At 32.8% G+C, this 72,089-nt stretch overlaps 4 protein-coding genes across 13 annotated transcripts in view; 1 reads left to right on the forward strand and 3 right to left on the reverse strand.

Moving 5' to 3' along the window:
• Window positions 1-572: 572 nt before the first annotated feature.
• On the forward strand, window positions 573-17,062 carry LOC148623077 (polyamine-modulated factor 1-like). Of its 4 annotated transcripts, none has more exons than XM_088573590.1 (5): window positions 573-1,455; window positions 9,087-9,192; window positions 10,093-10,196; window positions 13,407-13,605; window positions 15,188-17,062. In XM_088573590.1, exons 2-5 carry the CDS (start codon window positions 9,151-9,153, stop codon window positions 15,260-15,262), a joined length of 420 nt encoding a protein of 139 aa, XP_088429716.1. In that variant the 5' UTR covers window positions 573-1,455; window positions 9,087-9,150; the 3' UTR covers window positions 15,263-17,062. The 4 variants fall into 4 exon arrangements, with proteins under 4 accessions (XP_088429716.1, XP_088429714.1, XP_088429715.1 ...); XM_088573588.1 differs by lacking the exon at window positions 573-1,455 and adding an exon at window positions 1,841-2,046; XM_088573589.1 differs by lacking the exon at window positions 573-1,455 and adding an exon at window positions 6,143-6,341.
• LOC148623078 (uncharacterized) lies at window positions 16,621-33,741 on the reverse strand. 3 transcript variants are annotated; one of them, XM_088573584.1, is made up of 9 exons: window positions 33,608-33,741; window positions 26,634-26,795; window positions 25,515-25,676; window positions 23,941-24,182; window positions 21,876-23,067; window positions 20,756-20,924; window positions 19,721-19,998; window positions 18,400-18,573; window positions 16,621-16,906 (listed from the first exon to the last, which is right to left on the reverse strand). In XM_088573584.1, exons 2-9 carry the CDS (start codon window positions 26,760-26,762, stop codon window positions 16,844-16,846), a joined length of 2,409 nt encoding a protein of 802 aa, XP_088429710.1. In that variant the 5' UTR covers window positions 26,763-26,795; window positions 33,608-33,741; the 3' UTR covers window positions 16,621-16,843. The 3 variants fall into 3 exon arrangements, with proteins under 3 accessions (XP_088429710.1, XP_088429709.1, XP_088429708.1); XM_088573583.1 differs by lacking the exon at window positions 33,608-33,741 and adding an exon at window positions 29,754-30,167; XM_088573582.1 differs by lacking the exon at window positions 33,608-33,741 and adding an exon at window positions 29,630-29,770.
• LOC148623079 (uncharacterized) lies at window positions 30,300-56,366 on the reverse strand. Of its 2 annotated transcripts, XM_088573586.1 has the most exons (11): window positions 56,221-56,366; window positions 49,198-49,523; window positions 47,983-48,138; window positions 47,150-47,265; window positions 45,441-45,520; window positions 44,301-44,349; window positions 43,813-44,049; window positions 42,484-42,708; window positions 38,796-38,951; window positions 36,904-37,086; window positions 30,300-34,068 (listed from the first exon to the last, which is right to left on the reverse strand). In XM_088573586.1, exons 2-11 carry the CDS (start codon window positions 49,496-49,498, stop codon window positions 33,940-33,942), a joined length of 1,632 nt encoding a protein of 543 aa, XP_088429712.1. In that variant the 5' UTR covers window positions 49,499-49,523; window positions 56,221-56,366; the 3' UTR covers window positions 30,300-33,939. The 2 variants fall into 2 exon arrangements, with proteins under 2 accessions (XP_088429712.1, XP_088429713.1); XM_088573587.1 differs by lacking the exons at window positions 49,198-49,523; window positions 56,221-56,366 and having other exon boundaries at window positions 47,891-48,138.
• An 11,176-nt stretch (window positions 56,367-67,542) lies between these two features.
• The window catches only part of LOC148623080 (uncharacterized), a 24,057-nt gene continuing 19,510 nt past the window's right edge, over window positions 67,543-72,089 (reverse strand). For 3 of the 4 annotated variants that reach the window (XM_088573595.1, XM_088573594.1, XM_088573593.1), the window contains one exon: window positions 67,543-68,809. In XM_088573595.1, coding sequence (XP_088429721.1) covers window positions 67,967-68,668 — 702 coding nt within the window. In that variant the 5' untranslated portion in view covers window positions 68,669-68,809 and the 3' untranslated portion in view covers window positions 67,543-67,966. Of the gene's footprint in view, window positions 68,810-71,744; window positions 71,825-72,089 lie in introns of those variants that run through there. The other variant, XM_088573592.1, reaches the window with a different exon arrangement.

A 72,089-nucleotide genomic window follows, 5' to 3' on the forward strand; every position in this document is an offset into this window, starting at 1 on the left:
AGCATACAGGCAAATTACTCACACATGTAAAAATTTTCATGTACTTTTGTAGAAAATTACACATATCATTTTATAGTACACATTCACAGCTCTGTTTTGACTAACATACACACAGATCATGCACTTTCAATGTATGTTCAGTTTGTTTTTGGAAATACATAGAAGGGTAATCATTTGACCCGAGAGAGGTAATGAAAATAAAAAAAACTGATAAATTGGAACTAGGATATGTAGATCGTAGCTTGCGTTCAATTCCATTTTTATTTGGTGGTCGCATACGGGGTAGGGGTAAAAAAGACAAATTCAAAATGACGGAACGGTAATATGTTACAACGGAGGATAACTTCACAAATCATCTTAACCCTTAAAGCCCTCAAATATGTGCAAAATATGGTAACTCAGCAGTTCAGAAGAAATATTTGCCCTATTACATCGAATTTTTAAATTAGACAGGCTTATTATAGACTTACGCTGAATGTATGCCATTACGGTCGTTTCTAAAGGCACATTCGGTGTATGCCGTTCACGTGGTCGGGGTGTACACCTTTCGAGAGAGAAACGATTGGACGTGACGTGACGTTATTAGGAAGTGAAGTCAGCAGTTAGGATGTGATAAAAGGGTATGTAAGGGGACGACTACTTAGATTCTTGTGGGGTGGGTGGCAGATTTTGAAAGTAGATCATCTGTCTCTATTCATTAATTTCGGGGATTTGATACATCACATCTACCCCAAAGAACTTGAGATAAAGGATACTACAGACACTGTAAAGTCAGCCTCATATCTTGATCTACACTTATAAATCGATGGTAAAGAAAAACTATTGACCTAACTTTACGACAAACGTGATGATTTTTCATTCAGAATTGTCAACTTTCCTTTCATCTGTGGCAACATCCCTTCAGCACCCGTAATGGAGTGTTCATATCACAACTCATACGTTATGCCAGAGCTTGCCGAAACTACGCAGACTTTTGAGCTTATGGTTTGGGGTACTATTACTTACTTCGGACGAGGACTGCTTGCATTCGTTGACGGAAATATGAATTCGGAGAGATATATCAAGACTTTAGATGACTTTTTATGGCCTGTTATCATTAAACACTTTCCGAATAATGACTTTCAGTTTATGGATGATAACTGTCCCGTGCACAGGTCCCGAGAAACCGAAGCTTGGAAGCAGCGAAATGGAATTCAACAGTTTTTCTGGCCACCACAGAGCCCGGACTTAAATCCGATTGAGAATGTTTGGCTGGTCTTGAAAAATCACATAAAAAGAAACATTTTTCACATTAAAGACACGGAGGACCTAAAACGCGAACTTCGGAAGGCCTGGAATAAGATCAGTGTAACATACCTGCAGAGCCTATACGGAACATTGCCGAAACGTTGCCGACAAGTGTTAATGTCTAAAGGATTTATTACAAAATATTGAAGTTTTATGTCATAAATAAAGGTATGATTTTTAATTTTTATTGTGACGTTTGTTGTTTACAATAACGCCATCTTGAAAAAAAGTTGACAAACTTTTGGCACCTGAGTGTAGGTATTCTGTGCCGAACCCGAAACTGTTTTACCGATAAAATTACAAATATCTGGAATATCTTTTCCAGGTATAACTATAACCTTGGTTCCCTTGATTACTCTTCCATCCGTAAATACAAAAAGAGAAACGTACTAAAAGCTTGGCTCACATTTAAGGCACGATATTGAAGATTATATTCACGAACATTTCTTAAAGACATCTAAGAAATTATCCTTAACATAAAAAGATATTTCATCTCGGGGAACTGCGCTCGGGTTCGGACTTATAATACTTAAAATGTCAAATTCCTTTGAAAACTGGTTTCCGAGCGTCCTATCTCTTGAAACAGGCTTGCTTTGATGGACCGAGGACCAGATTTTCAAGCGGGGTATCCAAATTGACAAAAAATACAAAAATCAAAATGAGTATTTATGAAGACAAACCTGATGGAAAACACATGGAAGTTCTAAAATATGCTCTATCAGTTGCAGTCAAGAAGATCGGGATTGGTTCTGATTCTATGTACGTTTTGCATAACATTTTTACACTACACTCTACATCATCACCATGTCACTACCTCTACAACGTGAGAGGTTGGAATTCCGTTCCTCCATACCCCAATCTCTTACTACTGAGCGCCATATTGCATAACGCTCGTTTCGACTTTCATTGAAATCGGCAGAATTATAGTAAACTATTTACCATTTAAAACGTTTTATACAGTATCTTAATGACCATAACACGTGAGATGGTGACTAAACCGAAGAAAAACAAATGACCTACCTGATGAGTAAATCCAGCAATCCTGGAAATCCTTTGTAAAAGCAGTTAAAATGAACTTCATATTTGGTTTTTAGCATTTTGAGTGTAATTCCGGTTGATAAAATTATGGATTTTTAAATTTGCGAAACAAACATATCAAATTAACCAATGAATTGCCTTTACCAACTTCAAGTTTGTTTTGTCAAAAATATATTGTATTCCCTAAAATTACTGACCTTATTCAAAATAGCAGGTTATTTTGACATCTGTCTTCATTACAAATGTTTTCTAGGTATTTAACAAATATTTCGGATTTTTATCGCTCGATTTCGGGTAGGTTAAACTTCTTTTGTGTAAATAAAAGACTTAAAATATTTCAAAATACATATATAGCTAATTCACATTTGCGGTGGCTTTCAACATGTCGGATGCTAGAGGTTAGGATGGCACCAAGTCAGAAAATGGCTTGCCAGACAACCTCTAGCATTGCTGGAGCACACTCTACATATGATCATAGGTGCTTGGTGAAATGTATTTTAGTAACATATATGCTTGCTTGGCAATGGGAACCTCGGGAATTTTCCCGAACTTTTTAAAAACACATCATATTTAATTCTTTTCAAAGTAAGAAAAACAAAAAAGACTCGAAAACTATCGGAAAAGATGAATTAATTTTTACTGAAACATAATCTTAACTTATATATTTTTGTTTGTTTAATTAAAGAAAGCAAAGAATTTTCTCTGTAAGGACAGTCACTTTTTGTTACTTCCAGGACATCAGGGGTCGAACTGGGCTTCACCAATATCGCAATTTGTGATTTTTTATTTTATCTGGTGACAAAAATACCCAGTAGGCGTTTTTGTTGGCGCCTAGGTTTTGTATATTAAAACTGACAGTAAGTTTATCAGCAAAGGATATTCTCTCTAATTAAACAATTGTGTTGACACCTGGTCAGAGTTAATTGACCATGACCAATTTACGACCGAAGGCAATTAAAGGTAATTAGACCAAGTGACAATATCCTCACGGGAGGTGTCAATCAAATATAAATATATTATTGAGCCAATCAAAACTCTTATCATATGGTCAAAGGTAAACACAATTAAGGCCATGTGGCTATATACAAGCTTCACAGCCCTGTTTGACCATGTAATACTTTCAGAGACAGACTTACCTAATAACAAAATAAATTCAATCCAATTAACAATGATTATCCCATCAGGAAGTGTCTAAACACTTCGAAATGAAAGAATTGATGACATTTGTTTACACTTTTGCCATGTGACTTTTTTGGTGGGAAAAATGGTCAACAAATAGAATGGGGATTTCCAAAATCTAATTAAGGAAATGCTATTCAGATATCAAGATAATTAAACAGGGACACAATTAAATGGTCCATGGTACAAAATGTAGTTTGCTAGAAATTTTATCACTTGAAAAAAGAATCAGTTTGTTAAAAATAAAAAAAAAAAATCAAATTATATTGTAAGATAAATTAAATCATAAAGGACAATAGTGAACATGTTTTAAAATCAGGGACTATATGAGAATAGTAATATATTATAAAGTCCTTTATAGAAGTAAAATACCTGTTTCTGGAGTAGTACTTTATTATTTTATGCATAAGAAAGTGAGACTAGAGCTAAAAACCTGCTTTATATATGCATTGAGTGAATCTTGGGTACATGTACATGTATGTCATGAATGGAGAGGTTATTTTGTTGAATTGACAAAGATAATTCATCACTAGACTTAATACTGTCATATTTAAAAAAAAAAAAAAAAAAAAGTAATTTGGCACCCTTTGGCTCTAATTTCTGAAAATTGGCAACAAAAAATGGCAGCTGGCAATTTTTCTGGAAACATAATTTTGGAAGCCAGAGCAGCCCCTGGGACATGACTTTTATTTCATTAGTATGATGGGGAACCCTGAAGGAAATCAAGATAGTACATGTAATAAATGTAGAGCTCACAGCACTTCACAGTGCTTGCTATTATTGTGGAATAATTGGCCACATTTTGACAATGAACACTTCATTCCAGAAGATGAAACTGATGGAAGACCAGATATTCCAGGATTAACATGAAAATAGAATATTGCTTATGTATGTGCACAAACATTCTGACTTGTGGAATTGCACATGCATGATTTTTATTATGCAAAAAAAGTACTGCAGTATCAGTATCATTATTTTTTTTGCAATGCAGGTACCTTTGGTTTTGTAGGAGATACTTTTCATCATTTTGTTTAATAAAAATGTATGAAATTTTTAAATTCAGGAGGTTCCTTTCAGTAGTTTAGAAGGGTAAAAGTACATGTACCCGGTACCACCTCTTAATGAAAGGCCTGAGTATGTGAATGGGCATACTGACAGAGATGCAATTATAATCAATGTTTATTCTATTTTTCTAACATCCAGGCACTCTAAGGTATAGAAGTTGTAGTGAGGTGATGCTTGATACATGTATGTGCCTTTGTTTAACATACTTGGAACCTCAAATGCTACTGGTATTTGAAATCTACTGCAGATAACTTCTCTATTTACATAAAAAATCTTCTTTTAAAAGATCTTTTGAACAGATGATCCTTGCCTTTAAATATTATTTTGAATATTTGAAAATATGTAAGATTAATAAATAAGGCTTTTTCCATATAATACATTTGAAAATGGACTTGGTATGTTTATTTTGTTCCAAATGGCTTTCTGTCAGTTTAAATTCATGAAATTAACCAATCAAATTAAAGTGTGATGTCATACCAAAATTGAGAATTCTTCTTACACTTTACGTAAATTGGTCAATGGATATAGTTTGTAAACCAGAAGCCATTCAGAAATGATCATTCATTGGGCTTGCCTATGAAGGACACAGAGCTACATGTAGATTGTAATTGTACTAAAATAACATTTGAATTTGCTGATAATTCACAGCAATATGTATGTTGTTATATTGGTGATGTCTGGACCAATAGGAATGTGCAAGACTTCCTACAGCACATAATGTCAAGGGTTTCATTAACGTTTCAGGCAGGAGGTTCTTAACAGAAAGTAGGAGGTACCAAATATATTCGGCGAGGGGTCTCAGGGTAGCTCGAGGCCCCCAGGGGGTCCAGGGCAATGCCCTGACAGGGGGGCCATGGGGGAGTCTCCTGGAAGCTCCTGGATTTTAGCTTTTTTGTAACTTAAATTTTTACTTGAAAATACGGGATTAAGTCTGCAATATTTGCTTCAGTTTTGTATAAAATATATGAATTTGAAATCAAGATATATGATAAATCATAACTGATTTAGTCTCAAAACCCTAAAATCCAGAAGCTCCCCATGATTCTCACCAGATCCATTTCTAAACTAATGCTGATAAACTTTGTTGACTGTTTAATACTATGCCATTTTATATGAAATTTTGATAAATGTCATATTTTATTCTTATGCTTTTATTTACTTGTTACAAAATTTGAACACGAACACATGCAAATAAAGGAATAGGAACAAAACTAAACATTTATTAAACGAAATTCCATAACATGATTGTGGTACCTAGCGCTGATTTTTTTTCACAATGCAATGTATTTTCTATTATTATTTATAGGAGAGTTGGCCAATCTCATTAGTGAAGACATATTCACTAATTTGCATATCATTAAGTATCAAATTGGTTGGCAAATAAACAATTAGCAATTTCATGATTAGAATCCCAATTTTCAAAACTTTATAGCTTTGTTATTTTATATCAAATTTTGGTTCTGTAAAATGTTTCATTTAGATAAAAGAATTCATATTTTGTATGTGAATTTATAAATCTTTGACTTGAAGAATAAATTTGAAATGGTATTTAAATGTAAACCTCTGTTCTCATTTTTTTTAAAATTTTATGCTCATATAGTCTAATAATTGAATATTTCTTCAAAATTCCATGGTTAAAAAGAGTTTTATTGGCAGTGTAGGGAACCAAAAGAATTTTTCAATTACTTTAAATAACGAAAAAGATATGATGATTTAAAGTTGATGCCCCATGCCACTCAATGGATTTCTTGCCTACCAAAACCAAATCACAGGTAAGTGATGACATCACAAGGAACTGTCCTATAGTAGTGTTGCATCTGGGGTCCAATTTAAAAAAAAAAAATTCTTGGGAGCAAAGACCGGACGTGTTCTTTTCAAACTTGGGGTTGCGAGAATATTTTTATCAAAACTCCTCCTCCCCCGCCAAATTGAATGGTCGTCCCATAAATCATATTCTGTAAAAGTTTGTTTCATGTTTTGACTTATTGTCAACACTAAAAACTTCTCAATACTCGTTTGCACAAGTCACAACAAATATCAGGAAGAAGGATGGGTATAGGGCAATTCCAAAAACAAACAGCATGCTTGGCACGTTTTCATAGAATCTTCACCTTTGTTTAGCTTTTTGTTCAGCACAAAATAATCGGTAATTGCTTTGCCTTTTTGTTTAGATATCGTTATGTCCGTTACCACACGTTTTCGTTAATGGACACTGTTTAAATCGTCGTATGTTAATTTACAGAGATCGCAATTTCAAGACTACACACAGAACGATCTTGGATATCTAAATACTAGAATTTTCCTTATGATTTTATTTTGGCTTTTATTTTGTTTTGCTGGTACCAAACGATACTGTAGCCGGGTAAATGTTGCGGATACATGCTCTTAAAAAAGGCACTGTGATGTACCCCTCCTGAAACATATAACATTCCCAATCCCATGCAAACAAGGCACACAAAAGAGGACACGATTTCCAAGAACTAGACACACGATACATGAAGTACACGATTCACGAATGCCACACAGAACACATTGCACAAAGCTTGGTACATGAATTATCGTGTCGGCAGGAAGTATTCATCCCAGTTGTTGGTATATTTCGGAATCTAACTTGCGTAATGAAACTAATAATAGATTATGGTATGTAGTGTACTTCTGATGGTTGTATTTTAATGATTGCTAACATCTTACATATAGTTGTACATTAATTCTGCTTTGATATATACAATGTCAATATACATGTATATTTGATATAACATCATGTTCATTTTCATTATACATCATATGTTGTGCAAACATTTTCATTGTCCTGGGAATATGAAAATGTTGAAATTTCATAAAATTGAAGTAATATTCCCAAATATTTAGTTAATAAAGTTTTTTACCATACCATGTGAAAAAAAGAATTTGGATCATTGTGAACATATTTTCCTTGTTCCTGGAGAATTAAAATATCAAAATTTCATAAAGTATTGATAGAAATACGTCAATTTTGAGGTAATTATGTTATTTTAAATAATGTGGTTCCATATTATTTGTCTTAAACAGAAAATATTGTATTGTTGATATGAAAAATGTCCATTTTTTGTTATACATGGTACATTGCAAAAAAATTTTCATTGGTCTGGGAGTATAAAAATATTGAAATTTCACAAAATTTGGGTTATTTATCTCAATTTAAATAATAGAATATTTTTAGCTTGAGGGAGACCATCTAATTGTTATGAATATGAAAAAAAAGGTATTTCTTATAAGGGAAAAGTCAACATTTGTTGTATATGGATTATTGGGAAAATACTTCATTGTGAAATAATTTAGCTATTTAAACTAATGCAATACCATTTAATTTTTCTAAAGAAGAAAATATTGGATTGTTGATTGAAAAATGTCCATTTTTATTATACATGGTACATTGTGAAAATATTGAAATTTCATAATATTGGGGTAATATATACTTAATTTTTATTCTCAAAAGACAAACAAACAGCTATAGTTCTGAAAACTTAAGAACTTAAGACTATTCCGGAAGGCCCTTCAAATTTTGCAGTATTTCATTATATGTACAAATAATGTTCAAATGTCAAAACCAATTGATTCCTGACAAAATATTGTCCTTTCAAGGTAAAAGGAATATTGATTTTGGCATAGAAAATGAAATTACAACAGTATTACATAAAATTGATCTACCATGGGAGCTGTTTTTATCATCCAATCAGAATACAGAACTAAGAACGTTGCACGATACATGAGAAACGAAGCACAAAGTGCACACACGTACATGATCCCAAATAAGCTTCACAAGAAGCATGCAATACATGCACACGTAGCATGCTAAAATGAGAATGTGAAACATTTCAGGAGGTGTATGTTCAGATCACTTCCTTATGGCATACATCATTTAAGAAAAAAACATCATCTTCAACAGAATGATTTTGAGCCATTAATATTTATTTTTTTTCATGATTAATTGGAGTTATCTTTTTTTGGATGAAAACATGTGGAAGTTAGTTCTTTTGAGACTATGGAGTGTGGATAAACATTTGAAATTAGTTGATCTGTGGTTCCTATGTGATGATTTATAATTAAGCATGTGTTCATGGATATTAAATACAACACAATATGGTGGGGTATCATTTAATGTCCCATTAGATGACATTTATGCCCCTTCATTATCTGAATCACTGCAAACTTAATAAATAGCAATTTTTTATTATGACCTCAAAGTCTGGATACTTTATTTAACATTTGAGTCTTTGTTTCTATGCTAATGAACTTTTGAAAGTCTAAAAAAAAAGTTACTCTAGTGTATATGACTGTGACAATGTCACATAAATGTATATATTTATATATACAAAATAAATGAAATCAGATTGATTGATATAAATAATGGAACTGAGGTATAGTTTGATGGCATTTGTGAAATGTTGATACTGTGATTTCATTTGAAACTAAAATTATTCATATTTTCACATGCACAAACAATTTTTTCTGTTCTTACATGTTTTTGTGCTATACAGGTATGACAGATTTAAGTATCATTTCCATTCCATATATAAAAAGAACCCAGATGATTTTAGGAGTATGTATTTAGAACTTGCCTGTCAAGTGGAGTCTAATTTTAATGTAAGTATGATTTACCAAGTTCTAGAGATTTAAATGAAAACAAAAAAGATACAATATCAATTTAGCTATTTCTTTTGAAGTATGTCCATTTTGACAGATGTATTTTTTTTTTTTACATCAGTGTAACAGTCTGTTTGTCTGTCTCTTCATTCATCTTTCCACTCATTGTACAAATATTAAAGTCAGGTTTTAGGAATTATAATAAGGTGTTGGAAGTACTTGGAACATGGTTGGTATGGGGTACCTTTTGGTTTTTCATTGTTTTCCTATTTTTTTTTCTGATCGGAGAGCTTGAACACTGAAACAGTTGGGGCAAGGCTTTACAACAGCTGTTTATTAATGCTTAAGAAAACAAAATACTATTATTTTCTACCTGTATTGTATGAAAGCCTACCTCATAACAGGATTTAGATTTACTACATGTATACATTATTGGTGAAAGTTTTCTGTTTCTGTTACATATTTATTTCATAGTATAAAGTTGTGACTTAAAGAAATATCTATTTACATGTACATGTTGTTAAAGAAATTTACAAATTGTATTTTTCAATTAAACAGAACTTTAAAACTTGTAGTCACTTTTTCTTTGCCAAGCACTCGGTAATTAGGGAAAAGTGTGACAATCATTTGATTGGAGTCAGAATAATGTGTTTGAATGGTGTGGCATGTCTATCTACCTTGGAACTGTTACTTCTGTCAGCTAGCACAATAACGACCTGAATCAGCATGTCAGACTAGTATGTAGCAGGGTCTGTTTGATTGGTCATGTCAGACTGGTACAAAGCAGGGTCTGTTTGATTGGTAAAGTGATATTGTCCTGAAATACATTAAGTATCTGCCAGAGAATGATAAACCATTGTCAATCAATCAATCAATCAGAACTTTCGATTTTTGTTTTAGGCAGAAGTCAAACAGATTTTTGATGATGAGAACATTCCTACTTTAATGAATGAGCTTGATAAACTGATAGAGAAGTGTGCTACAGATATAGGAATACAGGCATGGTAACTATTGTTAACTGTATTGCCATGGGGGAAACAACCAAAATTAGTACTTGTAGTAGTATTCACAAAAAATGCATTATGAAATTGTGTTCATGAGCACTTCGAAGATACAGGAATTGTATTTGATGACAAGTCTTGCATACTTGTAATTATACTTGCAACATCAGTTTTCTCTTTCAAATAGTGAATCATTAATGTAAGCAAAGCAAGAAGAAGTTGCATGCTATAAAATGTACATGGTGCTGTGAATATACCCACTCAAATATTTCTGTCAATTTTTTTGCATTTAAAGAACTACATGTAAACCATTTATTATATTGCACAAAATACAGATAGAAGAGAAGGTGAAGAACACAGTACACATCATTGTTCAAAGGCAATGTACAAATATATCTATTTGAGAAATCTGTTACATACAAGTGATGAACTGACTAATAGATGGACAAAATGATTACAATATAGGATATAACTAAAACCATGTGCTTTTGAAGTAATTTCATCTTGGGTGTTAATTATTAATCTTTACTGTATTCTGACAGTAAATATATGATCAGGGGCTCTTTTCCTATTTTTGGATTCTGACATTACTATTACGCAACTGCAAAAATTTGTGGGCATGTAATATATGGTGCAGTCGTTGTCATCGTTGTCTGGGGACACTTCGTATCCAGGGAAAAATAGGTGTTTTATAAAAACCCATGTAGAAAGTTTTTTTTTTTTCTATTTCAATTATTCTTTTTTAATTGTGTTTTTTATTTAATTCAGGTAAACAAGTGAATGAGCAGATTTAATGTCTTTTAGACCTTTTTCAAGTTATAGGTGGTCAAAGTTGGGCAACGCCCAAAAAATTCAACTTTTTAGCTCACCTGCCACAGGCCAAGTGAGCTTATGCCATCACTTGGTGTCTGTTGTTGTCATTGTTGTGGACAAATTTTTAAAAATCTTCTCCTCTGAAACTACTGGACTGACAGGTTTTTAACTTGGCATGATTGTTTCTTAGGGTGTTCTCCACAAAATGACTGTTGGGATTTTTTATCCATGAAAAAACATGGATGGCCACTGTTACTAAAAATAGAACATAGGGGTCAGATTGCAGTTTTTTGCAAATAACTCAAAAACCCTTGCCTTTAGCAAATTTCTGGCATGGCTAAAATTGTTCAGCATCATGAAATGGACCTATGCCACAATTTTCAAAACAATTGGTCAACTGATGTAGGAGTTACAGCCCCTGAAACAGTTTTTTATGCATTTTTTGCATGTGCAACTTTGAAAATCTTTTTCTCAAAATCCATCACACAGAATTCAATGAAAGTTGGGATATATATTCCTTAGGATATCCCGCACAAATTGACCGCACAAATTGACCGTTGGGATTGTTGATTCATGAAAAAACATGGACACCATTATTAAAAATAGAACATAGGGGTCAGATGGCAGTTTTTTGCAAATAACTCAAAAACCGTTGCCTTTACCAAATTTATGGCAAAATTTTCAAAACCATTCATTGACGTAATGTAGGAGTTACGACCCCTGAAACAGTTTTTTTGGTTTTTTTTTTTCACATGTACAACTTTGAAAATCTTCTCTAAAACCATTGAAGATCATTAAATGATAATAAGTATAATAGTTCTTTAGTGTATTGTGCTCAAAATGACTGTTGTGATTTTTAATCCGTGAATAGATATGGCTGCCTATACTAAAAATGGAATTTAGGGGTCATAAGACAGGTTTTTGAAAAAAATTCAAAAATTTTTGCCTTTAGCAAAATTCTGGTTCAGGTCATGAAAATGCTATGAAAAGCATTTCCTGTATTTGACAGTTTAGTTGATTTTAACTTAGCCTGCCTCATTCCTCAGGTTTTTCAAATAAGCAAATGGTTAATCAGGTGAGTGATTCCGGCTCTTTTGAGCCTCTAGTTTATTTTTGGTCCGATTTCCAAAACTCTTTTTTCATTGGATTCCTCTGCCTGAATTTTTCAAGTTAGTTTTCAGATATCTCTTACAGTTTTCTAGTTATAAGTGGTCAAAGGGGCCACACCTGAAAAAAATAGAATTTTTCATTTTTGGCCGATTTTACATTTTAATTTAAAAATTTGTGCAATAAAGTGTCCAAAACCATTTGATGCGTCCATGATAAATTGTAAGGTCTTATGCGTAAGTGTGTTAAAAACTAATATTTTGCCCTAACTGTATTATTTCACAGATCTACACTTTACGATGCAAGAAGTTTGCATTGCTAAGTAAAAGCAGCAAGTCGCTAGTATTTATTCCTGATCTAGCTATAGTTGACCAATACTGTTCTTTGCACTAATGAGGATTGTGCCAAACTTTAATTGTAAATAAATCCTTTTAATAACTAATTGTACCCCACCACCTTTGTTTGGGGGTATACAAATGTATAGGAATCACCCTATCTGTTGGTCTGTCCACATTCAAAAATCTTCTCTGACTCTAATAGACCAATTAGAACCAAACTTGACATGAATATTTCTTAATGTATTCTGCATAGAACTGATATGGGTCTGGCAGACGTTTTTCACATGTGCTGGATATCCCAAAAACTGTTAGGTTTAGCCATATTCTGACATAGGGTAAAAATTTTCAGCATGGTGAGATCTTTGTGTAGTTTTATTTTTATGTGAAGCTGTGAAGCCATGTTGGAGTTATTACCCTTTTACAATGTTTTTGCTATTTTTAATGTTGTTACTTTCAGAAATCTTCTTCTCTGACACTACTTGACCAATTAAAACCAAACATGGTATGAATGTTCCTTAGGGTATTTCGCATAGAACTGATGTAGGGATTAATGGTCCATCAAAAAACATGACTGCTGTTACTAAAAATAAGACATATGGGTCAGACAGAAGTTTTCTCAAAAACTGTTAACTTAAGTCATATTCTGGCGTGCGGTAAAAGTGTTCAGCATGATAAGATCTTGGTGTGGTTTAATTTTTGTGTGATGCAGTGAAACCATGTAGAAGTTATTTTTTTGCTGTTTTTCATGTTATTACTTTTATAAAAATTTTCTCCAGAAATTACTGTACAGAATTCAATGATAGTTGATATGATTGTCCCTTAGGACATTAGAAATTTTTAACCAAGAAAAAAACATGGCAGCTTTTACAAGAAAAGGAATTTGCTTATGAAGCCAGGTGAGCGATTCAGGCTCTTTAGTGCCTCTAGTTTGTTTTACTCATCCTTTTTTTCACAGGAGACCTTCTGGGGATGCTTCAAAAGACAGTGTAGCTCACATTGTGCCAATCAAACTTCGACATAAACAGAGGTTGGAGAAATTAGTTACTGAACTTGAATCAATGAACAAGATTTATCAAGATGCTTACAGGAAAAAACAGAGAAAATTAATAAAAACAAAGCAAAATGTAGACAAAATGTGTGATAAATGGACTGAAGTAAGTGTGCTTGTAGTGACCTTTCTATTAACAAGATCTACATAGTTCCTTTTCATATCCAAGGTGAATATGGGTATCATGGAGAAATAATCAGTTATCATCTTTAGAGATTGTAAGATTTATCTGTGCATTACAGTCTCAGTCTGGAATACATAGCCTGATAGAAAGATTTGTTGAAAGGGAATAAGTGTGATTTTCCACTAATAGGCCTTACAGACACAAATTAAAATTGTATATTAACCATGTAAAATTATTCTGTAAAATTGTGGATCCTGCCTAATTTTCATATGCATTAGCTACTTTTGCCTGTTTGTCGAGTAACTTCTACATGTTTAAAGATGAGCAAAATTATGTGTGCTTAAAAGTTGAATTAGAAGAAACTTGTTTCCATTGACTTAAGCTTTTTGGAGCTAAAGTTTTTTTATATTTAAACTTGTTCCAATACTGTTCTGGGGTTTTACCCCCACTGAACAGATAAGTGGTATATTGGAATCCGCTTGTCTGTCCATCCAAATTTTTGTCACAATAATCTCAGCTCCCACTGGGTGAATTGATTTCAAATTAGTTACATGGTTTCATATAGATTGGCAAACTCAAAGTTAAAAGCCATTTTTAGTTACTACAGAATATCAACTTCCTGTTAGTTGGGACTTTCTTATTTTTCACTTTATTGAATATAGATAAAATTCTTGGTTTCTACTGAAAGAGTTGATTTCAAATTTTGCATATGGCTTTTGTATAGATGTGGCAAACATTATACATGTACAATGAAAGTGATTTTGGGAATTTACATGTTCCTAGCACAACCATGTGTGCAACCTTATGTTCACCACAAAAATAAAATAAAATAGAAAGTAACTTCCCTTTTCATGGTTACAGTTTTAAAAAAAGTCTACAATATTTGCAGTCAGCATTAAATAGATTGATTGTATACTTACAACTTGTAGTAAGAATGCATTAAAATTGGCATCAATGTATGCTACATTGAACTATTTTTTGCTCATATTAATCAACTATGATAGTTCATGGGCTATAAACACACTATATGGTGTTGGGAGCAGGGGTATCCTTTATTGGGCTTTGTTCACAGATTTTCTAGTTTTAGTTACATTTGGTATCTTTAAATGATCTAATTTGTAAAGTTAAGACAAAATTTTCAAATATATACAAATTTCAAATCTCAGAAAATACTTTTACCACACAACTTCAGCTGACTGCTTTACATCGTTGGTCTTTAGAAGGAATATGTTATAACAATATTTTGGTATCCAATGTAATGAAAATACATGTATCCTATTTTTAATGACACTGACCAACTGAAAGTTTACCACCTGCCAAAACTTCAGTTGTCAAGTTTAAGAGTTAACCTTTTTTTATGCTAAAAATATCTAAGGACTATAATGCAAATGTCTATTCTTGTTTTATCAAAGACTTTCTTCAACTCTTATTATTTATCTTTCTTTCATATTTGTCACTTTCTAATCAAATGTAAAATACTTAGCTGATGTTTAAATATAAAACATGTGCTCATTTCTGATTTCATGGTCACTTTTATCTCATGAGACTGTTTTATATTTTTCAGGCTATCTCAGAAATAAACAATTCCGACATGAAGACTATTGATGGATATTTAGAGAATCATCTTTTAGACATATGACTAATATGACAGACAAAGGGGAAAAGTCTAAGTGGTATGGGATGTAAAATTCCACCATTTTTCTACTTGCGACTGCTTCAGTTGAAATTAGGTGTAAGCAACACAACTGAACATTTTCTTTTTAAAGCAGTGTATTATGTATTAATAATTGATTTATTGGTGTTTTTTGTTCCATGACCTCAGTGCCGTCTTCATTCGATTTACTTTTGCTTGTGGTTTAGTGGGAGGTAGGAATGATGTAAGTCACACGATTTACTTTTTGTACCCCTGGATCAAATGATAAGATCACATGAGTTCAATTCATGCTTTTTAGAGCCTCGTTTTACTTATAAAAAGACAATTTTTTACATCCCGCCACACAAAGTGTTGAGGTATTGGTCTCACTAACCACTTCCGGGTCAAATGGCCACCCCCCCTATGCAGTACCAAAAACACACTGAACCTAGACATATGCATTGTAAGTGCATTATATGTGTGTATTATGATTAAAAGTAGTCAAAATGAAGCTGAGAATGTGTACTTTAAAATCATATATGTAATTGACTACAAAAGTGTATGAATATTGTTTACATGTGTGAGTAATTTGCCTCCATGCTGTCAGTTAGCAGAACAGGTAAAAATGTGGATTTTCAGTATTATTTATTCAAGTAAATTTTGTGAAGAATTTCTACTATCATTGTACCATTAGCATAATGATTTTGGAAGCCTTATTTTCCAAGCTTCGCAACCGTATGCAACTTTAAGATGTCATTTGTCCTGGGAATTCACAGTGAGACTTTAAAAATTAATTTTTTAACAGGTAAAGTAATGGAAACCTTTGAAGTGGTTAGTGAGACCATTATGTGATACCCTTTGAGACCCTCTGTCCGTCCATCTGTCCCCTGATGGTGAGATATCATGTGATACCCTTTGAGACCCTATGTCCATCTGTCCCCCGTTGGTTTCTAGATAGTATCTCAAGAAGATATTGAAGGATCTTTTTCTTTTTTAAAAATGATACTTTGTATAGTTATTGATTACCAAAAAAAAAAAAAACAGATAAAGTTTCAGTATATTTGGATTATTTACACAAAAGTTATGGCCATTTTAAGTTGTTTTTACCACCAAAAATTGTTTGCAAGGTGGTGGGGTATCATTTAATGTGCCATTAGATGCCTTATTTTTTGTACATGTACTTACAATATATTTGTTGAGAGAAAGTGGAATTAGTGTGACAGGGTTCCTAAAAGGGTGTGATGTAGTGCTAGTGATAAATGTTTTTAATGTGATATAGTAGTAAGACATTGTATTTTGCATCTACTTATGGTTTTAAATACCATGACAGATGTCTGAGATGTCAAATAGAACACAAATACAAGTGTCATTTGTATAATTTATTATATCTATTAGAATGCCGAGTTACTGAAATGTTTTCAGATATTGCATGGATTCAACAATAATATATTAAAACCATCCATGCATGCATTTGTCTTTAATTTATCCATACTAGACTGTGTCCTTTAACATTAACTGTGGTCTAATACAAATAAATCATACAAGTGACTAAGAGCTATGGAAGTTCAATAAAAATACATGTGAAAATCACAAACTATTATGATCTTTCTTTGTATAATCTTGTAAAACTTTCCCTGTAACTTCCTCTATCTGGAAAAGACCCAAGCATTATCTAATTACTATATTGGTTGGCATTTTTTTTCGTTGAGAAATATAGTTGACTTAAATGGATGATCATTTTCTTAATTAGTTTGATGATTTTGTATGTTATACTCACTCAAATAAAATTTGTCGAAATTGACACAAGGATTACATTTTTATACTATAATTCTGTAAAGGCTAGAATAACATTTGAAAAAAATGTGTATCAGTATGTTATCATTAAAGGTGCCTGGTTGAATGCACCACTCAAGATACCCTCCTATATGTAAAAATTGTACAGAAGAAAAAACTCTTTAGCATATTGAAGTAGACATAATTATCAAATAATGATTACAGTGTACTAGTATTTTATGTTTAACCTACCACTTGATCCATGGTTTCAACAATTTGTGAAGTTTAGTAGAGAATTAACTTTTCATGAGTATCCTACTTTTCTTTTTTTACCTATTACCTGCATCACCAAAGTGACATCTGGTATATTAGCCACTCGACTCCGTCGGTCCGTCCGTCCGTCACGTTTACTTTGAGTAATTATTAAACCAATATCATTCAAACTTTGCATATAGTTTCATACATACTGAAGATGTGCCTCGTTTAGCGGATCGTTTAACTTACAAACCCTAGATTTTACTGTCGTCAAACACATGCGTGTGATGAGCAGGTTCCTTGCCAACAGAATAAACACAACAATAATTATGTTGAAATTGGAGTTACAGAAAATTCTAAAAGAACAAGAAGTCGAAAATTGACGAGTAGGTCCCAAAGGAAGGGAGATAGGTAATCGTTTAGCATGTTTACATGAGAGCGTACATTTTAAATGATCGTCAATCTTTATGAAAACACACGATAACTGAAATAACTAAAACAACACATACAAAGAAACAAAAGCAAAATGAAAACCCACTCCACCAAAAACTGCGATCATGGACCCGATGCATCGCTAGGGTAAACACCCGCTCTATCTGCGAACATGTTGCAAATATGTCGCTCGTTTGTTTATTTTTATAAGCACTAGCGAATAAATGTACACCCGTTCGAATCACAAAATATAACCAAAAACAAAAAAAACGGTAGTAGCTACACCCGCTCATTAAATGTCCGGGGTAGACAGTCTCTAATATAGTGAATTATCTTGAAACCAGAGAATATTGTTGATAACGATTGATAAAGTTGCATCACGATTTCACAATTAACAGGGAAAAAAATGGACGAACCTTCTGGGCCAATGTCCAAGAAATTACGGTTTTCACAGACAAAAATTATGGGAAACCGATGACAAATTGGAATAGTAAAATTGATCGTTATGTCAAGATTAAGCTACGGTTCCCTACGGTGTCGTGACGTAAGTCAAATGTCAAAGTCGAAATTTCGGATGAACTAAAATTTTCGTGTTATCAAAAGATGAAATAATGACTTAACTAAAGTCGAAATTTAAACTTAAAAATATTTGTATGACTATAATACGCTTCCATAAAACTGACCCATAAATGCAATTTTGCTGCGGCCATTGTGTTGGACTGTCTCTGTTCCACCGTATAATCATTCAATATTGACCGAGCGTTTCTAGCATTGACTTGCGTAAAGTCTGAAGGTTCTTTTTGTGTGGTCAGTTTTCCGCATAACTTTTTACAGTGCCACTGGATCATTTCGAAATCCTAAAATAGCATAAACAGAACAATGATTTCTACGGATGACATTTAATGCACTACGTTTTGGTATGTAGATAATTTTTTTTTATTTCGTTATAGCTTATTACAAATGTAGGTTTTTAGCCTGATATTGCCATTTGTATCACTGTTTGACTGTTGTCTAGTGTTGATCAGCTCGGTAATTAACCTTTATTATGTAGCTTACTTAGTGTACTCATGCCATAATTATAAAGTGTTAGTTATGATTATAACTTTGACATCAAACTTATTACAATTAAGTTATTTTAATGTAATTGCCCTGGAATAAAGCCTGAAATTTCAACAGAAAAGCCGTGGAAAACTAAAAAATCGAACACGGCAATCAGCTGTAGCTGAAATTCCTGCGTTATTTTTTTGTCATTATTTTTAAAATATTTTCTTTCTCTGCATTTTGAAGAATGATATTTAGATGACCAAAAAATTTCTTTGATGCAACAGTATGTATAATGTTTCTCGTGATCCTGATCAAATTACAGTTTTATTTGTATTAAGATTTTATTGACAAACATTTCCCAAATCACCGTGTTTTGAATACAGTATATGATTGTGAAAACAAAATAATAGAAATTAGTGTAAATGCATTTTGCTTTATATTACATCAAGTATTTTTCTTGATTTAAAGAATTTTTAAAATCATAAAGCATTCTACTTAAATTTGTTATTGATTGTTGATACTGATATTTAGATTTTTGTTCAATGGAGAGACTCGGAACATAACCAAAACTCTGTTTTTACATAATATATTCTAACAATGTGGTTTTCATAAAATTACTAGCATTTTTTCAAGTTATCCCCCATTCAAAACATGATCCTAGAGGAAATTTAAAAGTCATCTTTTGAAGTCTTCCACCATTCTATTTTTGTGGATATTTAGGATTTATTCAAGCAATCAACATTCAAAATAACTCTGGTTGCAAATAGTTTCAAGAGGTTAGGGTCAGTTTTTACTTGATAAGGTTAGGGCCATTTTTTACTTGATTTACTAAATTATTTGTTTACTATAGTGTTTCTTTAAAACGAACCGGATGATTATAACAGTAATAAAATTATCTGTCTAGTTTCGTCTAGCAATGACATGCTTAGTATATTGGTTTTTACTTCGCGAAAACAATACCTCATCTTCATCGATAGGTTGTCCAAAAAGGGTCAATAAGGCAACAAGGACATTTTTGACAATATCACTAGGTATTGTCCTGTGTCGCAGCTCCAGTTCAGCATCAAGGAATCTAGGAAGCTCCTGTGTAAACCCTCTTAATGAGCTTAGATCATCTGCTTGTCTATCCAGTATTTGTATGTCTCGTTGAAAGATGTTGGCAAATCTTGATTTCTGTATCTGTTTAATTGTAAACTCAGTATTGCTTAAATTTCTCCTGATTCTTGCTTCATGGATTGCTTCAAATGTACCAAATATGTAAGATTTAGCTTTTTGATTCGATGGTTACAATAACATAACACTGACTGTGTAATTATGCGCATTGATTTTCTTGTAATATAAATCTAGCAAAATCTTAAATTAATCCCAATGTTTGTTCCTTTAAGACAAATCGAAACATTTCGAAGCCAGCAACTTTTAATTGCTTATGATACTTCCTTTATTACTTTTCAGGAATTAAAAAAAATCAGAAGAGAGACAGGGACTAGTTCAGAAATTTTTTTTTAAAAAGAGCTGAAAACCTTACCTGGAAACCGAATTTCCTTTCGTCGTGAATAATGAAAGTTTATTTTCTGAAGTTTACTTAAATCTGATGAAATATTGTTTTCTTTCAACCCCCTTTTGGTCCTTAATTCAGAAGCAGTTGAGGTAATAGCCCCTCAAATCAATACCAACCTTCCTTTTGTGGTCCTTGCTGTAAAAATTTATAAACATAAACCCTCCAATATCCAAGTGATTGCACAAAACCCCAATTATCTACGGACAACAACGATACAAACTATGGTGACAGCACCATACTGCTATATGACCGCAAAAAAGTTATACATGTCCTTACAGTTGGCTGCGGCAGGATATCGCAACATTTTTTTTTCGAATTTGTCAAGTAGTTTTGGAGGGGATTTTCAAAAACTGTTGACGACTTTGCTTGGTGTATTAATGGCTCACCATTTGGGTTCAATGAGCAAATGTCTTTAATGGTGACTTAAAACTATGTACCTTTTCTTAGAGAAAGGACCTCGATTTTTTGTCTAGCATATTCTAGATCGCCATCGTCTGAGGGGATATGGTTGTTTTCACATTGAATGATACATTTATTAATCTCCTCGATATCTTCACCATCGATAGCCTTCAATAAATGCCGCCGTGCAAATCTTTTACTACCATTCTGTAATAAAAGCAAAATTATCGGAGCATGCATCAGAATTCAAGTACATGGCCAAAAAGTGAAACAGCAAACAGTAAAATCTAGAATGTTTTTGTTTTAGATGGAAACCTTCGGAACCAGGATTCGAACGGCAATTAAAAGGATTTACTCCATTAATAACGACTTGACAGGTAAAATGAACACACACAATTAAGAACATGAAATAACAAAGATAATATACAGAGAAACAGAAATAAATGAGCAACCCGAACTTAACGTAAACCTTGGACATGGACTAGGTACACCGGTTGGGTAAGCGGTTTCTGCTTTTCTAGCAACACCAAGAAGATGACGAATAAGGAAAGAAAAATTATGACCCGGTTAACAAGTCGTTTGGATACAACATAACGATCATAGTGTTCATGATGACAACCATCAAACTTTTATAGCCTGCAATAAATGCCGCGTGTAATTTTTAGTTACTATTCTGTATTCAAAATCTGGTGAAATGTCGATTAAAAATTATCGAAGTATAAAAATTTAAGGAAAATTTAAGGACAATTCACAGACATACAAATCTAAGTACAGGAGCAAAAAATGAAACAGGAAACAGAAAAATGTAGAAACTACGACATACATCAATATTTTTGCATGCAGTGTTAACTCATTCGCACGCCTAACTTATCTATTACAAAGCTAGTAAGATTATCTGAATAGGTAATGTTTTTATGGTCAAAGCAATAGAAAGTTACAGAGTAGTTTACACTGTCGTTTGCCAATCTTATATCTCTCAAAATGATATCAGGCATACGTTTTAACTAGCCTCTGAATAGGTATTTTTAGGCTCAAAACAATAGAAAGTTACTGAGTAGTTTACACAGTTGTCTGTCTATCTTAACCCCACTCTCAAAATGACATCAAGCATACGAATTAACTAGCCTCTTAACACATGTACAAGTTGCTTTTTTTTACCTCATAAGAAGACTGTTTATCTGTGGTGAGACAGTAATTGCAAACTACAGACATTTCCGACTCCGAAATCTCGCTTTTCTCTTTAGATCGATGAGCTGTGTAAATTCTCAGGTAACAGTTGTCTTTTTGTTGATCGGGAGATGTTGTTATCATAAGTTCTTTAGCTGATGTTTGCATATTGTTTTCTTTTCCACTTGATTCTATGGTACAAGAGACAGTCTTGTTAAGTTCTTCCTGAAGATCTTCGTCTTCGATTGACGAATTTGTAACTAGTTCAGTTTTTACAACTAGGGTCTTCCCTACTTCACTGTCAACGAAAAATCGCAAACATGTGCTTTTGTTTTTATCCACTTGGATGATTCCATTGCGATGAGAAGGCAGGAGCAAACCTGCTTTCTCTGATTTTGGTCCTGGCCCCAAACCAAGTCTACCAGGATCAAAGGGCAGAGGTTCACAGTTCCTGATTGGCTCATCACATAACAACTTAAACTCTCCTATTCTTGCCAAACTTTTTCCGAATATACCAGCAAAAAACACAATTTTGTAAACTCCTGTTATTGGAAACTGAACAAAGCAGTTCCATTCTGGTGTATTTCTTACAAGACTGACTAATTTAGGGATATTTTCTGGATTCAGCAGTTCTGATGAAGACGCATTTTCATCTTCTTTGAACAGAAGTTCATACCAAACATCAATTTGGTTACCGGTTTTTATTGGTGCCTTGAATGATATTCTTGTTTTACCATTTTGTGAATAAAGGAAACATTTGTCTTTTGATATCATTTGCATTCCGAATCCCCAAAATGGAGGAAGTAAATACGCCTGTTCTAGGAACTTTCGCCTTGTGATTGGTCTTTTTACAAGCTGCCATTTCTGATCATCTGGATGACAAGCATAGAGGAATTCCTCTGGGTTCGGTAAGATGTAGTATTCATCAAAAGAATTCTTTATTACCCCAGCCGCTTCAGTTTGACGTTGAACTATAGTTTTTCCACCCTCTTCTAATTTTATCCAACCACCCGAAACCTTGCCGAATACAGACTGGCATGCCCAAAATGGATGGACAATATGCCAATTTTCGTTAAGATATACGGCGTTCCACATTGAGTAATTAAGTTTATCCATATCACCAGGTTGATAATTCCCAGCCTTACAGATACCACGAATCTGTGCACAGGGAATATTCGACTTTCTACAACAAATAATCACATAATAAAATCAATTTGTTCACTAAAGCACCTGGGCGCATTTTTTCGCTAAAGATACTAACGCATTAAACAAAGTTAAGCGTAAATAAACTAATCATATTGTGGACACTTATAAGATTTCGAAAATAAATGTGTGTCTTCCCTGCCTTAATTCGTAATGATTACAATGTTGTCAAGAACTAAACGTTTTGGTTTAGCAAAGCATCAAAATTCTAAAATACTGAATCGAATACAAGTCAGAAATGGTGCTGCCCAAAATATTATGTTTACAAGGTCATTTATCTAGAATTGAACCTAAGTTGATACTCTGTAAAACTGTGCAAACGATTTATTAAATTAGTGATTTTGCATAATTAGGACGGAAAATTGTTATGCACGCCTTCATACCGTAATTCATATTTGTACATACTATCAGACTGTACAGAAAATTGTAGTTATTGCGATTTAGCACTCATAAAATCTGATTCTAGAAATCTGTTCTTACAAAAATTTTCAACCAATTTTGAAAATTACATTTGCACATCTGTAAATGGCAATTCATACTTGGACTCATTCAGTTCAGCTCTAAATGTGGTTTTGGAGATAATTGGTGACGAACTGACGAAGTAACAATTACACCTTGCACTATCTGTAGCATTACCGGTGCCGAATCCTGATAAAAATCTTTTTTTTTCATTACTGTGCACGTGGTGTGTAGAATGTACCTTTCTAGAGTTAAGTTAAATTCCTCTTAACCTAATTATATATAGACAAGGCAGTGCACAGTAGTTAGTATCGCTAATTAAAACTTCAGCATTAAATTACAAAACTAATAATTCTTTCATTGACCCGTTAACTAAGATAACATGATTTACAACCTGCATAGGACAGTAAAGAATGTAGAAAATGTGGTCTTTTTCTGTGACAGCATCACTAGATATTCAGCAGGAGTAGCTGTATCTGCGGGGGGTCTATTCCCATCAGTGGGTGGGGTGGTCTGATTACTCAGCCACGCCAAGATACCTCTGACCATTAAGGCTTCCCTCTCCGGGTGATTTATAAGTGGCTTCTCAAGGTATGCCACTAATTCTTCAAAGCTCGAGGCTGCATCTTGTGGTGCCTAGAAATATTATTTACAGTTTAATTTGCTATTCTGACAATTACAGTGTCTTAGTCAAATATTGGATAAGTGAATTATTCTTTTCGAAAATTTCAGACTATGAAACTGTATCATAACCAAATCACCACTAAACTATATTCGTAAACAAAGAAACAAATGTCTCGTGTTATTACGTGTTGAATAAATGCAAAATACTCATATTCAACACGAGAATTATGATGACAGATCTAGTGAAAATATCTTTAAAACATATTAAATTTGACACGCAGTAGTGAGTTTTCTCTTTGTCGCGGCCGTCCTTTAATTTCAAGGCTACAGCATGACAGTCAAAACTTTTAAGTCATATCTAAATACCATTGATTATAGTGAGCGGAGTATATAATTAGCCATCGTTTTAGTTTTGCTTAAATGATAAAGAGATTTGATGCAGGTTATATATTTTGTTACCTGTCGACCACATTCATTTGTTGTTATTTATTTTGCTTGCATATTTCTATATATATATTATGTTTACATTTACATAGGTACAGTATAGAAAATACGTAAGTAAATAATAACTAACATAAGATATAAATTATAAAAGAAATGTGCATGTGAAAGGACAGTTATTAGACTTCTTAATTAAATTATCATATACTTTGAGAAAGGGAGGAATATTTTGTGACCATAAAACTGATTTTATGAACTATTAATAACATGTGTAAGAGGTAAAAACATCTGGAAAGGGAAACACAAATACATTTCTATACAAATAGGTACCAATACACAATAAAATGTGAATAAGGAAAACAGATAATAAATTATAACAATATACTCTTACATAATCAAAAATCAGTCACAAAATGTCCTTAAATAAAGATAATAATTATTGCATATGCATTTCTCTAGATAATTGTCATTCTTATATCTCACCATATAGGTTGATTGTGTGTTTTTTTCGTATTCATTCAAGAATTTATCATAGTTTTAGTAATTACTTCGTTTTACTGCTTAACCAAACTGATACATGTATATTACTTCATAGAACAATTTTAAATTCCCTTTAGAAGTCCATTCTAAAAAGGGAATATCCAAACTTAGAAAATAAGACTCGGACAGTCCAAGTTAAAAAATATTCCCGATAGTATAAGATGAAGCGCAAAAATAAATGTTCTAACGTGAGCTCCGTAGATAAAGTCTGTTTTTAAACGTATTTAGAATTATAAAAGAGCGCATATGGTCAAAAGCATCAAATGCACTGAACCAAATACAAAATAGTATATACTTTCAGAGATCACCAAAACTTCTTCGTTAAAGTGTTTTTGAACTAAATACAGATTCTAAATTAAATACATTTGCAGCATGAGCATCAAGTTCCTTCTGTGATAACAACTGATTGCCATTTTCATCAGCACTAGACTTTTGAAACCTTTGTAGACTAATTTTCAATCGTTTATAAGCATCTTCACTCGACGTTGGTTCTGCATACCCTGGCTCAACCGGGTCCAAGTTTATCTGAAATACATTTGAATTGATTAATATAAAGAGAATGGATATGGAATATGTCAAAAAGACAACCCCACCGGGATGAAGAATGTCAGCTCAAGGCCACCCATGGATCTTTAATGAACGACGTGGAAACTCTCACACCACTCCATGGGCAGGCTGCAACTGGCCCCAAAACATTATACACATTTACAAAACATTTTTTGATAATTGGAAAAAAATGTTTTTATCAATTGCGTAACTTCGAAAAATAGTTAAAATCAATACCTCAAAGAAACTGATGACATGAACAAAGTGCATTCAAAACATTTATTCATTTCAGATATGCACCTTGAAACGTCAGAATCGCACTGAAATTTAAGTATGTTTTGGTAGGGAGAGGTTAGATACAGGAAGAATCGTAAAAGTTACATAACGAAATAAGTTGTTAGTGCTTGTAAGTATTATAGATGGTTTTAGAATGCTAATATTCTCCCAGAAAATGCACTAGAAGTCATTTTTATACGCCTGCAATTTTTCTCGGTCGTATAATGGGATCACCCTGTCGCCGTCGTCGTGGGCGTCCGTTAACTTAGTTTATTTACGATACGAGTAAATTTTGAATCTTTAAGACTGTTTCTAGGACATGGCCGAGAACCCTGTAGTTTTGGAGTTTTTTTTTGTCCCCCCCCTTTCGGAAGTAAATGGTAAAGCGAGTGCTATCATTAGAATATATATAAAGGAAAAGCTTATTGTTGATCCGATTTTTGTGATTCAGATGTCAATTTGTGCCTTTTGAAATTCTGTTTTGCTATGAATTGTTCTGAAAGAGTACGCAATAATATCAAGGGAAACAAGATTTTAGGGGAAGTCACCCGATTTTAGAGCATTAGAACTTCAAATGACAAGACGGCGAAAAGCACCTGTTTAAAGAAATACCATTTTTGGTTTAAGTTTTTAAAAATCAAATGGTAGAAGAATATGTACCTCATCAGAGTCAGTTTCAAATTCATACAGAAAATCACTTCCGTTTTCGTCTTGTTCTTGCACTTTTTGGTCAGTTGTAGGTTTTTTGTCGGGTTGATCGGGTTGTGTGCTACTACCACAGGCTCCCATATTATAAAGTTTTACGTCACATTCCAGGTTTCACTGTAAAAAATAATAAGTCTATTGTAAGTATTCACAATTGAAACCTGTTATCAATGAAAGGTTTTGTATTAAATTCAACCTGTTACCGGCAACAGTTTGGCCTAAACTCAAGTACTCAGACACGTTTAGCGTTTTTGTGTTACAGATTACCTTGTCAAAAAGTCCTGAGAAGTTTTTCTTGTATCCAAAACATTAAGTACATAACATGTTTATCATAAAAAATCTGTGATTCTTTGCGATTTAAATGATAGATATTTTGAAAAAAAATGCATGAACCTCTCTATATCTACCTTTTTTGTGTAAAATTTGATTTTATTCCATCATTTTTTTTCCCCCGAGAAGATAAGTTTGGATAGAAAAATAAAATAGCGTTCAATCTAGGTGGTCGTCTAAGAAATAACTCATCATGTTCTTAAGGAAAATTAAAAGGATTCTATTTTTAAGTATCTCTCTTTTTATTTTTAATCTTTGTAGTAGATCAGTAACGTGTTAGCCTAAAATATCAATTCTTGTCATTACCGTGGCGAGATTTAAACAGAAAACATTTGTTCAAATTTACATATATATAAGACCTGCGAGATCAATACGTCAAAATCACTCAAATAACTAATTCGCCTGTTTTTTTCACACCTTTTTTTCCCGTTTAAGTTATTGCAATACGGTTTCTTTCAAATTTTAAATTCAGTAAAAACCGAAAATTATTTTGCGCGCCAATTTTATCGTCTCTGATAACAATATGACAATACACGTCTATTTTACCAAGAACGTTGACAGCATTTCGATTATTACATTCTTTTCAGATCATTAGTGAGTTATTCAGAAAGATTCTTTCAATTAAAAAGAAGTCTATTTCACATGACGTAAGAATCAATCGGTTCAATTGATAACCAAAAAGAAGTATATTTATACAGCTTGTAGAGCTTGAATCGCTTGACTTGTTTATATTTGAGTAGGGTATATATAATCAATGAGAAAACATTGAAAGAGGTTTTTTTTCGATTAATTTAAAGAGCAGAATAGAACAGAGAAACTGATAAAGCCAAACATTAAAGCAGTGATAAATTTGTCATCATGTTATAACTTTATTCTCTCAAAACCCCTTCCAGAAATAAGCCAAGATATGCAGAAAATACATTTTAAAGAACCATGACAGTTTATTTCTTCACAGGTTGCCCAATTTTGCTGGAATGAAGGCTACATAACGATCTAGTTGGATAACCTCATTATGCACACACAATTTATCTATACTATGGGTCTCACTTGAAATTTAATATTTGCGTAGGTTCGCCAAAAATAAACCATAAAAAATGGTAAATTTAATGAAATGCCATACAATACAATTAAGTGTTGTTAAGAAATCAGGTCTGTTTTTTTTTTTAAATTCAACAACTTGTTAATAAATAAATCGAGCATTTAAAAATTCAGTTTTGTGTGGAAATTTGCGCTATCAGTTTGAATGGGAATCAATTTGCGCTGCTCGGGGCGAAGAAATACTGCTAAGATTTAATTAAAAGTATATGAAATAGCTAATTCGTTACCCCGATTTTAACATATTCATCCATAATACATACTCCACAGTAATTCATAACTAAAGCAAGTGTGTATAGAGGATATTTATAGAACAAATATACATAGGTCGATAATATAGAACCAAGAAAACATAGGTCGATACAAGGGCCGTAACTTCTGTAAAAAACGTTCAACCATAACCAAAGTCGAACTTCATCTGTAACTTCTCATATTAATTTAGTAAGACTACATACAAAAGATAAAATCAACTGATAAAAGCGTTACAAAAAAGTATGGAAAACTTTAAATTCACTGAAATTTCCTAAGACCAACGGTCGTGACTTCTGTAAAAATCATTCAACCATAACCAAAGTCGAACTTAATCTGCAACTTCTCATAGCAAGACTACATGCAAAATATCACATCAATTGGTAAAAACATTACAAAAAAGTGCAGAAAACTGTAAATTCTGAGCAGTTGAGACAAGTACGGACATGACACAAACTTGATACAATTGAAATGTAAATTTTATTTCTATTTCGACCAGAATTGAAATGGTAAAAGTAATGTAAAATTCGCAAGTGGCAATACTTGTATACTGACCCTCAATGTCCTTAATTCTTATAAGATAAATAATATATTCCTTTAAATTTATGAAACACATTCCTTTTACTACTATGAAACATAGTAATAATTTTTAACTGAGACATTTACTCGTTTATTCAAATTTACAGTCCCAGGAACCAGGAAAATGTAATTCATGATTATAGACATCACTCCCCGCCCGAATGAATCCAAGCCAGACATTGGTGATATGAAACCTTGAGATACGATTCTACACAGATCTGAACATGCATGTATATGCTTAACTTAAGTTCTAAATTTATTTTTTGACGCTTGATACTTTTTCAAAAAAAAACATTTCACATGGATCTAATACATGTATACACTTTAGTTCATGCCATAGTTTAGAAACCTGAATAAAATACGTTTTGACCGGTTTCAGTCTCTAATTCCCAAACGATTCAGGTCAATATCCAAAAACCAACCCCGTCTGACCTTTGTAGTACAGTATATTGTGATACAAAAATCATGAAGATCAATTTGCAACAAAAAAAATACCGTCGTATAAAAAAAAACACTCCGCAGAGATTATTTATGGCTTTAACTTGTAAAATATAAAATTTAAGCATGTAAGTATATTCAACCTTAAATATTGTACATGGATGATATTTTACTAACGGTTCAGATGAATTACGCAAGTCATTTCTATCATAAGCAGAGTTGGTCGTTTTATAAATTAAAAAAAGAAAAAAAGTACTTACATTTTTATAAATTTCATGAACTTCCTCTTTTTTCCAAAACGCCCAAGTAATATTACTGATATTGATCATACAACCAAAAAATGTCAACTTTTCTGTTTGATTAGATATTTTAAATCAGTTTTACCTGAGTGGAAAGAGGCAGTTTCAAAACTGTCAAAAGCACTTGTTATCGTCGAATAAACTTCGACATTTAAACTGTTTTATGACAACGGCTATACATCACATACAATATGCAGGTATTTAAAAACAGTAAAAGCGAAGGAGTTGTTCGATACAGTTATCATAATAGTGTACACTGTCCCTGAATTTTATTATCATTTAAACCTGATTTTCTTTGTATAGATTGGAGTAAGCTAATTAAGGCAGCCTATAGCGTTCCAATTCAAATAAGTTTTATCAAATTTTATTAAGTCGGTAGTGAAATTTAAACTTCAATAAGGTCCTGTTTCCATTTGCGGAGTTACTTACATGTAATAAGTCATTTTAATACACCAGTGATTCAATATTGTAGATAAAAAAAAAACTGATTAACTTCCTCATCAAAATGTCTTGCCTCTATAATCAGATGTTATTTATTTTCAGTTTCACATGTTCAGGCATATACATACGTGTAATTTGTTTCATGGTGTATTTCAGAAAGTCATACAAGGATAACAAAGAATACTCTATATTATATAAAAAACAACAGATATATTTAAAAAATCAGGTATTGTAACATGTAATAAGAAATACATAAAATAAATACACCAGGGACTACATAATACAAAATCCCTGAATACTTCACAAACAGGAAGAGAATCGCAAACTATTCATGAAACAACTAAACAAAGAAAGCATGATGATGAAAAAAAATGGACGATTCTCTCCTATCTACTGAGATTATATGAAAGAAGGGTACATTTGACATGCAACAACTTTCTATAAGAGACCAAAATCACTGAAAAAAAATTGCAGAACAGGCCAACCCCCCCCCCCCAAAGTACCCTTTATATATTCAGTTCTGGAAACAATAACTTCGTACAAAACAAAAGGCTTCCAGGGGCCTGAATAGCTCACCTGGATAAATTGTTGCCTTTTAAGGGCAATAACTCTAACAAGGAGTTGTCAGACAATTTTGACTCCATTTGATTCATTTGACACATTTGTAAGCCTTATAATAAGGATCATTTCAGCAATTGAAAGCTGTTGGCATAACCAAACAGATTTGGAGATGCATGCAAAAATCTGCTGTCTGACCCCATTGTTCTATTTTTAGAAACGACAGCCATGTTTTTTCAGCGATCAAAAAAGAGTCATTTCGTTAAGGATACCCTATAAAATAAAAAAAAATGTCATCTTTCATTTAATTATGTAGAGCAGTTTCTGAGAAGATTTTTTTAAGTACTAACATCATAAACAGAAAAAAAAACGCCCACAAGGGCAATAACTCCAACATGGTCAACAAATTTTCACCAAAATTTGACCACAGATAGATCTCTTCATGCTGAATAATTTAACCTAGTCAAACTTTGGTTAAACCTAACCGTTTTGGAGATATATGCAAAAATCTGCTGCCTCACCCCAATGTTCAATTTTTAGCAACAGCGGCCATGCTTTATAACAGATCAAAAATCCAAACGGTCATTTTGTTAAGGATGCCCTTTAAAACAAAAATGCCAACTTTCATTGAATTCTGTAGAGCAGCTTCTGAGGAAAAGATTTTTTATAGTAATAATATTATAAACAGAAAAAAAACGTCCAAAAAGGGCAATAACTCCAACATGGGGCAACATATTTTCACCAAAATTTGACCACAGATAGATCTCATCATGCTGCACACTTCTACCCCCATGTCAGAATTTGGCTAAATCTAACGGTTTAGGAGATATATGCGAAAAACTACGGTCTGACCGCTATGTTCTATTTTTAATAACGGCGGCTATGTTTTTCGACGGATCAAAAATCCCCACTTCAGTTCTATGCACAATACCCCAAGGAACATTCAAAGTATGTTTGCTTCCAATTGGTCAAGTGGTGTCAGAAGAGAAGAGTTTTGAAAGAAAGAACATTAAAAATAGCAAAAAACGTTGAAAAAGGGCAATAACTCCAACATGGCTTAAAAGATTAAAATGAAAATTTGACCACAGATAGATCTCATCATGCTGAACATTTTTACCCCGTCAGAATTTGGTTAAACCTAACGGTTTAGGAGATATATGTGAAAAACTACTGTCTGACCCCTACGTTCTATTTTTAGTAACGGCGGTCATGTTTTTCGACGGATCAAAAATCCCCAGAATAGTTCTATGCAGGATACCCCAAGGAACATTCATAATAAGTTTGGTTCAAATTGGTCAAGTAGTTTCAGAGGAGAAGAGTTTTGAAAAATTGTTAACGACGACGGACGACGCCTTTGCCAGGTGAGCTAAAAGGGGGAAAAAACTTGAATGTATAGAGTAAATTAATCATGATAGAACTAGCTGGACCAGTACTGTATGATTCACATTAGATATGTTTTGAGGATGTTCCCTGCTAATGTTCAGCCATTTTTTGACAGATTTTCGGATTCCTCTAGTTTTCTTTCCATTTCATGGCATTCATAAGTTTTGCCCAGTGAATCCACTTATCTTTTCATAATTTCATTAAATCATCTTAAAATGTTATAAGTTTTATTGAAATGCTTGTTCAAGGTTTGTAATAGATAAAACCTATGGAAAATCATGTGAAACTCTTGTCCTGCCAAAATTTCAAATGCTTATATCTCAAAAACAAAAACACAGACACAACAATTTGTTCTACTAATATTGTCTTGGCATATTACAAGATTTCACAATACTATGAAATCCTTGTTATTTTTAAATAGAACAGCGAACATTCTTAACTGAATACTTGCTTGAGCACTTCTCTTGGCTGATAGACCTTAAAGCATATTTTGAAAAGGTATGAACGACATTTTAAGACAGACCAACGAAATACAAAAGTCATGTTAACAGGGCCCATGGACTTTCGTGACAATATCAGAGATCCATTCACAGTTATTTTCTCATGACATCACAGCAATTTTATTGTTTAAGAACAATGCATACCGTATCTAGAGGCATGAACCTCATTACTTACTGGACTAGAAGTACATATACTTTGCTGACAGAGACTGAACAATTTTATGTCCCTTTTTGTGTCGAACTAATTTTATTTCATTTCATATGTTAAAAAATAAAATTTAGTATAGTAAACTAACTATCCAATCAGTTTAGTTAACTCATTTGAGTAAATAAAAATTAGACACAAAAGTGAGGCATAAAGTACCAAGGAAAATAGGTTCAAAAAGATTGTTATACTTCATACTTAACATTAACAAAATTTGAGCAATTGAAACTAATCTAAAGAAAAACTGTTGTAAATAATACTAGGTCAACAAATATAAGCATAAAATTTCTATACAAATAACATCAAAATCCAAATGTCAATAAACCACACACAAGACAAAAGTACAACAACAATTTCAGGAATAACTTAACTATGAGGACTTTTAAACCACAGACTCTAAAGAGTCTGAATCACTCACTTAGACATAAATTAGAATTCAAATGGCCTAATTATTTAGTCAAGCAGGAAGAAAGGTATTAAATTGTTTTATACAAAATGGCCTATAGTAACACCACTGATGGCTTTATAAGGTCTTGTTGAAGGATCATTTTATCAATGAAAGTTCTAATGCTATCAATCATGATTTTCAAGTTATCAGATAAACACTGCAAAAAACAAAACTTTTTTGCCTTTAAATTTAGGACTTTTACCAATTGGAGACTTTTGTTCACCAAGTTGAAGAGAGAAGGTCTGAAAATATCATAGTTACTGAGATATATGTCATATGGTCAGAGGTCATAAAACACAATATTTGGTGTTAGGATGATTGTGGCAAAGTATCATCAAAATCTTATCGGTAAAGAATTATCTAGAAATGTTAAAGTATATAACATAGTGATGGAGTAAGCTTACATGGACATTTGGTACAGTTGAGCTAAAATATTTATAATGTCATGGACGTCACAAGATCTAAAGAAATCACTAATAGTTACTGTATATATATTGAGTCTCTTCAATATGGGAACATGTGCTTAGCATTATCCATTTTTATGTACATACATATCTTGAAGTCATTTATTTCTGCCAGATTGCCATTTCATTTAAATGTCTCAGTATGATTATATCAATGTGGTTTTTTTTCTCTAAAAGTTTGTTCTTAAGGTTTAAAAAACATTAACCAGGCACTTTATATTTGGTTTCTATCACAGTATTTGATCTCTGATGGGAAGATTAGTGCTCCTGTATTATGTCATGGTCCAAGTTGTAGGATCCACCCTACAGAATTCCCCGGTATCCAAATTCTTAGCCATTAGTTGATCAGGGTGATGATTTGGTAATATGTGTTGAACATAAAGCCTTGGTATACAACAATCCTGTCAAAAAAAGAGATAAGTAAAATGTTCTGTAGAGCACAGCTTAATATAACCACAGAAGTCAAACACTTAACAGTTTGGGCAAGTATGCTACATGATTCAAGCTGCATGTCTCTACTAATGTTGCACAGCAGACTTTTTACATAGCCTGGTTTTCTGGCATAGAACTAATGCAGTCACAGAGCTTAAAAATTGTACATTTATCTATTTTGGTCCAAAATAAAACACGGTTAGAGTGGTCATGTCATTAGAAATAGTAGCCTGCCTACCAGCCCTGTGACTGGCTATCTTTTGACAGGACTGATTAATTTCAGCAAAACATTTTATAGCCACATATCCAATATTTTGAAAAATTGTATTCAGGACTGACTAGAATTTGAGTGAGTTTCCTCCCCTGGATACTGATGTCACTGAATTGTCTTTCTGTTTTGATGCTTTGCTGACATACAAATTTGAATCTGAAGACAGATTTTGCATATCAAAGAACAAAAAAATAAATTTTAAAATAGGTTTCCATTTAAGGTAGATCATACCTAATATTTCTAGTAAATAAATGTTCCTAATTTTTCTGGAAGATGATATCAAATGAAACTTCTTTAGAAAATTAATGTCATTGAACTTGATTTTGAGATAATTGAGCATTAATAATAGCAATCTTTATATGAATTTCATGGTTTCGCTAACTTTAAAAAAAAAAAAAAAAACTGGTACAGAATTTCTTTTGAACTTACATTTTTTGGACACTTAACTGACAATCTTTTGTACATCAAAATGAAAATTGGCTGTCACTGAACTTTTTTTGGGAATATTGAAAAAAAAACTTAAATTCCAATAACATTTCTACAGAGCATTTTCTTTGGCCAATTATCTCTCCTTAAAAGAGGCTTTATACAATTAATGTTTGTAATTTTACCATATGTCTTTTTTTTTATAAAAATTCTTTTAAAATAATTTAAACACACTGTTTTTACATCATTTTAGATATTATTAGATTACTGAAAATATATATGGCTGCATGATTTTGTAAGATAACAGAAAAGAATGTGCAGTGTAATAGGTATGATCTACCTTAAAATAGGATAGTGAATTCTATCATGAAAAGACTTCACTGTTACTCAGAACGTCACCTAAAAAAAATATCAAAAAATAAAAATGGATAGGAAAGACTACCATTACTTTTTTTTTTTGTAATTTAATTGTTGAGCAGAATTATTAATACTGAAAGCATTGGGTAGTTATTCATTCATAGTCAATTTAAAACACTGGACAAGGTATAACACATATGTAGAGCTGAAGATATAAAGTGCTACATAATGAAATCAACTCTATTGAACATTTCTATATTGTATGTTATAAGATAATAAACACCTTCCATATTATAGAATGGCATCAGATATGATATCCCTCAAGCACCGTCCTATAGTATTTATATTTTACTACTGGTCCATTTCGCTTTAATTGTAATAAAGAGTCAGATTCTAATGAACACAACAGATTCCTCACAGAAAAGCTCTTTCACCAGGGGTATCGATATCACAAACCTCTTAAAACATTTACCAGGTTTTTTCACTGCTAAAATAAAATTTATAAAAAATTTTAAAAGCACTTGAATATTCTTTACTAAAAATGGTACATATTGCTCACCCAGTGTTTTTTTTTACAGAAATATAGTGTATAAAGCACATTCTTTCAAATTAGGTTGTTTGGGCAAATAGAGATATTCTGGCCCTCACTGCATCCCTATTTACACACTACCAGTATGTCACTACATCATATCTTGCCTATTTAGTATGTGACGTTACTACTCCAAATGCATCGTACTGACCAATTATTATTTCTAATACTGGCAGTTTTGATCGTATTGTCATTATTTAATATGTTCTGTGCTAGTTTTCAGTAACATCAAGGGTTCTATGAGTGGATATCTGTTTTTGTCTATATGGTGTATGTTGAGGTATTCCATGGAGAGAATTGTATTACTGAGTGAATTTTATGATTGTTTGTTTGTTGTTTCAGTTCTTTTGACCTTACATTATAGGGGGATAGTTAAGGCATTATTAAACTGTATCGTTATTTTGTTTAAAATCCCTTTGATCTTGCTATACGATAGTCGAGTGAGAATGAAAATTATCTCTAGTTTCTATGTCCCCGCGTGACATACAAGCAACAGCGCAGGAATGTTTGACGACCTAAATAACCGTTTCTTTGTTTACTGTGTATGAAATAATGGCTAATATGGACAGGTGCATAAAATCTGTGGTGGGATTTAACTTATTAGATTATTAAATATTTTTTCAGCTAGTGGGAGTTTCTCATGCTCATCTCCTCTCGTGGCACAGCCGCTCGACAAGATCAGCATGAGAAACTCCAACAGCTGAAAAAATATTTAATTATCTAATAAGTCAAATCCACCAGATTTTATGCACCTGTCAGGAGATGTTGGTCACTAATGTGTCTTTGTGTTGTTATATATTGTTTTTTAATTTAATTTTGAAGGATTACATCTTTCTGTTACCATGGATTTTTACTACTTTTGTTGTCAGGGCCTTTCAGAGCTTACTTAAAGGTGTCTTTACACCTGTTGAAGATCTTTTGGTGATCTCTGAAATGTATTTACTTTTTGGATTTAGGTTGTACGCTGGTGCATTTGTTGCCTTTCATCATATCCATATAGACTCCTACACACTGGCAGCAAAGGCAAAGTGTAGAAAGCTTTCTATAATATATTGTTGTCAAGTATGCTACATGTCAAAACAACCTTTGCAAAGAATTTAAAAACCAATTTAAACAAAAATGATTCTTGAAAGAAGATAACAGTCCCAGATATTAACTTACAGTTAGATATGAAACTGTTGTTACAGAAATTCTAGAGCATCCATTCAAATAGATCTCTTCTAACAATGGGCAATGGTTTGCTATAAAAAATATACTTTTGTCTGTAAGGTTCAAAATTCCAGACAGAACAATAAATCTAAGGTCACAATGGCGTGCTAGTTCACATACTCCTTCATCAGTTACCTGAAGAAAAAAAAACAATCAGGTGATGAGATTAGAATATACATCTACGAGAATATAATGATTTTACATTTAAAATCACGTTGTGTACTTGAAGAATGTAATCATCATCTTTACAGCATCACTATGGCTTGAACTATCAAAAGTAGCAACAAAACTAGAGACTGTAAAGAGCCTGAATCGCTCACCTGGAGAACCTGAAATCACATAGTCATATCATTTGATCATTCCAACAATAAAAATTTAGAGAGTTCCCTGTAACATCATTCCTGCCATCAATTGAACCACCTGAGCCAGGTTAAGATAGAGATACAGGCCAAAATGTGTTTCCTCATAGGGTTTCAATGGTAACCTTAGAGTGGCTGGCCACTTGCTGAGCCACACAAGTGGAATGTTTGTTGAGGGCAACGAAATCATTAAACCTATCAAGTTTCAAAACATTGGTACCTGTGGTTGCAGGGGAGTTGATCTCTGAAAATTGGCCATTCAGAAGCTTTGACGGTCTCTGGAGGCCATCTGGTTTGATCATATGGAAACAAAGTTGATCTTTTTGGTTTAAGTTGGTCAAGGAGTTTACATGTATTTGAGCAAAACGCAAAACTTTACATATGATGGATGCAAAGTGATGGCATAAGCTCATTGGAACCTTTGGTCCAGGTGAGCTCATAAAAAACAACAGACGACTACATAACAATCAAATACAAAGAGATATCATTCAATATTGTTCTAAATATTGATTTTTTATGTTTGATACATGTCGAACAAATAAGTTATATTCTACAAAAACCATTTTGAATAAATGTCTTGGTTAACATTCTTTCTTAAATTTTGAAAATCTTTACACCCCAGTTTGTTTTACTTTAAAAAATAATGACTGCCTGTATTTTTTTAAGTGTGAACTTTGCATTACTGGATTTTACCGAATTTTTTAAATCTTGCATACCTAGAAACATTCTTTACAATCGTATTCATTTATTTCAGCTGGTTTCAATTTTATAGAAAACTTGCACACCATTCTTGACAAGGAACAGTGTTTGACCATTATTATGAATTTGTCGGATGTAAAGTTTGATAGAAAGCAAAAACAAGACTGTTTGTAAACTTGATGGAAGAATCAATTCAAGTTATGAAAATTGATCCTTGAATGTGTTAAAACAGGGACATATAAGTTCGTATTATACCTCCCTGGTAAAAATATTTAAAAAAATAGATTCAAAGTGAAGTAATTCACAAAAATGTGAATCATTTCATAAAATCTTAACTTTGTATTAAAAATGGAAGGGGGACAAAATATTTCAGCATTTTCCTTCTGAGACTAAGTACATTATCTGGGAACAACCCTTCATTCTAATTCCTTCTGAGACTAAGTACCTTACCTGGGAACAACCCTTCATTCCAATTCATTCTGAGACTAAGTACCTTACCTGGGAACAACCCTTCATTCCAATTCCTTCAGAGACTAAGTACCTTACCTGGGAACAACCCTTCATTCCAATTCCTTCAGAGACTAAGTACCTTACCTGGGAACAACCCTTCATTCCAATTCCTTCAGAGACTAAGTACCTTACCTGGGAACAACCCTTCATTCCAATTCCTTCAGAGACTAAGTACCTTACCTGGGAACAACCCTTCATTCTAATTCCTTCAGAGACTAAGTATCTTACCTGGGAACAACCCTTCATTCCAATTCATTCTGAGACTAAGTACCTTACCTGGGAACAACCCTTCATTCCAATTCGTTTGAGATGTTTACAGTTATTTGACAAAGTATGTAAGAGATCATCTGTGACAAACTTCTGACCAGCAAGATCTAATTTTTCTAAGTTAATACAATGTTCAGCAACAGTCTGTAATACATCTTCACTCAACTGAAAAAATACATTATTTCACTTTTTGATAAAATCATCACAGATAGGTATTTTAAATGTTGACCCTCCAGACAAAATATATATACAAACATATTAGGTATATAATATGCTGGTACATATAACTTTATTTTTTATATATGTTTATAGTTTTCATTAAAACATTCCTTTTATACTTGCTGTTGTTTTATTACAAACTATAGAGAAAAATTTGTGAACCCTTACAATCCTATCGTTCTTACTTGACAATAAAATTTTATTTAGCCTATTTGTATAAGAATTATATATAAACAAAAAAATGCTTCACAGGGCACAGCTTCGCACGACCACAGATGTTAAAACCTGAAAAACTGGTACAAATATAAATACAATATTCAAATTTTAAACTTAATTTATAATGTAATGATTGAGAAGGATTCTGACCAGGACAAGAAATGATGTAACCATCAGACCTTAATGGTTAAGATATTAAAATGCTATTTTGAATCATAAAATAAAATATTTTTCTGTGTTAATGTTCAACATGGAATTTTTTTCATTTTTTTCCCAACATTTAGAGCTTCTGAAGACAATGAGATAAAATTACATTTGAAACCCCACTCATATAAATATTCGAAGTGTTTTAACCAAATTTTAAAATTAAACAAAAGTGTTAATAAAAAGATCTAACTATGATTGTTTATCTCGTGACAAATACACTAGTAGTAATAGGAAGGTGTGAATAACCAAAATACCATCACATGTGCTAAAGAATGCCTAGATTTAACAAGTGTGCAGAACTTGTCCCAGGCAAGAGTTAAATATTACTGTTCTTGGCATGAGTGATCATATTTTGGTTATTCACAATAACCAATTATTTATCCTATTTATTATATAGATTTCCTCCATTATTCGTTGCTATTTTCAACATAAGTTTCAAATTTTGTGAATGGTGGATTGATATCAAAGTTGTGATGTTTTGGCGGGCGAAAGTCCGAGATTGAATATCAAATTTATTTCACAGTGTGAATTATCGAAATTGATTACACTGGGAACATTCAATAAAACATTGCTATCTATATAATAAATAGTGGTAAATACCTGTGGTTATTTTCATGGAAATTTAATGTTCGCCATATTCACGGTCAAAATTGAAATGCAAAAATAAAATAACACCAAATATTTTGTATTTTATAGCACAGTTTTATTTTGAATAAACAAATAAAATTTTAATGCTATTAAATAGTTGTTTTGTCAATCAATGCCATTTTCTTGCATTTCATAGTTTGAAAAAAAAAAAAAAATATGATAAACTTTTTATTTTTCTCTCAAACCACGCCATCGCAATTACTGTCATCTTTGTGCTATGTAGTGTCAAATAAACAACCAAAGTGCTAACCTGTCCCCAGGCCCATTGCCATTTTATTATCAAATAACAAAAGATCAATTACAAAGGTGAAAACAATTGTCAACTAATCCTCTAATCTTAGTCTTCTCTTGTCTTGTCTTGCCATAACAAATTGCTCTCAGATCTCAAAAATCAATACAAAAGCTTGGCAAATTTAAACATCTTTTTTATAAACTGTTGGAGTTGACACCATTGTTTTAGTGAAATCTCGGTTTGTATATGAACAGGAAATGTAAACATTTAAGCTGACTCACTGAATCATGGACATAAAAAACAAATGGATCCATTACATCGCAGTATTTTAATCAATAAATGGCTTTCAAACACAAAACAAAAAGGTGTGCATGGAATACACATGAAAATACTGTATTCATTGAACTGTTTGTCTGCTGCAAAAAATTAGATTACACTAAAGAAAACCTCACCTAGTTTTTAAAGAAAAATGCAAAATTTTCCACACAGGAAAAAAACCACTTATACAGTAATCACACCAAATCTTATTGCTGAACTCCATAAGGTATTAAAGTTATAGATTGGGCATATCTAAAATAGTTTCCAGCCTTCGTTAGGTGGTATGGCACCTTGTGGTATAATTTCATTGAGATCAATTTACTAATAAGGTATGCAAGTCACGTCACATGACTCTGTGGTTTCATGAGTATGGGTCCTTGTCTACCATTCAAATGCATGGAGATTTGTCATTAACATAGTGTAGAATTCAATACTGAATACAAAACGTCTTTTCGTGTAAAAATACTGATAAAAAATGATAAACATCTATTTCTACAACATAAAAATGTTAGGAAAAACATACAACAGAAAATTTTGCACTGTAATGCAGCATCTTGAATCCCCAAAATAAATAATAGTATGCAGATTAGTACTTGGATTTCAATACGTTCAACTACGGAAATTCCGGAAAGGAAAATGAAACTAGAATGAGACTTACAAACCCTATAGTCAAAATATTGTCTGGATATCAGGAAAATATTTCTGCAATCCTTTTTGGTTCCTCATTCATAAACAATTCAAATCTTAACCCCATTAAATCAATGCCATAAATATCATGTGTTTTCATTGGAGTTATATAGATAAATTAAATAAAAAAACACCTTTTGTATCGCTACTTCCAAAATTAATGCCAATCTTCCTTTTGTGGTTTGGAATCTTGTTATAAAATTGTATAAAGATGATCAACTAGTACATTAGTATATTGCATGAAAACCAGATGTCTATGGACAATGACAGGGCCATACCATTATATGACCACAAAACCAGGTATCTAAGGACCACAACAGGGCCATACCATTATATAACCACGAAGCAAGAACAGGATGGGCACGGGCTGGGCGAGGCTGTGCTGCAGTCTTCCGGACCGTTAGCTTCGTCTGGCAACTACAAAACCAGGTGTCTATGGACAATGACAGGAACATACCATTATATGACCACAAATGTTTTGGTCATTTAAAGATAATTTTCAGATGTTGGTTAGATTGTTGGATATAAAGTGGTTTATGTTGCAGTGTTTTTAGATCATGTAAAACTAGAATAAGAGATGCATCCACATTCCACACAGAAACAACCATTCAACTTTTCACTGAGCTGATAAGTAGATCTTTTTACTTAAGTCTCCATAAACATATACATGTGCACAAAGCAGAATACATACAGATGAACAAATTTTAAACAGTCTTACAAAATAGGATTGGTTTCACCATGCTTATATGGATCAAGGAAAATTCTAATGTATCTTGCAAGTTGCTGCAAGTTTCTTCAAACAAAAAAATTAAATGGAGCTTACCACTATAGATATAAACACTTTCCCATACTTTCATTTCAATAGGTAAGTACAAAAGTTTTTGAGTTGTAGCAAAAATGGAAAAAAAATTTCCTTTTTATGAATAAATTTCCGTAATTAAGAAACAAAAAATTTGAATTTTTCAATAAAATTAAAGATAGATTTCCACTGTGGATATATAAATTTTCCCAAAACTTTGTTTTAATAGGTGCAAGTATTTTTGAATGCAAAAACTTCTGGGACAGGCTGTAGAGGGTATAACAAGATGCCCCAAACTTTAAGTTGCTGCATTCCTGGGGCATAAAAACACTGCAATAATTAAAAAATTGAGAGAAAATCATAGTACAAACCTTTTTAGTACTTATCAGTAATTTCTTGACTAAGACAGCTGTATCTGGATTGTGTAATAATGGTATGAGAGTTTGTAAGGTTAAAGATCTACACATACTAAAGTCCATATCCTCTAAACATCGACAGTATTTAACTATAGACTTAATTCCTTCATCTGTCAAGGAACTGTTAACTGTCCCACTTAAATCTAAACTTAGTAGGTTCTTTCCAATATGCTGCAAAATCTACAAAGAACATACATAATTAGCAAATAATTCATTTCATACAATAGAAATTATGAAGATATATCATATGTAAGATGTAAATTCTTTCAAATTAAAAAAAAGTATAAAGAAATAAGTGAAACTATTTATTTTTCATCTTAGGCACCTTTATTTTTTTTTATCAAATCTGTGCATACAGCAATACTAATACTTAACTTTGCTAAGGCCAGTGTTTCTACAGGTTTTTTTTACCCAGGATTGACAGTTTTTTCCATGGAAAAGTACCTTCAGCTCATTGCAGTTAAAATATAATTTCGATAAATAACGTTGCATAACATTTTAAGACCATTTGCATAAAGCATAATCAAGATCAGGATTTACCTGATGGGTATAATTTTTTAAGGAAAAAATCAGCTAATGGCACAAGGGAGGTAATTCATTGTTTTTAAAACTTCAGGTATTTTGACTTGCAAGGATTTTTCCTCAATTTTATTTATTTTTTGTGTACCTAACCCTGACCTTTTCCCAAACTGGGAAAACCTGAAAAAAGAATTCAGCATTATTCTTGGATGCACAGCAACCCTGAAAGACAAAACCATCTGTCCCATTTTAAATTTTATAAATTCTTGTGCATATAAAAGAAACCATCATTTAATAAACTGTAGAAAGATAAAAATTACAATGTATATTAAAAGAATAGAAATACTCTAAGCAATCTCACGATAAGAACACACCCTCTTTTCAAATGGAGTTCAATGTTAATCTAATATCCATAAGTTCAATTATCTCCCCTCTGGGCCTTCTCATTGTTAATACATTGTATATACCTTCATGCACATCTAAATATGATGCCCAACCTTCCTATAAAATTTCATCAAAATCCCTTGAACAGTTTAGGAGGAGTTGTGTAGGTTTAAACATGAAATACTTTTAAGTTGGAGTATCTGCCTTTTGAGTCCTTATACCTTGCACATCTACTTATGATGCCTAACCTTCCTATAATAAAGATCCCAAGATCAGTTTAGGAGGACAGAGACACGATGATTCCTATGCACCCCAAAACTTTCTTTGTGGGGTGTATATAAAAAAAAAACATGATGTAAAATTAAATGCTGTTCTTCTTACTTGCTCAAGTGTTTTATCATTTAATGCTGTCACACCACTTAATCTTATATGTCTCAAACACTTTAGTCTCTGTATTGATTCTACTAATAGTGTCTCTTCATCAAGCAATACACCACATAAAGAAAGACTTGTCAGAGACATGGGTAATGTCCAGAAATATTCATGATGTGGATGCTTCCTCAAGCCATTACAGTAGGAAAGATCTAAGTTCTGTAAATTTTGACAATTTTGTGAAAGCTGAAATACATAAAAAAATAAAGTAAGTCATAAAACTTCCCAATGATGTGAATCTCTAATGCTATAATATACAATATTTCAACTAAAACATGTACAAACTTCCCTTGAGAGATTGGATCAGTCAAGAGATGGTTTATAAAATAATGCCTTTAACATATCATTCAAATCAATTAACTCGTGTACATTATTTTTTTTTCCAAAAGTTTACCAGTATTGCCATTTATGAATTGCTGAATACATTTTCTACAAACCTCGAACAATGCAGTCCCATCAATGTTTGAACATCCATGCAGGTCAATTCTGTAAAATAATGATTGGGGTCATTGTAAAAACAACAAAAATAAGACGTTATATTGACTAAAGTTTGATTATTAGCCTAAATATGATCAAAACTGCCAATACAATACAAAATACGAAAGTGCCCCAATACAGGATTTAGACATCCAATTCAGTTTTTACCCATCCAATACATCATATTGGCCTACTAGTTAGTCAATAAAAGTATAATTGTGTAAGGTTTTCCATATTGGCAGAGTAATTGGTTCTTGGCTAGCCATATTGTACTTTGGCTACACCTCAATCCAATATGGCTAGTCTTGGACCACACACTTAGCCAATATGGAAAACCTTACACAATAATACTATATATCAAACTTAACACTTAACATCTATTATCAAAATAGAATGTACCATACAAACCTATATGTGACAAAATGAAAGTTACCTTACAATAAGATTATCTTATAATCTTGAAACTGTTTAAATAATCCCAAAAAGTGAGAGAGCATATTTTCAATGTGTTTAAAAATGAGATATGCCATGTTAAAAATGTCTGAGTTTAGGTTACATAAACAAACTACCCAAAAGTGAAATTGACAGCCAGGAGGACAAATCATACACTTTCTCAAGTCTTTTGGCAGGTTAACCTTATACAGTTGCTAATTAAAACATAAATGTATCCATTGCTTGATATAACCACAGATATTGAACCCTGAACAGTTTGGCCAAGAATGGATTTCATATTCAAGCTTGATAAACCTCTAAATTTGCATTGTTATTAAATATTTGACACAGGTTCTGACCAGAATAAAAGTGGCCTTAAAACTTTAAAATTTGCAATTAGACATTTACCTAACTAAGACCCAAATATTCAAATTTAAAATATATGGAGTATTAATGAGTAACCTTGTCAATTCCTTGATCCATATACTTAGTAAGCACTAAATGATTTATCAGTCTTTACTTTTTAATTAGTCTAAGTCATTAGTCTTTATTTTTTAAATTGGTCTAAGTCCAGTTCAAAATGGTCAAATTCTAACTTGCTATCATACACTAAAATTCTTTAATAAAAATACCTTGATAACTATTAAAGTATTATAATATTGACAAACCTTCTCAAATTGGGACAGTGTTTAGCTATTGTCTTTAAACTGTCGTTTGTCATCACATGAGGATTTCCATTTAGTTCTTCCTTGAATGAAAGAAAAATTGTATTACAATATGAGAGCAATTAAAGTCTAACTATAACTGAACTGTTCTAACAATGGAAGATTTCATGAAACTGGAATGTTTTGAATTAAAAAGTTATAAATGGCTGGTTTCATCTACTTCTTGTGCAATAATGTAATTGTGATATCAAATATGGGCACAAATACAGGAAAAGTGTGATATGGAAAAAAATCACAATTGTAAGAAAAATACAATGTACAAATGAATAGGGGGTGTACAGTAAAAATGTACAAATGAATTGGGGGGTGGGGGGGGGGGGGCAGTAATTGATTTATAGTTCTAAAACTGAGACATCCCTGTTCTTATGAACAAAGTCCCGTAACTCCTAATTGTAGAACTGGAAATTACAAAGTCACATTTATATATTTTTGTACAAAAAAGATCCATCATTCAATTTTTTTAAAAATTAGAAATTCATAAAAATTAAAGGGAAGTTCATATCAACAAAAATGAACAGTTTGTCAAAGTTTTCCAAAAACTGGTGGTAAAATATTCTATTTATCGCATGTATGAACTAAAGACAGACAGACATACCAAGTATTCCATAATACATCCTGTCTAGAAAGTTGGGCATATAAAAATAGGTTTGCCTCAATTACAAAGAAGCACACTGCACATTATTTTGAAAGATAAATTTTTATCTGTTATAACCAAAAAACTCTGAATTGATCTACTATTGCCCACCAGACCCAGAACCAATGAACATTGAATTGATCTTCTATTGCCCACCAGACCCTGAATCAATAAACATTGGATTGGTCTACTATTGCTGTAGGATCAACAAGACATTGCCCCTAAGAGGACTAATACCCCATGGAGCCTAATGAACCCTGTACATTTGGGAACCAATGAGGACAAACAATTCATACTGGACTTATCTTTATAGGGGATAGACTTCGCAATTTTGACACACTATTTTGCTGCCATTTCTAAAACAACCAACTCCAAACAGAACTGGTACTACTTCTTTTTTTTTTGTTGACAACACAATGACAGAATATGACTGCAAATTTACAGTGAAAAAAAAAATTCATGACAATATCCACACTGCAATATGGTAATTTAACACTCCATTGTGTTTCATTTCAAACCTGCAATTTGTTGAGTTGCAGACAATGCATCAGACCAAGATTTGCTGAAAAAAGCTTAGGTCCAACACTGTCATTCTACAATTTTTGCCCAAATATAAATTCTTGTCAATATGCAAGTCCATCCAAATGTGGTAATTTAATACTGCAAAAAGTTTCATAACAATCCTGCAAGTCATTGAAGACAAGTTGCAGACAACGCATCAAAGTTTTGCTGAAAAACTAGTAAGTCCATTAGCTCTCATTTCTATAATTTTGCCCAAACTTAAATTCCTGACAGTATGCCCATCTCCATATGGTTATACTTGTATACTTGTATAACATCCCACAAAGTTTCATAACATTGCTACAAGCTGCTTAGAAAATGGTTGCGGATAGCCAGATGGGGTGAAACCTATAAACCCCCAAACTTTGTTTATGGGGGTATAATAAACATTTAATTGACCTTCTTCTGCCCACCAGACCCAGACCAATAATCATTGAACTTATCCAATATTGCCTACCAGACTATGACCAAGGCCTTGTGCTATTACTGTGAATACTCTGTCTAATAACTGGTGACAGTCATCTATGTTCAAATGTTTTATGTTTGGATTATTGCTGACTAATAACTGTATACCTGTAATAATAAATATCAATACTACATCAGTGACTTTTGGACAGTGATTTAAGGACATGTAGTCTCTTGGTAACTAGGATACTTTTCATGAAAATAAATTGGGGGATATGTACAAGTATTTCTTTTTAATGTTTCATTGCCCCCAAAAAGTTATATCACGATGCCTTTTACCTTGTCCAATGGCAGACAAAAAAATATAGGGGATAATTTTTGTTTTTATTTTATTCAATTCAAATTACTGGAAAATAAATATGCAAATCTAAAGAGATTTGTAAATCAGTACTGAGGTATATAATAACAAATTCTTATTGTTTCCCCCCAAAAAACATTAAAATGAACTAGAAAATATTAAATAATTGATTACATAAAATGAAGAACACATACACACAGGCACTCATTGAATACCTTTTATCAGTACTCAGAGAAGATTCAAGACAATTTGTTACTTATAAATACTGACAGCCAAATGTGAAATTTCAAGGAGGAAAGTTGCTTAAATATAAAAGTTTCTTTTGACATGCACAGTATTCTTAATTTTAATTACAAAAATGCATTTGACTTTTATTCCCCTTATTCCGGATATCATTATGTACTTTCTCCATAATTGACTACATGTAATAAATACCTGTTATTAACAGCAAGAATCGAGCAGAATTGTTATTACATGTACTTTTCAAATCAGAGGATTTTATGTAAAATGTGAGTTTATGAAGTAACCTTGTACAGAAAGATTGAGACATCCTTTCAGATCAACGGTCTCTAACTTAATGGATCTAACACTGGAGAGGCAATCAGATGTTATGGTAGACAATCTTCTTAACTGTAAATATGTCAATTGTGACTGGCCATCCAATAACTTCTTTAAGCCCTTGTCTGAAATATCAAGAAATTATTATATAAAGAGAACATTTTTACATGAAACAAAACAAAAACTACTTCCAATATGAACATATGTACAATAGATGTACAACAAATCAAAGAGCAGACAAAAAGAGTCCTCTAAATTATTGGTCACTGATTTCAGAGTGATCTTATCCAGCTGTCTATGCCTGTTTGCTCACAGTATTTTCTTTTATCATATAGTAATAAATGATTGTTAATTTCAGTGGAAAAGTCCAAGAAAATGACTTTGCAATAAATCTGTATCTGCATGGAAGCTCAATATATATAATCATTTTCTGAAAAGAACCAAAGCAGTTTGAAGTTAACTGTGTTGTATTGTTAACACAAAGTGGAGACATGCAGATGTATAGTTAATGTAAGAGTTAATACTTAATCTAACTGATGTTTTCCTAATTTATGAATGCTGATATTATTTTTTTTTCTATTTAATGTCTGTAGATGTTCTTCCTTGGTTACGTATACATGTTGATGTTTTTTTTTTCTAATTAATGTATGTAGATATTCTTCCTAGGTTATGTATACATGTTGATGTTAATTTTTTTCCTAATTAATGTAAGTTCATCCTAGGTTATGTATACATGTTGATGTTTTTTTACAAATAGATGTCTTCCTAGGTAAGGCCAATTAAAATTAATTAGTAGATTTACATCTCTTCCCGCTCGTAAAAATATAGCAAGAATTTCAAAATCAGGATTTTTTTCCATGTCAGTTTTTAGTATTGAGGTACTAAAACACACAAATCTTTCATTTCTTGGTGACCAAAATTATGTTTCTTCTCTGAAACTGATGTGGCTATGAATTTAGAACATATCTGTACTTATAATAGCTAAAATTAAGCTAGCAAATATCAAGTAAGGAATAAAAAATAAAATCCTCCCACTCATCCCATATTGTGAACTATCATTTAAGTTTACTTATTGTACGTATTCCTACCTGTAACTGATGGACATTGTATGTATTCCTACCTGTAACTGATGGACATTATTTGTGTGCCTACCTGTAACTGATGGACATTGTATGTATTCCTACCTGTAACTGATGGACATTTGTTAATGACAACTGAGTCCAGCATACACTTTTGATTGGCTATGGCAACTAAAACATCATCTGTCACCTGGTCACATTTATGAAATGTTATGTGTCTAATAGATGAACAAACAAGCTGCTTTTTCACACAAGGGATATAGTCTGGACATAATAGATCATGGTCAGCTATTCTTTCTAGTAACAATTCTTTGTGTACTGTTGGAAGTTGATCACTTATATTTGGAATATGGTTGAGATTGCACTGAATGAAATTCAGACATATATCATGTAGCTGTTTCACCATGCTTTCTTTATTATTGTATTATTAGCTGTAAAAAAATAATATAACAACTTAGACCAGTAGTTTTACTTTTATCATCTCCCTTGAAAAAGTCCAGTTGCTTGTAAAACTCACAATTTCAACAAGCTTTTTGGTAACAGTTTTATTTCAAATACATTGTATATATTTTGTACATACACATATACATGTATAAGAAAACTAATGTTTAATTCAAAGTTTAGCTGCATGAATAACTTTGGAAGGGGTAGCTTGATATGATTGCAAATATTATCTGTACACTGCTAAGTCCAGGCAAGTATAGACAAAGCATTCAAGCCTGATACAGCTCAGAACCTGTGATACAACATACGTCAAAATCTTACTAGAATAAAACAAAATTTCTTGAAAGAAAAAAAAATACTGGGTTTTATTTGAATTATTTTGGATTTAAGAAAAAAAGTAAAACAATTATTTATGAAACACGTACTTAAGGGGGTTAGCCATGCCATCATGACTAAGGAGGGATTAGTAAGTTTCCATGCCTTTTGTTATCCAACTAACCATACTCCTTAGCCATGCCAGCATGACTAACCCCCTTAGTAAGAATTAGTTTTACTAATTATATTTTTGGTCATTTTCTAAATTCCAAAATAATTTTCAATTCAAATAATACCGTATTAAAGCTTAAATCAAAGGCATTCAGCAATTCAAAATGTCATGGCATTGGGTAAAATAGTAATAAAATGGGATATTGCCCAGTTTTGTATGAAATACGTCCTGTAATTCAACAACAGGCTCCCAGAAGCCTGAATCGTTCACCTTGTTAAAGTTTGCCTTTCAAGGGCATTAAATTTAACAAGGGGTTGTCCAACAATTTTGACTTACGACTTAAGACTTTGGTAGGACTATCATAAGTATCATTTCAGTGATTGAAAGTTTCTTTCTATCTTTTATAGTTTTCAAGATATTGGCTGAAAACTGTAAAAAAAAAACCATCATTTCTCCTCTTTGAAGGGCAATAACTCTTAAGAGGAGTCACCTAACAACTTTGATCTCTGAAGACTTTTCAAAGACTTATAATAAGAGTCATTTCAGCTAAAGAAATAATTTTGCTAACCTAACGGTTTTTGGAGATATACATGTATATGAAAAACTACTGCCTGACCCCTTTGTTCAATTTTTAGTAACGGTGGCCATTTTGTTTTTTGATGGATCAAAAATCCCAACATCAGATATATGCAAGATACATCTAGGAACATTCATACCAAGTTTGGTTCAAACTGGTCAAGTAGTGACAGAGGAGAAGATTTTTGAAAGAGATAACAATAAAAACAATATAAAAACATTGAAAAAGGGCAATTTGGCTTAGGTCTCACTAACCACTTCTAACATTTCCATTACTTTACATGTTAAATAAGTAATTTTCAATGCTTCTCTGTGAATTCCCAGAACAAATGACACATTAAAGTTGCATACCATTGCAAAGCTTAGAAAATAAGGCTTTCAAAATCATTATTCTAATGGTACGATGACCATAGAAATTCTTCACAAAATTCACTTCAATAAAAAATACTAAAAATCAACATTTTTTTCCTTTTCTGCTAACTGACAGCATGGAGGCAAATTACTCACACATGTAAACAATATTCATACACTTTTGTAATAAATTACAAATATAAGTTTAAAGTACACATTCTCAGCTTTATTTTGACTTCTTTTGATCAGAATACACACAAATAATGCACTTACATGTACAATGTATATTTATAGGTTCAGTGTGTTTTTGGTACTACATAGGGGGGTGGCCATTTGACCCGGAAGTGGTTAGTGAGACCTTAAAAACATTTTATGAGTTTTCATGTTTTTCTTTTTTTACATTTTATAAAAGCTTGTGGTATTGTGAGTCTAACAAGACTAAAACTATCAAAATCAGACATGGGACTACGTAGAAATGGTCATTTTTATATCATGCCCCTCAGCGGTATTTTCCCTTAATTACTAAAAAAATGACTATTTTAACTAACTTGTCACACCAAATTGATATCTATGATAATTCAAGATGTTGTAATAGTAAATATAATTTATCATTATGAAAAAGTACAGATTTTAACAATTAATGTCATGCCTATTTCATCACTGTGTGATTATTAGTCTGTGCTGTATGACCATTTGGGTACTTTGAATATCACAAGCAGTGACGTTAGGTATTTCAGGGATGACATAAAGTTATGAGTCAGTTTTACTAATAAATATCTTGTTGCTATGTTGATTTTAACAATATCTTGCACAATGCACCTTTTAAACTATAGCCAGATTACAAATATCACTATACTGATATTATGTGAAAATGGAAATAATGACCAGGAAAGGCAATTTTCATCAAATTATGCACTTCTCTGAAATATGCCATAATTTAGCTTATGGTCTCACTAACCACTTCTAACATTTCCATTACTTTACATGTTAAATAAGTAATTTTCAATGTTTCTCTGTGAATTCCCAGAACAAATGACACATTAAAGTTGCATACCATTGCAAAGCTTAGAAAATAAGGCTTTCAAAATCATTATTCTAATGGTACGATGACCATAGAAATTCTTCACACAATTCACTTCAATAAAAAATACTAAAAATCAACATTTTTTTCCTTTTCTGCTAACTGACAGCATGGAGGCAAATTACTCACACATGTAAACAATATTCATACACTTTTGTAGTAAATTACAAATATGATTTTAAAGTACACATTCTCAGCTTTATTTTGACTACTTTTGATCAGAATACACACAAATAATGCACTTACATGTACAATGCATAATTCCAGGTTCAGTGTGTTTTTCTTACTACATAGAAGGGTGGCCCCATTTGACCTGGAAGTGGTTAGTGAGACCTACACAGATTAAAATGAAAATTTGACCACAGATAGATCTCATCATGCTGAACACTTTTATCCCATGTCAGAATTTGGCTAAACCTAATGGTTTTGGAGATATATGCGAAAAACTACTGTCTGACCCCTAAGTTCTATTTTTAGTAACAGCGGCCATGTTTTTCAACAGATCAAAAATCCCAACAGCAGTTCTATGCACAACGCCCTAAAAAACATTCATACTAAGTTTAGTTCCAATTGGTCAAGTAATGTCAGAGGAGAAGATTTTTCAAAGAAATATCATTCAAAATAGCAAAAAAAAAAAAAACATTGAAAAAGGGCAATAACTCCAACATAGCTTAAGAGATTAACATGAAAATTTGATCACTGATAGATCTAATCATGCTGAACACTTTAACCCCGTCAGAATTTGCCTAGACTTAACGGTTTTGGTGATATATGTGAAAAACTACTGTCTAACCCCTATGTTCTATTTTTAGTAACAGCAGCCATGTTTTTCAACGGATCATAAATCCCAACAACCAGTTCTATGCACAACGCCGCAAGGAACATTCATACTACGTTTGGTTCCAATTGGTAAAGAAGTGTCAGAGGAGAAGAGTTTTGAAAAATTGTTAATGATGACGGCCGACGACGACGGCCACTAAGTGATGGCAATAGCTCACATGGCCTTTGGCCGGGTGAGCTAAAATTGTATGATTACAAATACATGTATATAAAAATCCAATGGGATCTTACATTTATAGAAATAAATAACGCAAAAATATTTCATGGAAATGATTTGAAATCATGCAATTTATACTTGAAAACAAAAAACTATTGAAAAAGGATTTTACATCCATAGAAATAAAATATTCTCGAAAAGAAAATGGCTTTTACAACAGTTTTAACTTTAAGTAGTTATATCAACACACCCCCCTTTATTATGAATAAAGTCCAATAAATCTTAATTGTAAAAATGGAAATTTACAAAATTAAAAGGGATTATACATCAATATGAAGTAACAATTTGCCTAAGTTTCTTTTGCAAAGTGTTCTTGAGGTATAACATATTACCATATAAGGACAAAGCACTCCCTGTTTAACCCTTCAGCTTGGATTACAGTCACCAGAGTGAGGTAAAATATACCTCATGCTGTAAACTGAAACATGATTATCAATGGTGCTCGATTCATATGATAAACATATGATGTGAATTACAAGGTATATGATTCTCATGTGTGGCACATTTGCTTGTATAGATCATTTTGGAACATACAAGATTCCCCTGAATACGTTACTTGTAGTTATATTTAAGTAGAAGTATTTGTAAGAATCATGTGACATGTATGTTTATGTTTACAATAACATGTTAAACAAAATGTCAAAAATAAAAATATGTAGGCTTTCCAACCATAAATCACATTTTGCATGATTCTTAGAATTAAATTTACTATCTAACCAGTCGCAGTTCTCCTGCTACTAGTGCTAGTCCAGATAATCCTGACGTTCGCTTAGCCTTATTATGGGTAACACGAATCACCGGAATGCCCCGTAATCACCGAAATGCCCCTACAAATCACCGGAATGCCCATTGAAATCACCGAAATGCCCCTTCAAATGACTTTACATGATGAATTTCATAAAGATTAATGCTTAAAATTTTCATAAATGCATAATTCCTACCATAATTAAATATTTTAAAGTGTTGTTTCTCGAAGCGTCAATTAGTTCAAAGAGCGATAACTCGCATTGGAGATAAAGACTATGTTGCGCAATCTCTAGTAATTACCAGTAATCAGGTGGAAACTCAATATGATTTATACTTCATAGACTTTAATTGATAACCAAATGCTGAAATTAGTTCATAATATTTTTTTATTGGTACATAGTCAATAATATGTCAGCAAAGCAGATAGCAAATTCTTACAAAACACAGAATATATGAAGCTACTATTAAAAAAATGTAAGGATTAACACATCATAAAAATATAAATGATAATAAGCATGTAAAATCATTCAGCAACTATTTAAGAAGCGTCTCAGGCATATGACATATAGCTACTATTTTAAATCACATAACATGATTAAAATTCATCTGATTGATAATAAAGACGATAATATAATATATAATATAATACAAACAAACAAAAAGAAAAAACAATCACGATGACAAGATGTGTGGCAGAAAAAAACCTATTCCCAATAAACTGAAAAAAATAATTTAGATGTCCATGCGAAGAGGTTTAATAGTAACAGTGGAGTCCTACCCATTTCTGGGCATCTCAACAACAAGATACGGCGTACGCACTGTTAATATCAAACAGCTGAACATTCACTTAGCTGAACATTTACTTTGTTTTCGTTTTTTTGAATGTCTTTGTCCTCTCGTTAATTTTTCGTTTGTGCTGACCAATCTTTTTGCCTAGTGACCTGGGCTGAACTACAGTCATTTTACCGTCCGTAGAAGTAACAGTCATTTTGTCTTTGGGAATAAATTGTCTTAAACGCTTGTAGTGTCTGTCACGCTCCTCTGTCGTTTTTGATACCCAAACAGTCCTTGTCACCCCAAAGTGTTCGTAGGTCTTTGCAAGCCTAAACTGTCCTGTGCCAACGATTGCCTTCCTAATGTCTTTAAATTGGGCCTCTATGAGAGTTGTCAGGATGTTGACAAGGTCTAAGAGGGGTTTCGATTTCCAATTTATAGCTTGCTTTAAGATGTGATTGAGAGATTCTGAATTATTGTTAGTCCATGCGTTTTCTACTAACCCGGTACATAATGGTTTGTTGACTTTTTCTTTCAAATTTGATTTCAATTTGTTTTGAAAGTACCTGTGAAATTTGCCTGACAACTCTCTAGAAGCAGATACTATCGTCAGCATTAATTAGTCCGTCATTTCCAAAAATCATGTCTAAGATCCTTTGCCTATCGGCCTTGTCAACGCAGTCATCAATCAGCTTCTGCTTTGTATTTTGATATAGATGACGTTTGCAGAGCAGATGTGTAGATTCGGGAAATGCTGTGATAACTGCGTTCACAAGGGCTTGTTCTTCGTCTGACCCATAAGAATGGAAAAAGAAAAATTGAAATCATTTCTAAAAGGAAGGCCTGGTACAATCCATTATACTTATTCTAAGTTCAACATATGAATATTAAATATTTAAAAAGTAAAGAACGTTTTCAGGTTTCTATTTCCATTATAATGTCAGGAAATGTAGAATTGCTAAATTGTAACATTAATTAAATACCAATGTATATACATGTTATGCCATTGTGTATACATGATTATATTAACCGTATGGCTCAATTATATGAATTATATGATTATATAATTAGCTTGTATAATTATGTAAATGACCCTTGAACGGCGAGCGGTAGAACTTATGATCGGCAAGATTAAAAAAAGGGCAATTTTTCAATTGTCCTTTTTTACAAAAAATAAATAAATTATTATTTGTTATACAATTGATTTGCAAATAATTTATTAAACAGATAAAAACTTGCATCGTTTTCTGTATGTAATCGGTTATTATGCAGAGTACATTCATGTTTCAATAAGCGAGAGTTATCTTTCTTTGATGCTAATATTTATTTCTTTCAATAAAAAATCTTCGTGTAAAAATATCAAAATTTTATTATGTAGATATACCTCATAACATCTCATAGAATCAATATTTATAAAATTTTAATAGTTTTACAACAAAATAAGGGGCATTTCGGTGGCATTCCGGTGATTTGTAGGGGCATTTCGGTGATTACGGGGCATTCCGGTGATTCGTAGTACCGCCTTATTATAATGCCCTTGCCGGCCTTGGGCACATGTATGCAAAGGTTTGATGAATTAATTAATTTTGGTCTCGAATTATCTAAACTTACCATGTTTCTATCAGAGCTACAGTTATAAAAATAATTCTCAAATTGTTTGGTGAGTTATTTATACAGAAACGTAAGAGCTATTTTTGGGGAAACGATTAGTATCTGAACCTTCCTCGTTTGGTTTAGGGGAACAAAATATATTTTTTGCCAGGAAACCAGTTCATAAAGGCAGAGCTTATGTGTAGCGGAATGCAAACTCCGGAGTATTGGTCTCTTCGTCAGGTGTCGTAAATCTGCAGGAGGATATTTCTGTCGCTCAACGGTAACCAAAGGTCCCCGCATAATCGTGACCTCTTTTCATTCGCCAAATATAGTTCCGTGCAAATGAGAATGAAAGTAGGGAAAAAGATAAACATAACAGTGTAGGTACGAGGACACAATTAATTTCGTAGTACATTTCAACAGACCCATCTTGACATATAAAAAAATTTCACCGCCTCAAACTCAATAAAACTTCACGAATATAGAAACGTGTATGAAAGCAGATTTCTATAAGAGTGCCAGAAAAATTCACCATCATTTTTTATTTTTAGAAACTTTGCTCCGGAGACCCCGTAAACATGAAAAGTGACCACTGCCAAATGTCCTAAATTTTGACCTTCTTTCATAGGACCAAATCACAACTAACTTCTACATAAAATTACAGAATAACAAAAAATCCCTTGTAAATTTGATCCTTGCCCTACATTTCTGCAGTAAATACTAAGCAATAAAGTTTATGGCAGCAAAGAAAAAAATCAGGAAGAAACACACTAAAAAAAGGAACTATAAGGGAATTAATTGTGATCTCGTACCTGTATACATTATACAATACTAAAAATAACAACAAAATATGCAGATTGTAAAAAAAACAAAACAATATAGTTTTTGCAGACAAACAGAAGCTGTGCTTGTAGCTCAACGTTAAATATATTACTGAATGATCATGATATTTGTTGGCTGATTTCGGAAGATTAGCCTTTAGTTAAGTTAAGGAACATACATATATAGATATAGCATTGTGTGACCATTGGTCCCCTATAGGAACATACGTATATAGATATAACATTGTGTGACCATTGGTCCCCTATAGGAACATACATATATAGATATGACATTGTGTGACCATTGGTCATCTATAGGAACATACATATAGATACCTCTCTAAACTATCTAGATACTTCGCACTACTATCTAGATATTTTTAACTAGTATCTAGCAGCTTTTTTCAAGTATCTAGATACACAAAAAAATCTCACGAATATCTTGATACTTCAAAAAGCATCTAGATGCTTCTCACAAATATCTAGATACTTATCAAAAGTATCTGGATACTTCGCAAAAACATCTAAATGCTTCTCACACTATATAGATACTTTCCTCATCTATCTAGATGCTTATAACAAATTATATATTTAGATACTTTTTACTGATATGTATATACTTTGCAAAAGCATCTAGATGCTTCTCAGAAGTATCTACAAATGTAGATACTTTGCAAAACATCTAGATGCTCCTCACAAGTATCTACAAATGTAGATACTTTGCAAAAGCAGCTAGATGCTTCCAAAAGTATCTAGATACTTCACAAAAGAATCTAGATGCTTCTCACAACTATTAGATACCCCGCAAAAGCATTTAGATGCATCTAACAACTATCTAGATACTTCTCAACGGCATTTAGATGCTTCTGGAAAGTATTTAAATACTTCGCAAAAGAATGTAGATGCTTCTTACAACTATCTAGATGCTTGTCGAAAGTATCTAGATACTTCTCACATGTATCTAGATACTTCTCACAAGTATTTAAATACTTCTAACAAGTATTTAAATACTTCTCACAAGTATTTAGATACTTCGCAAAAACATCTAGATACTTATAAAAAATATCTAAGTAGTTGCAAAAGCATCTAAATGCTTGTCAAAACTATGAAGATATTTATCAAATATACATCGATGATATTATTTGGTTGTATCGTAATCATGTGAAGTAAATGTTTCAATATAATTGTGAGGATCATCATTATATGTGTGAAAAATATTTAGATAGTTGTGAGAAGCATTTACATGTTTTTGAGAAGAATCTGGATACTTCACAATAGCATTTAGATGCTTCTCACAACTGTCTACATACTTATAAAAAGTATCTAGATACTCCTCACATGTATCTAGATACCTTGCAAAATCATCTAAATGTTTCTCACAACTACCTTATTAGATTATTTAATATTTTTCGACGAGCATGAGAAACTGCCGCGAGGTGAAAAAAATATTTAATAATCTGTTTATCGCTGTTTCGCTGAATTGTAAGGTATAAGTTTTCTTTTATTTTCAGTTTTCTTCACCTAAATATGTAAGTTTTATAAGCGGTGCAAAATTTTCTTTTCGGGACTATTTTTCCGCGACGTGCTACGTACGTGACGTCACGTATGTTGTGCAGCGTTGATACACATTCTTTGAAAAAAAAATCGGTTAACTATAACGGTCGCGTTTATAAAAAAATTGTGGAATAATTTTGGGATTTATTCATTCTAATTGGGTAAGTTACTGTATTTAATCACTTTCTATTGTAGACTAGAAAATATTGCCACAGATTAGCCATTATTTCATACGCAGTAAACAAACTGACAGTTGTTTGAGTCGTCAAATATTCCTACGCTGTTGCTTGTATGTCACGCGAGGACATAGAAACTAGCGTTAATTTTCATTCTCACTCGACTGGCGTGAGATTGAAAATTATCGTATAACAAGCTCAAAGGGATTTTAAACAAAATAGCAATAAAATTTGGTAACGCTTTAACTATCCCCCTATAATGTAAGGTCAAAAGAACTGAAACAACAAACAAACACGAAATATTTCTCAAATAAATATATAGCTAATCCTCACAATTATATTGGTAAATGTACATGTACTTCACATGAATACGATACAACTAAATTGTATCAGCGATGTATTTTTGTTGCTGTATATATATATCTTAATTATACTACTTGTTTGTTTTTTCAGTCCCTGGTTGAATGTCCATAAACGACAGGCTATTCAACCGGTTCCGGTCAAATAGCCACTGCTTAACATTTTTACATTTACGCGAAAAAAATCTTATCCGACATCAAGTCCTAACCCAACTTCCCAACCCCAGGATAAAAAAATGGTCGGTGCCTAAGAAGTCCGCCATTTTCAATATGCGTAAAATATTATAGTGTCCGACTTAGCCCCCAAATTACAGGTTTGCTACCGTATTTTGTTGGCCTCAGCGTACATGTAGCTCTCTAAAATCATTGTTTTACCACGATTCCACTACGATATTCTACAGATAATGACGGTCTTGGAGACAGTTGTAAATTCGGGGGTTGGTGTTACTAGGTTGCTATTTTGCATCATTCGCTGAGTCACTCGTATGTCAAGTCCGTTTAAATGATCCAAAGTGGAAAACTATGGTACAGGAAACAAATAAGTCTGTCCTCATAGCAGATATGATAACGCTATATGATCCTACATTTATCAGTAAGTTCGTGATGGCGATCATGGCATGTTAGATTAACGACATCATAGCCAAGTTACATCAGCTTATTTTTCAGAAGCGTCCAGATGCTTGTGCGAAGTATATAGCATCTAGATGCACGGAAGAAGTACCTAGATAGTTGTGAGAAATATCTAGATAGTTGTGGTGAGCATCTAGATGCTTGTGAGAAGTATCTAGATAGTTTCGAGAAGTATCTAGATGCTTGTGAGATGTATTTTCCGAACGACCAAATATGTCACGAACTGATGGAAAACAAATAGTGCGTGAGCTGAGATAAGCCCCGTGCACCCCCACTCATCAACCAAAATATGATTTTCAGGTACCCTTATACATCCCATTAACGAATCTTTTTGTCGCCAGAAAATAAACTGGAGCATTTTTGTATTTTTTGGATACTTTTTATACCTCGTTGCGGCAAAAATCTATTTTTAAGTTTTTTTTTTATTCTACGAACTTCATTTTTCTACAGAACGTAGTAAACTGACACATGTATATATCATCATGTAGCCCAATGTCTCAGCTTTACAATAGTACCAAGAAAGTTGCGATAATACTTAGTGTTTTGCGGTAAAATGAGAAAAAAATTACCCCTACCCCGCCGAAAAATATCTGTCAAAACCCCTAGACTATTAATGCTTCAGTACAAAATGACTTATTTGGTATTTTCTATTTAGTATTATCACAATTTATACTTCTGGGATTCTTTTGATGAATTTTGGCGATTTTCGTAGTCAGAATTTATCCAAAAAATGCGAAAACTGGGATTTTCGATTTTTCTGTCAAAAGTCACATAAATTCGACTCTACAAGTTATTACTCAACTAAAACGTCTCAAATTTGGCATCATTCGGTACATAAATGAACCACGAAAAACTAACTTTCATGAAAGGATTTTCAAAAAAATGTTAAAAATATCACCCCTACCCCTAGAAAACTGGTCTCAGTATAAAACATAATTCTCATTCAAGGCATACCGACACTGAAAAACTCATATTTTAGATATTCATAATTAAGATAATGTTGTTCCCAATATATCTGATCAATTCAGGCGCTTAGATTTTCTTTTTGAGGTAATATCTACTATAAAATCGTAAAAAGGGAATTTTCAGAATTTAAGAATTTCTTCTATATCACCCCTTATTTCCCTTTTCTTCCGAATATCGTAGTTCGATCAAGCCTTTGTATGATACAGTTCATTAAAATAATGTCTTAGCTTCAATACGAGCTCAAGTTATAAATATTTGAACTTTTCTAAGTCAAGTTAGGTGAAAAATTGCCACCCCTATCCATGAATAAAAATGCCTCAACATGATTCCAAATGTTAATAATTAATATATAAACGGTGTACAATTTTTGGTACTATTGTTTTAATTATCGATGTAATCAACATATATTCTCATTTAAGGGGCGTATTTTTCAGTTTCAATGTGACAGTAATGAGTTTTTCATCAAAAAGGGAATTTTAAGAATTTCATATTTCCTTCTATTTCATCTATAATTAGCTTTTTTTTTTTCAAATACCGTATTTCAAATAAGCTTTTGTATATTTAAGTACAATTATATATTGTCTTGGCTTTGTAATGAACCCAAGTAATAAATGTGTGAAGTTTTCCAAGTCCAAGTAGGTGTACAATTGCCACCAACCCATCAAAAGTGAACCAAAATGTTAATTTTTAGCACATTATCGATGTAAAAAAGACATGTTGGGTACTATTGTTTTAATTATCGATGTATTTAACATATCATTTCATTTTAGGCGAGTTATTTTCAGTTTCAAGCTGACAATAATGAGTTTTTCATAAAATTGGGAATTTTCGGATTTTAATATTTTCTTCCATTTCGCCTTGAATGGGCAATGTTTTTCAAGTATCCTACTTCAGATAATCCTTTGTATATTCATATACATTTAAGTAGCATCTTACCTTTCTAATGATCCAAGGCAATGCACAATTAAACGTATTCCAGGCCATTTGGGCGAAGAATGGTACCCTTACCCACTAAAATCTGCCCAGATGTGAAAGAAAATCATCGTTTATAGCATACATGAACTGTACGCAATGTCTGTCTGGCATTTATTATGGAGGTCTTCTTGTATCAATCACATTGTCAAGCAAAATTATGCTTTTATTGTCCCGAAGACAACAAAATATTACAAAAAGGGAAATTTAAGAATTACCAGATTATCACGCAATTTAGCACGTAAATTGTAGAATTTTTGTTTAAAATATCACAGTTTTTACATGATTTGATTTTGCTTGCTATCATTATTTTCATACATATACGGTTTCAAAGAAGCAACTACGATGAATGATTAGCATACATGTATCCAACACCATTTAAAAATGCAAATCTACCACATACGAATTCTGAGTTTTTCAAAACAATTTAGTGGGTATGGGGTACCATTCTTTCGCCTTTATGGCTTGGAATACATAAAGTATGCGATGCCTTGGCTCATTAGATAATTTAGATGCTACATAGATGTGTTTGTATATGCAAAAGTTTGTTTGAAGTAGGGTACTTGCGAAAAAAATGCCAATTACCGTTGAAATGGAAGAAAATATGAAAATCCCCAAATTCCCTTTTTTTAAAAAAACTCATTATTTTCATATTGAAACTGAAAAATACGCGCCTGAAATGAGCAGGTGTGTTGAATACATTGATAATTAAAATACTAGAACACAACATGTCTATTGTACTCCGTTTATATGCCTAAAATTAACATTTTAGTTCATGTTGAGGCATTTTATCATCGGTAGGGGTGGCAGTTTTCCATCTATTTGGACTTGGAAAAGTTCAAATATTTATTATTTTGGCTCGTAAGAAAGCTAAGACACTATATAATTGTATTTGAATATACAAAAGCTTGTTTGAAGTACGGTATTTGAAAGAAATTGTCAATTATAGGTGAAATTGAATATAATATGAAATTCTAAAAATTCCCCTTCTATGAAGGACTCATTATATGTCAGATTAAAACTGAAAAATACGCCCCTGAAATGAGAGAATATGTTGAATACATCAATGATTAAAACAATAGTACCAAACATGTCTATTGTACACCGTTTATATGCCAAAATTTAACATTTTAGTTCATGTCGAGGCATTTTTTATCATGGGTAGAGGATGGCAATTTTCCACCTAACTTGACTTAGAAAAGTTCAAATATTTATTACTTGAGTTCATTTTGAAGCTAAGACATTATATTAATGAAACGGATCACACAAAAGCTTGTTTAAACAACGGTATTCTGAAAAAGACAATATATCGGGTGATATAGAAGAAAATTCTTAAATTCTGAAAATTCCCATTTTTCCGATCTTATAGTAATGTCACCCCGAAAGGAAAATCTAAGCTCTTGAATTAATCAGATATGTTAGGTACATCATTATCTTAATTATGAATGACTAAAATATTAGTTCCACAATGTCAGTATGATGTGAATGAGATTTTTGTTTGATACTGAGACCAGTTTTCTAAGGATAGGGGTGATATTTTTAACGTTTTTTGAAAATCCTTTCATGAAAATTAGTTTTTTGTGGTTTATTGATGTAGAAAATTAAATTACCTATCGAATGATACCAAATTTGAGACGTTTTAGTTGAGCAATAACTTGTAGAGTCGAATTTATGCGACTTTTGACCGAAAAAATGAAAATCGCCAAAATTCATCAAAAGAACCCCAGTAGTATAAATTGTGATAAAACTAAACAGAAAATACCTGAAGCATTAATACTCTAGAGGTTTTGACATTGAAAAATATGTCAATTTGAGTGATTTTTCGGCGGGGTAGGGGTACATTTTTTTCATTTTACCGCAAAACCCTAAGTGTTATCGCAACTTTCTTGGTACATTTGTAAAGCTGAGACATTGGGCTATTTTATGATACCTTTATTTGTTTAGTTTAATCACACATGCTCTCCCAAGAAAACCAAGACTCTCAAACAATTGAGTCACAAAAATCTTGGCTTTTTGACACAGAGGGGTACAAATATGGGCTTATACTGAAAAAGAATCTGAGAATATTCTTTGGCGACAAATTGAGTCGGTAATGGGAGGTATAAAGGTACCTAAAAATCACCATGAAGTTGATGAGTGGGAGGGGGTGCACGGTGGACCCTCCAGCCCATGGACTAAAATAGCCGAAAGGACCTCACCTAACCTGATGTCAATAAAACTATAATGCCTTTTGCACAGGACTTCAGGACGCTCCTTTTTTCGACCAGATTTTTCTAATGTTCAGGTCAGAACATTTGACATTGTCATGTCCGAGCTAATTGGATCCCTTCCTGCTTATCAGACAAGTGTTAATCACAGATTCAGGGACTTATTACAAATTACAAATTCTGTATTGACACAAACTCGTAATGCACTACATGGTTACGGTCCAATGACAATCATGATAATACAAACATATTTGTATAACATTTACTGTACACTCCCTGACTGATTACACTAAGTACTTACACCGGATTTTAATTGCTTTTATTGGAAAATATGACATCTTAAATATATACTACATTCATATCCATTTTATCAAAACCTATAAATAAATAGGTGTTTTTGTTTTTCGCTGGATTATCTCTTACCCGATATATCCGTATTTTCCGTTTAGTATTATCGTACCGGGCTGTAACAGTTATCTTCAGAGGATGTTTCATTACTTGTTATTTTCACCAAATGGGACTGAATTTCTCTGGGGTCGAGATATTGTTATTTTTTAGATAAATCACAGCAGAGACTATATTACTAGTATAAAGTCCTGATTACAAGAAGATCTTTTTAATGAGTGCCAATGCTACATTAGTTTTCAAAGACCCCGATGTAGCAAAAAACATTGTCTACTATACATAACAAATATGTTGTACCAGCAGGCAAAGCCCAAAACAACATTGTTTTTGTCTGTAAAACGTTTTACATCCACTGTTTATTATCAGAGGTACACGTAGAAAATAACAGCAGTGATAAGTATACTGCTACCACACTCTCCAAAGAAGATTGTTGAAAACCATAAATCTGTGCTATCCTCGTTTGGTCTCTCTACCAAGGACGATGATTTATCGTCTATGTACTGGATTCCTTAACTCTTCAAGAAGCCATACAAAAATGGATCCTGAAAAAATTCGAAAGATCTTTTGGAGACAATCAGTTCAAGACTATTATCAGAATATAATAGCATTAAAACAATTATTCAACACTGTATACTTTTATTGCCCATGCTCAGTTAAAATCCCGACTCAAGAAAAAATTATACATCGTTGTTTTTTCCAAAAAAGATGGTACATCTAGAAATAGATATATAGTTCTTGGCAGAGATTCCTCATATTTTGTGAAAAATAATTCCAAATCATCTTCCAAATATACAGAAGATGTTTACAAAATGCTGGAATTTTTAATCTACAACATATTAGTCCAGTGTGGTGGACACGGTTTTCAACAAACGGTCGGCATTCCAATGGGAACAAATTATGCACATCTACTTGCTGACCTATTTCTTCACTCTTATGAGGCTGACTTTATAGCTGATCTGATCCGAAAGAAAGAGTATCGTTTAGCTAGATCCTTTAATGTCAGTCAATCAAAATATCTCTTCAATTCAAACTGGCAATTTGAAATATCGTATAAACAATAACTGTAACTTTTCTAGATTTCGAAATATCCATTCCTCTGTGACATTTGCGAAATTCTGGTCTGAAGCAAATTTTACAGCGAAATTCGCACATTGTATTTTATTACGAAATTAATATGTGACATTCATGAACTTTCAGAGAAATATAGCCCCGTTTGTGGTCGAATATACAGAGATTTGTTTTTACATGTTTCCTGCAGTTGTCCATGCACAAACGTTTTGCGTGATATCTGGTCAGACATTGTGAACTTTCCTCTGACACTTTACCAAGAACTCGCGTGCATACCACCAGAAAACTAGGTGTGCATTAGATACCAACAGGTGAACCGGAATGACAAAAGAAGGAAGCTCGGCTTGTAGTGATGAGATTAGTTACAGTAATCCTTATACATCTAAAGGTAATGTAAAGCGGCGACAGCGAATCATGGCCACAAGTTTTCAAACAGCTTTGGTGAAAATCCTCAATTTGAATATGTTTAATTTCCACAAAAAAATCCCAACAATCTGAACCATGCACCATTCATCATAACACATTAACACTGTTCTTAAACTCAACTGGTTAGACTTGACAGTTGCTCTTGTTTTTGCTGCATAACTTCTGAATACCGAATGCTAAGAGAACTTTTAGAACCATAACTTTGCATATATTGCTAAATATAATACAAATTAAATCGTTTATTTCTCACACTATTTCGTAAGGAAAATATTTGGCATATGTTCTTTTCAGTTTGATATTAATTGTACGTTTACGTTATATGTTGCCCCGTGCAGGTCCGGGTGTTAAAAGAATAGGCCTGCAGCAGCGCTAAGCTTGTAAAAGGCGACTAAGTAGTGCTCAGAACCCAAGCCGGGGACTAGGGCGCTCTGCCTACAGAACAACTGGGATGTGTGCCCCAGGTGGTGGAATGGGGTACCCCTGGCGTGTTACATGCTGGGGTTGTCAGGCTATAATACGGAAAACCTGACCGCAAACCATAGTGGTGCACCGTGTTAGGAAAGATGCCACGTTCCTCGCACGTTAAAGAACCCTACTGTGGTAATCTCTCGGAGTAGGAACCATAGGGCTCCGCCACAGGAGGCTAAATTGCCGACCCTACCCACCTCTCCCCATTTCCAGTGGCAATCAAAATTTGTCGACCCCATTGTCCTTGTGTCCCATCCCTTTTTCATTTCATCATCATTTCATGTTCATTTTATCCTCAATTTCATGTTCATCGTCTGAATATAGCTGAAATATTGCTGCTCGGACGTTAAACCCTAACAAACAAAAAACAAACAAACGTTGAATTGGTTATTTCTCTTTGTAGGTCTTTCGTTGCTATAAAAGTAGTTAGTGAAATCTACTACCTTGAGAGGACATCCTCAAGATATCAAAGGGTCACATATTTTGGATTAACATATATATTTTCCCTGGCCGACCTGCGCAGTATTTAAAAAAAATCTAAAATTTTTGAAAATGATTGTGCTTGAAAAATCACGTAACATTTTTTTTGAAAATATCCGTAGATTAAGTTGGTCGGTTAGTAGCTTAACTTATAAATACTCCTTTTTTTGTGAAGACAACACTAAAGGAAGTGTATTATCAGAATGCTTTATGCTTAGCAGTTTTTATATTGTACGGTATGATTCGTCATCATTGAAGTTGAATTTATCATTCGAAATGATAGAATATGGTTTGATTTGTTTAAGAATGTCCGAATTTTTAAACTGGAACAGGTAGTCAGCAACATGAACATGAGATTGGTTATACTTGTTTGTATTGTCAGGGCACTGTTCATACCTGGGACATTGCAGTCTTACAAAAATATAAAAAAAAAAACATTTGCCCACGGATATAAACATGTGTGAAGGTCGGCCAAGCCAGGAATTTTCTTCCCAGTTGGAGCTGTTCACAGTACAGTCAATGTATATCATAAAGTAATGATTTCTCGGTACTGTCACAATCTTGTAGATAGTCATTTAGGTTTCTTTATTTTCTTATCCTCTCGATTTTGCCTTTCAGTTCGGTAATTTTATTATAATTCTTTATTTGAAATACAGCAATATTGTTTTAATTTGTTTCTAATTATCTTTGAATAGATTAAATCAAAAGAATTACATTTTGAACAAGGAAAAGCAATGTGAAGAGATTCTTCTGTGACATAAACGACTTTGAAAGGATACTATAAAGGGAACAAGGAAACCTCTTATATACAAAATAGTTTTTAATCAGTGCCTTCTAAGAACATTGGAATCATACATTAATAGTAATGGCATTGTTATAAGCTTATTATCCATATTTACAAATAAATAATTAAATAAAAATAAATGAAACAAAGCAAACACAAAATGGTAATACTTTCCTTAAGAAGACGTCTTTACAATGCCGAAAGTTAGCATCAATAAATAGTTTACATAAATAACAAGTTAAAGGCACACCGCTAAGAGATAATTTGTAACCAGACAATACTGTATAATGCTGAACTCTCCCTAGTACACTAGGGATACATTTGATTGAGTTTGGAAATCAGTCTGATTGTTTCAACACCCTAACAAATGACAATTGATGCTCTTTTATTTCAAACCGAATAGTATGACCAAATAACATAAACCCTTCATAAAGCTAATCTATAAATGCTAAATTGGTGGTAGCTGTATATGACTCCGCGATTTAATTTTCTCTGGCTTTGTAACATGTAACGTCTGCAACCATTGTTCACATTTAAGCTGTGTATCGTCTGAATGCCCATGAATTTGTTTATGCTTGTTTAATTTAGTTTCCAACTTTTTATCGGGATGAGCAATTACCATCTGTGACAAATCAGAAGTAATGTCATGTTGACGTATGTTCTCTTCCGTAAGATGAATAGAACTTGGTCGACTACCATTATGACTTTCAGTGTCTATAGAAGACCCCCTGCTAATAGATGAGCGCTGTAAGTAGCCCCTGCGTAGTAATCTAGGTGTTGATGTTGGAGATTGGTTAGCACCAGTAGATTGAGATTCCTTGAGTGATAACAAACTCCGTCTACTTTTTGGAGATGACGGAGGGGTAGGTGTGTCTGAACCAAGTTGTCCATTTTGTGAAAAGAATTTTGTTTCCCCCAAAGGTGAAAATGGTGACGACTGTTTACGCAACTGAGAACAGCTATCATCTGTAGTCTGTTCAAAACTCTGGGTTTGTTGAGTTTCTATGTCATCAAGCAATTGAGGACACGATCTGTATCGGGATAATGAAACGTTTGAACCACGTCTCCTTCCATCATGAATTAAATCATCTTCGTCCTCAGAATTTTCCACAGTTAATAATTGGTTCCTATTATCACTGATTACGTTCATTGTAAAACTAACACTCAAATTGAACCAATTGTAACTACTTGAAGTGGTTTCTAATTCCCTTGTATTCCCTCAACACTATTGCTGACATTTCCATCAAATAGGAGTTATATTCGGATTTACTGTAATCTATAGACTCATCGACTACAAAGAGAGGAATAAAAGATAAGAGAAATGCAAGATTAAATTTTCGGAGTCAGTGCAAGTGATATACATGTACTGCAAACCCAAACCCCTATGTGATATAACATGCGTCAAACGCATGCCTTTCCAACGATTAGTGGACAGTTAGTTTATGACAGTCATTCAAACTCTGGAGAGGAATCGATAAACCTGTGACATACAATTTGAATTTATATAGGTTTACCTTCCCCTGTTATCCTTTATTCATAGAATACGTTCAGACAAAACTATTATTTCCTTTTCAGTAAAAGAGAATAAATTCATTACATGGCATAGACTTTAGGATGAAGCAGAAATGCCGAAGAGAAAGTAAACTGAAGAGGAAATAAACTCTTTGCCAGACTCCGTTTGAATATAACGAAAATAGATATAATGAATATGTCAAAGAGACAACAACCCCACTGGCAGTGGGATATAAATGTCAGCTCAAAGCTACCCAGGGATCTTTAATGAACAACGAGGAACACCAAAGGGAAGGCTGTAGCGGACTCCAACATTATATACATGTACAGCGAAAAGTTTGCCCTGTAGATTCCAGCATCATAAAAGAAATCTGAAAGTGAAAACGTAATAAGACTTACAGAGAAATTTCTGACTTGGGACAGGCGCAAAAAATGCGGCGGGTTTAAAGTACTTTGGCGTGAACATAACCTCCCCCTTTTACATCTGGCCATAGGAAAAAAATGACACAATTTAATACATCTAAAAATTAGTTAAAAAAGGTCTGGGTTCTTTGTTAAAACAGAAATAAAGGAACTGATTATTAGTTACACAAAATGTACAAACAAAGGACTACTAGCAGAAAACTGTCATACCAGCTCCCGACCAGTTTAAACCTACAAACAGTTATGTCACCATCGTATGCTATATCAATCCCATTTTTTCCCACGCGGGTTCGCGAACTACGGTACATCGTAATGCATACAATAAGGACACAGCCCATTTCATGTCAAATAATGCTTTTAAATAAAATGTGTTAGTTTCTGTGTAAAGACACTACTATGCCCCTTACGAATAAGTCTATACAAGGGTTTAGTCAACTTAAAGGGTGAGTATCGAGGGACTAATATATTGCAAGTAAGCTTGCCCTCTAATTGTTTATTTCAATTTCTGCCCCATTGGTCCTGTTTATCTATGGTCACTTTAATCCAATTTATTCATACATTGTTATTAGTAAATCTTACAGGCCTGTTTTAATTTGGAAAAATCAAGCCTCTTTTACTGATTCATTAGTGTACCGAAGTTTGCAATATTTATATGATTTGTATTTTTGAATTTGGAAACTACTGCGACGATGACACTGCTGGTGGCTCACAGATGCCCTAAGGTATTCATTAACCCAGTAGTCAGACTTTTCTTACCACGAACTATATACTAGTATAATATATATTATTTATCGGAGTTTACCCCTAAAACACCGAATCTTTATTCTTTGTAATTAACGTGGGACTCAACAATGTTGCTCATTTGACAAGTTCTTTTTTTTTTGAAATTATCGATGCAGAATTTGGCCTCCTATTTGGATTATTTTTGTTTTGAGTACTTTTTCTACTTTCTTATTTTGAACTCCTAAGTTATGGTTCTATTGTTGCTGGTTACTCCTTGAAACACGTGTTATTTATGATTGGTATTTATAAATATTCAAATATAAAGTATTTAATCAATTAATATCTCAAGATTTTAGGTGAAATCAAAAGAATGCAATACAGGGAGAAAAAAGACCATACATGGAAATGGACATCTATAACAAAGAACATAAAATAACCAAAACAATACACACAAAGTAACAAAAGTAAATGGGCAATTCGGACTTATTTCTGTAATGATGACTTCAATCTTGTAACATCACTTTGTTCCAGAAGCCTAATTGTAAAAAGTCTAACAAGCTCTGACATAACGTATGAGTTGTGATTTGAAAAATTCACACGCAGGTGATGAAGGGATGTTGCTACAGATGAAAGGAAAGCTGACAATACGGAATGAAAAGTCATCGCGTTTGTCAAATAGTTTGTTCAATAGTTTTCCTTTACCATCGATCTCTAAGTGTAGGTCAAGATAAGAGACTTACTTCAGAGTGTCTGTAGTATCCTTTATCTCAAGTTCTTATGGGTAGATGCGATGCATCAAATCCCCGAAAATAGGATTGTTAACGATGATACGCCATCAATATAGCGAAAACTGAGATTAAAGGATGTAGCTATACGATGTTCCTTCTTGTGGATCAGATCAGCTATTCAGTCAGCATCATAAGCGTGCAGGAACAGTTAAGCAATTAGAGGAGCACAATTTGTTCCCATTGGAATGCCGACCGTTTGTTGAAAAATGCGTCCCCCACACTGTACAAAGGTTTTGTGGATAAAAAATTCGAGCATTTTGAAAGAGTAATCAAGGGAACCAAGGTTATAGCGGTAATCAAAAGAATGTAATCCATGGACAAAGACCAGACATGGAAAACATTTTCCTCGGTGTATTTGGAAGATAAAGAAAAGGGATACAGCAAACTCAACGTGGCAAGTCTGATATGTACAGTTTCCTGACAAGTACGCAATATTGCGTATTTAGTTTACCAGTAATTTGCATGATTGTTAACTAGTAAATCGCAAGATTAAAAAATTGTTGTCAGCTTATATAGTGTGCACTTGTCTTCGAGGAGACCATCTTATTTCTTCCTTTGTTCGTCTTAATTTTTAGAATGTATACATTATATTTTGGTAGAAACAACATATGTATGTGTGACACATATTTGTACGTTGATCTTTGTGTGTCATATAATTATATTTGTATCACCATCATCGACCATTGTATTGTGGAGAAATGATCTTACTTGTTGCCTATCCCTTCATTTATAAACGTTTAAAATAGGTTCAAGCTATTAAATAATAAAAAAAAAACCTACCTCTTAAAATGATGAACAGTATTTCAAAATGACTACTAAGAGTTCACGACATCTGAATGTATTTCTCAGTCACCAACCTTCTACAAGAGTACCATGCAGTGATCAATTATTCTAATGTAAATGTATTGACATCGTCAGTTTTTATGGTAATCTGATATTACAATGACGATGATTATGTTATTGAATATTAATATAATGAGGGAAGTAAATAATGCAAATCTTGTTACTTTGATCAAATGTGTAAATATATATACTCTACGTCAAACAAACATATAATTCACAGCATACGTTATGGACAATAATGACAATGCCATCATATTTTGAACTTTGCTGGCATAAGCAATT

This window comes from Perna viridis, chromosome 3 (genome assembly GCF_037379345.1).
Source record: "Perna viridis isolate PV_CMFRI_1.1 ecotype Kerala chromosome 3, ASM3737934v1, whole genome shotgun sequence".
Lineage (NCBI taxonomy): Eukaryota > Metazoa > Mollusca > Bivalvia > Mytilida > Mytilidae > Perna > Perna viridis.

Coding starts and splice junctions, on each gene's coding strand:
- LOC148623079 (XM_088573586.1), bottom strand. CDS start 49,498: ATGGTGAAACAGCTACATGATATATGTCTGAATTTCATTCAGTGCAAT. Junction 45,521..47,149: donor AAGGCCTTGGTCATAGTCTG/GTAGGCAATATT, acceptor CTTTCATTCAAG/GAAGAACTAAATGGAAATCC. Junction 44,050..44,300: donor ATGGGACTGCATTGTTCGAG/GTTTGTAGAAAA, acceptor TATGTATTTCAG/CTTTCACAAAATTGTCAAAA.
- LOC148623078 (XM_088573584.1), bottom strand. CDS start 26,762: ATGGGAGCCTGTGGTAGTAGCACACAACCCGATCAACCCGACAAAAAA. Junction 23,068..23,940: donor TTCTTTACTGTCCTATGCAG/GTTGTAAATCAT, acceptor TATTTGTTGTAG/AAAGTCGAATATTCCCTGTG. Junction 18,574..19,720: donor AACCTATCGATGAAGATGAG/GTATTGTTTTCG, acceptor ATGCTATTTTAG/GATTTCGAAATGATCCAGTG.
- LOC148623077 (XM_088573588.1), top strand. CDS start 1,946: ATGAGTATTTATGAAGACAAACCTGATGGAAAACACATGGAAGTTCTA. Junction 10,197..13,406: donor GATATAGGAATACAGGCATG/GTAACTATTGTT, acceptor TTTTTTTCACAG/GAGACCTTCTGGGGATGCTT. Junction 13,606..15,187: donor TGTGTGATAAATGGACTGAA/GTAAGTGTGCTT, acceptor TATATTTTTCAG/GCTATCTCAGAAATAAACAA.